Below are 72089 nucleotides of genomic sequence, written 5' to 3' on the forward strand. Positions count from 1 at the left end.
AACATCTCATGAACAATACTTTAAAATACATGCTTTTAAGAAATTAACAATGAGGGAAGACTAACATGTCTTAAACACCAAGAAATTTAAAGAGAATATGACCTTTGAGCCCTTAGATGTTCAACTTGATGAAACCCTAACTTGACTTGCTTAAGTGAATTTAGCGAGCCCCGAAATCTGGCCGCGAGACATCACACGGTGCCCAAAATCACTCATCCTGCTGAAAATGAGTACCTAAACCTATGTTATGAGATAATGCAGTACATAGATGTATACGTGGATCAGTACTTTGAGGATGTGCTAAGTACATTGGGGTGAATGCATAAGTAAAAGTAATAACTCAATGTTATTAAAATTCATAGAATATGCATGCTGTAAGTAACGACTCACACGGCTGGAATAATAGAAATCTAAAAATCATAAATCATGAATGATAAAACATAATGCATAAATCTAGTGAGCCATCCATTTAAAGTCCAAAAGTTGTTCTTTATTGAAAGTTGTATTATGCTAAAAATTCTTTGTTATTCTTTACTATTAGGGAGGTTCTCTTAACTGACATAAACCATGTGAGCTATCATGGAGTCCAATGTCTCATTCCCCTAAGGGAAAAACTCACGTTGGGGAGAGGTGTCATACTCTTGCCAAGGATTATAACTTAAGCTAAGTGATCACATCTGTAACTGTCATCCATAGAGAAATGGAAATACTAAATTTGTACCTACACTGGCTCATAGTTCTAGGAAAGTAGGATGCGCTAAACCCACACTTTTTGCTCGGTTCTAAATACTACTCCCTTTAATCTGTATGCATATTCTGTAGGAAATCCACATTTAAAAATCATAATATTTCATACTGAAAGCTAACTGTGTATCTGTTTATCCAAAACTAAATTTAAGCTATAAAGTGGATTTTATATCTTAGCAAAAGATCAAAAGATCAAATCTTTATTCAAAGCTGTCTAAACAAATATCATGGGATACTTAAAAGCATAATCATTCTTGACATAGCAATATTCAACTAGGGCTTGTAACTCATGCTTCAAATTCATGTCAAAACATCAGAACGTTAATGCTTGATAATGTAAATACTCATAATTCAATTCAAAATCTAGAAAATATAATCTCAATTTATGAAAGTAGACATGTAATTCAACATAAAACATAATAAAAACATCATAATCTTCAAATAGCAATAAATGGGTATGAACCTTAAATTGAAATTCATGTAAATTTGTAATTTTAAACTAGTTTTGGGCACAAGGATGAAATATTTATCCTTGTTCAAAACCACACATACCTTAATTGATGAAATTGAATAAAAAACTTGATCTTGAATTTCTAATTGTGCTTTTAAAGATGACCTCTTGATGTTCCTGGATTTGGAATCTTTAATTTTGAGCTATCTTGGAAAAAGAATAGAGAAAATTTGATTTCTTGGAGGTTAAGTTTTGAGTTTAGGGTTTTCTTGAGAGAGGATTGATGAAAAGTGAGCTTAGAATGCTTGGAATAGGTTTGATTCTGTGTTATTCACGACTTGGGGGCTTGGAAATTTACTAAATTGCCCTTTTAAAATTTAAATCGGAAACTAGAAAAATCCTGGTTTGGCCACCCACCGCGATGCGCCACTATCACGGTGGTTCACTGGAAAAGGGACAAGCCTAATTTTGCCCATCAAAGCAACCGGGGATATCGCATTAGGCTACTATAAAAGGGATGAGTCCCATTTTGGCCATCACCTCATGTGCCGAAATTACCTTGCCTCACTGGAAAAAGGATGAGTGGGAACTATACTTTCACTGTGACGCGATTTAATCATAGTGCTCCACTGCATTTTGACAATTGCAAAATCATCCATCACCGCGATGCGGTGCCTGTCAAAATGTTATACTGTTTTACTAAAAATGTCATAACTTCCCAATCGAGTACTAAATTAAGGCTAAATTGGTATCGTTGGAAAGATGAGTCACTTACCTACATATTGGGGGGTCTAGAGCTTGAAAATTCTACATGTACCAAGAGTTGTTCATTTTAGAAGCTTATTCTTGCCATTCTAGGAGTTAACTTTAGCTAGGAAAAATATGAGGTATTACACTATCTCCCTCTTAGGAACATTCATCTTTGAATGAGATTAGTTAAGATGAAAATACTAAGGAACAGAGGCTATTTGCTGGCATGCACAACTGAAATGAGCTATATGACTGAATCTAAAACATACTGAGCGACTAAACTAATCTTTCAGTGCATGAATTTATATGAAGATAACTTAACTATATGGCTGAATCTGAGACTGAAAAAGAACTGAATTAAGAAAGACTGTAACCTTTGGCTAAATATGAATTTGTGGAGAAGAGATGAGGATTCTTGGTATGCATGTCTACTTCTGTTTCCCAAGTAGCGCCCTCAACGGACTGATTTTCCCATAGAACTTTGACCAAGGGGACTTTTTTGTTCCTTGGTCTACGAATCTAATGATCAAGGATCTCTACTGGAGCTTCTTTGTATAAGAGGATATTCTGAGTATCTATGCTTTCTAGAGGAACTACAACAGCTAAATACTCCATGCACTTCTTTAATAAGGATACATGGAACACTGGGTGAACTGAAGAGCCTCAAATGGGGCCATCTGGATGCTAGCATGGCAACTGTTATTAATGGCAAACTCAATCAACGACAAATGATTATCCTAACTACTTTTGAAATCAAGAACACAAGCCCCCAACATATCCTCTAAGGTATGAATGGTCCTCTCTGCCTGACCATCTGTCTATAGATGAAAGGCTAAACTGAGATGAACTTGGGTACCAAGACCCTTCTGAATGGCTTTCCAAAACTAAGAGGTAAATTAAGTACCCCTATCTGAGATGATGGACAAAAGAACTCCATGAAATCTGACTAACTCTCTGATATACAAATTATCATAATATTTAGCTGTGTAGGACGTGTGAACTAACAAGAAATGAGCTAATTTAGTCAATCTATCTACTATAACCCAAATTAAATCATGCAAGTGGTACAAATAAGGTAATTTGGTCATAAAGTCCTATTCACCTCTTTTTATTTCCAAGTGGGAATATCAAACTCCTGTAATGTGCCACTAGGTCTTTGGTGCTCTACTTTAACATCTTGACAAACTGAACACTTAGCTACGAACTCTGTAATATCCTTATTCATACCACTCCATCAATAGACTTCCCATAGATCGTGGTACATCTTGGTGGCTCTCAGATAGATCGAATAACGCGCACCATGTGCTTCTGCCATAATCCGCTATCTCAAATCATCAACACATGGTACACACTATCTACTCCGGTATCTCAATACACATCTCCCCCTTGGGAGAAAACCTCTACCTTTTGGTCTTTAATTGAACCCTTCAGTTTGACTAAACTAGGATCCCAATCCTGTTTCTCTTTCACTTTGAAAACTAGAGAGGATTCTGAACTACTCTAAACCTAAACATGCCCTTTAACTGAGTCAACCAACCCATACCCAATCTAGGCAACTGGTGAACTTCCTGAACTATCTCTTTCTTATCATTTTCCACATGAGCAACACTACCCATAGACAATCTACTAAGAGCGTCTGGCACTACATTGGCCTTTCCCAGATGATACAACACTCTAATATCATAATACTTCAAAAATTCTAACCACCTTCTCTGATGAAGATTTAAATCCCTCTAAGTGAACACATACTGCAAACTTTTGTGATCATGGGTAGGGTAGTTCTTTTCATACGGTTTAAGCTGTCTAGAGGCATAGGTTATGACCTTACCTCTCTGTATCAACACAAAATCCAAACCGACTCTAAAGGCATCACAATACACAACAAATCCATCTAAACCATCAGGTAGTGCTAAAATTGGGGCTGATGTGAGTCGAGTCTTCAACTCTTGAAAACTCTTCTCACAGGAATCTAACCACTGAAACTTAACTTTCTTCTGAGTCAATTTGGTCATAGGAGATGCAATAGATGAAAACCCCTCAACAAACCATCTATATAGCCAGCTAAACCCAAGAAACTTGTAATATCTAATGGAGAGATAGGACTAGGCCAGTTTCTCACTGCTTTGGTCTTTTAGGGATCAACTCTAATGCCATCACTGAAAATAATATAATCGAGGAAAGCTACTGAGCTTAGCCAAAATTCACATTTGCTGAATTTGGCGATCAATTGATGATCTCTAAGAGTTTGTAACACAATTCTAAGATGGTCTGCATCGTTATCCTCACTACGAGAATAAACAAGGATATCATTGATAAAGACTATGACAAACATATCGAGGTACTATTTGAACACATGGTTCATTAAGTTCATGAAGGCCACTAGGGCATTTGTTAGCTAGAAGGACATAACTACAAAGTCCAAATAACCATAACGGGTTCTGAAAACTGTCTTTGGAATATCACATTCCCTTACTCTAAGCTGACGATAGCTGGATCTAAGGTCTATCTTGGAGAAATAACTTGCACCTTGGAGTTGATCGAATAAATCATCGAGTCTAGGAAGAGTATATTTGTTTTTTACTGTGACTTTATTTAGCTGATGATAGTCAATGCACATTCGCAAAGAACCATCTTTCTTTTGCATGAATAGGATGGGAGCACCCATAGAGATATACTTGGCCTTATGAAACCTTTATCTAATAGGTCTTTAAGTTTCTCTTTCAACTCTCTAAGCTTGGCAGGAGCCATACGATATTGAGGAATAGAGATAGGCTGAGTATCTAGGAAAAGGTCAATACCGAATTCTATTTCCCTATCAGTAGGTACCCCTGGAAAATCTTTGGGAAAGACATCAGGAAACTCATTGACTATACTGACAGACTAAACTGTTGAAGTCTCCAACTTAGTGTATTTTACTCAAACTAAATAATAGATACACCCTTTAGATATCAACTTTCTATTTTTAAGGTAGGCTATAAAATATCTTATTAGAAACATTGAATTACCTTCCCACTCAAAGACTGGCTCATCTAGAAACTGAAACTTCACCACTCAGGTGCGACAATCTATAGATGCATAATAAGAATGGAGCCAATCATACTAAGAATAAAGTCAAAGTCAACCATGTCTAACTCTATCAAGTCTGCTAATATGATCTTATGAAGAATAGTGATAGGACACTTTCTATAGATCTGTTTGGCAACACCTAAATCATCCACTGGGGTAGAAACTAAGAAGGGCTCAAGGATCTTTTCAGGAACTATTTCAAAATTCACTACAACTAATGGGGTCACATAAGAGAAATTTGACCCAGGGTTTAACAACACATAAACATCAAGATGAAAGACATCAAGTATACCTGTAACAACGTCTGGGGAGCTCTCCTACTCCTGATTGGATGGTAAAGCATAGAAATAATTTTGGTGCTGACTGCCATTGGTATTGGATGATGTGCTCTGAGGAGAAATTGGATGAGCTATACGAGATGGTTCACTAGTAGCCTTAGTTTGGGGATGAACATCCCTGCTTCCTTGCTTAGAATATGTGCACTCCTTGATACTATGGCCCAACTGACCGCATCCAAAGCAACCTTGATGATCCAAAAAGAACACACCAAAATGATTCTTACCATCTCTAGCACATAAAGGATAACTAGGCCTTTCACCCACACTATTCTGAGATTTGGACATAGAAGTCTTACCTCACTATTCCTGCTTAGTTCTGGGTATGAGGGAACTAGCTGAAGATAGCACTGGCAAAAGAAGATGACTCTGAAACTGTAAATGATTTCCCCTGCAGACCTTGACTGACCATAATCAAACTACCCAGTTCTAGCCTTCTTATTACTCCTATCTCTTCCTTTCAACTTTTATACCTCAATTTATTAGGAGTAAGTCATCAATCTAGCAAGATCCATGTCTTCAATAAGCATGGCAGTCCTACACTCCTTGACTACCAAACTAGATACTCTAATAATGAACTTACTCATATTAGATCTAGTGTCATCTATCAACTCAGGAGCATATTTATGTAACAAGTTGAACTTAAGGCAGTACTCCTTCACTGTCACTGACCCCTGCCTCAGGTTTATGACCTCTTCAATCTTGGCTTTCCATAACTCACAAGAAAAGAACCTACTAGAAAAGTATCCTGAAACACCTATCAACTCATGGGAGCTGCATTCTTGCCCCTGCCTTTCTTCCATATAACAACCCAATCATAAGCAACATCCTTCAGCCTATAAAAAGCCAATTCCACACCCTCCTCTTCAGTAATATGTATAACTTGGGTTCTTTTTTTCACCCCATCACGATATAAATATGGGTCCTCACCTACCTTCAACCCAAAGAATTCAGGCGGATTCATTCTCATGAAGTCATAAAGTTTAGCTGTAGCTAAATCACCTTCTTGCTGATATAAAACTATAGCCTAATTATTAGCCTAAACATTAACAGTCACAGCTTGAGCTAAATCCTGAAAGCCATCTCAAAATTTGGCATAAGACACATTCTCATTCAGAGGATCAACAGGCTGGGGTGGCTGGTTATTATTCCTACGGGCATTAGCTCTTAGAGAAGGCATATTCTATCACAAAAGTGCACAAGCTAATAGCAGATAGAGATAATTGTAAGCACAATGGAATATGAAAGAAAGAGATGATTTCCTAAAAATATCTCATAGCCTCTTACTCATAAATGTGGTGCGCTTCACAACCATGATCATGACTCTATATAACGTGCCTTGTCTAACTCCGTAGGACTCTTTAAACCTTAGGCTCTGCTACTAATTTTGTAATCCCCAGAAACCTGGTCCCAAGATGTCACATGATGCTCAAGACTATGAGTAGTCTCAAGCTAACCCTATAAGCCTGCTACTAAGTCTATAACTCATACTAAAGCAATTTAATCAGATAGAAATGCTAAAATACTAAATATTATCAAAACTGTCTGAGATCAACTGAATATACTGTCTGGATAACTACTACTAAAAGTCTGAATATAATAGCTAGTAGTCCAAAAAGCCTCTACTACTAAAAAATTAGAGAGCCATTGGGACAAACCCCCAACTGACTCAGACTAAACTGAAAGCAGCTACTCAAATACTATGAAAGCTGGAAGTTTGGATAAATGGGCCCTTAAACCATGAGGACTCACCAACTATCAGGATGTAGATAGAGATGCTCAAAATAGCTCACACTGCTGAAACTGAGCACCTGAACCTACGTTATGAGATAATGTAGCACATAGATGTATATATGGATCAGTACTTTGGTGATGTACTGAGTACATTGGGGTGAATGCATAAGTAAAAGTAATAACTCAATATTATTAAAATTCATAGAATATGCATACTGTAAGTAATGACTCACACTGCTCGAATAACTGAAAGCTAAAAATCATAAATCACGAATGATAAAACATACTGCATAAATCTGGTGAGCCATCACATTTAAAGTCTACAAGTTTTTTTTAAGCTGTATTGTGCTAAAAATTGTTCTATTATTCTTTACTATTAGGGAGGTTCTCTTAACTTACATAAACCCTGTGAGGTATCATGGAGTCTAATGTCTCGTTCCCCTAAGGGGAAAACCTCATGTTGGGGAGAGGTGTCATAATCTTGCCAAGGAGTATAACCTGAGCAAAGTGATCACATCTGTAACTGTCATCCATATAAAAATGGGAATGCTGAATCTGTATCTACATTGGCTCGTAGTTCTAAGAAAGTAGGATGTGCTAAAACCATACTTTCTGCTCGGTGCTAAATACTACTCCCTTTAATATGTATGCTCATTCTGTAGGAAATCCACTTTAAAAAGTCATAATATTTCATACTGAAAGATAACTGTGTATCTATTCATCCAAAACTGAATTTAAGCTGTAAAGTGAATATTATATCTTAGCAAAAGATCAAATCTTTATTTAAAGCTGTCTAAAAACATATCATGGGATTCTTAAAAGTATAATCATTCTTGAAATAGCAATATTCAACTACGGCTTGATAACCCATGCTTCAAATTCATGTCAAAACTTTAGAAAGTTCATACTTGATAATGTAAATATTCATAATTCAATTTATAATTTGGAAAATATAGTCATACGCATCAATTTATAAAAGTAGACATGTAATTTAACATCAAAAACAATTAAAACATCATAGTCTTCAAATAGCAATAAATGGGTATGAACCCTAAATTGAAATTCATGTAAAGTCATGTAAATTTGTAATTTAAAACTAGTTTTGGGCACAAGGCTGAAAGATTTATCCTTGTTCAAAACCCCACATACCTTAATTGATGAAATTGAATAAAAAGCTTGATCTTGAATTCCTAATTGTACTTTTGAAGATGACCTCTTGAAGTTCTTGGACTAAAAATCTTTAATTTTGAGCTATCATGAAAAAGAATGGAGGAAATTTGATTTCTTAGAGGTTAAGTTTTGAAGTTTAGGGTTTTCTTGAGAGAGGATTGATGAAAAGTTAGCTTAGAATGCTTGGAATAGGTTTGATTTTGTGTAATTTATGACTTGGGGGCTTGGGAATTGACTAAATTACCCTTTTAAAATTTAACTTGGAAACTGGAAAAATTCTGATTTGGCCATCTACCATGACGCGCCACTATCGCGGTGATTTACTGGAAAAGGGACGAGCCCAGTTTTACCCATCAACGCGATGTGGGGCTATCGCGTTGGGCTACTGGAAAAGGGAGGAGTCCTATTTTGGCCATTGTTGTGACTCACCTGTGTCACCTCACTGGAAAAAAAACAAGTGGGAACTAGACTTTTACCGCAATGTGACATAATCAAGGTACTCCATTAGATTTTAACAATTGCAAAATTGTCCTTCACCACGACGCAGTGCCTGTCAAAATGCCATACTGTTTTACTAAAAATGTCATAACTTCTTAATCGAGTATCAGATTAAGGAAAAATTGGTATCATCGGAAAGCTGAGTCAATTACCTACACATTGGTGGGTCTAGATCTTGAAAATTCTACATGTACCTAGATTTATTCATTTTTTAAGATAATCCATGGAATTCTAGAAGATAAATTTAGCTAGGAAAAGTATGGGGTATTGTGGTGTTTTAGAAGTTATTGAATTTTTTTGTGTGTTAATGACACTCTAAAGGGGTAATAAGACGTGGGTTTAATTCGGGTGATAGGGGAAATGGCCAGAATGCCCTTAACTTAAAAATTGAAAAAATGTCGTCTCTGAATATGGGTCAACCCTTTGACTTGTAGCTACTCCTTACGGCTTGTCACCACGATTAGTAACCAAGGAAGTACCACCAAGGTAATACGCTGCTGACCTTATAACTTAGCTACATCAATCATAATAGGACCCTACGACTCATGGGTCCCAGTCATAATAAACACAAAACCCATTTAGGTATACACTGGACTCCTTATGATTTACATCCCAAGACTCATAACAAAATCCTTACGGCTCGTAGTGAGCCACTCGTACTCAGAGCAGAATCATATCACAAACTTACATAATTTGGCTATGATTTGTCATGAGTCTTTACGACCAGTACCCTCAATTCGTAACCAGGATAGTAACTTGAACACCACTTTTTGGACACATTATGACTAGGGTCACATGACCCATCAAGACATCCTACGAATCGTAGGGTGAGTCCTATTCAAGGCAGGGAGCTTAGAACTCAAAAAGTTTCAAGGACAAAAAACCCGAGGCATTATAATCAATGATTCTACTTTTTTGACATCATGAACTCTTTAATTTTGATATATAATTTCATGAACTTTTTGTGTAATTCTATGGTATCTTTAGATAGGAACTGAAAAGAAAAGGAAATAAAGAAAGGCCCTTATGAAAATGATCCAAAACAAAATATTTGATGAAGGAAAGAAATGGAGGCCCTTATGAAGATGATTAAAAACAAAATATTTGATGTAGACTTTGAAGAAGAAAGGGAAAAATGTCAACACAACACTATTGAAAAGACAAATGTTGATAAAGAACATAAAAAAGATACCAATGCCAATTAATTTGTAACTGTACATTTTACAGACTTAAATTAATTTAATATTTTTTCCATTTTAGATGATGGATATTACTAATTAGGATAAATGGAAAGATAGAAATGATAGAGACGTCCTATAAATAAATCAGTAAGTATTGTCTCATTTAGACATAATTTGTTTTATTTTTTTAAAAAATATTTTCAAAATAATTTTTAGGTTATACATTAGGATGAGTTGGTAAAGCTAAAAAGTTGGTCCAGATATTACATTTTCCAATATCACTTAATTTATGTCAAAACTCCTACTTAACATATAAATATCTTTTTCTACAAGTGTTGGGAGTTGCTATTACCAAATTAAGAACTTCATATAGAGAAAGTTGTTAATCATAGAGCAACTGTAGACAACATCAAAGACAATTTTGGGATCTATTTATGTTGTGGATCTAAACGGGCTCTTGAATCAACTGAAGTAGGTGTATTTTTTCTCATCCTTCTCCTACTTAAGAAACCTTCATAGAATTTACATTCCATATCATCATCAACTTCTTATTCTTAGAATCAATGTGTATACAGTCTATTAACAAAGATGTCGGGACCTCTCATCAATAACATGATGGTATACGAATCCCATCACAAAACAATTGCAAAAGGTATATCATAAAACTTAAAACAAAACAATTTCTCTTCTCATGCCTGCAGTGAGTTCATACCATATTGTTTGTGCAGTTTATCAATAAAGATATTGGGACTTCTAATCAATAAGATATTATTACACAAGAAAAACTTACGAAGCTACAAATAGAACTTAAGTTTTTCCTATCTAACTATGTTGACAATAGACTTATTTTATGCTCTATACATTATTCCTCCACATTTTACAGCTTTTCTACTTCTCTAGAGGTAGTGGTATGGACTGCATACATTTTACCCTCTCCAAACCTCACTATGTGGGAATAGACTAAGTTTGTTGTTGTATGCATTATTTCTCCAGGTTTCAGGAAATTTTCCCCACTGGGCTCAAATCTTCATCTAATGGGAAAATGTCAGCAAGTGCTTTCATGGAGACTACACTAGAGTAAAATAATATAATACAATAGATGTAAATATTAGTTAAAAAATAAATAAAATAAGTAGCCTCTATAGTGCCAATAGTTAGGATATACTATAAATAATGTGTTTTGATATAGTATTATTTATTGAACGATAACTTATTTAATGATTTATTCAATTCAATAAATTGTTACATTAAATAGATCATTGACATATATGTGTCCCCAATTATATAGTAGATGAGTTGGTGTAATGCCCCGAGTATGCACCCCGGACATCACACGGTGCTAATGACCCCAAAAAATCACAAGATAACCCATGACTGGTACCTGCTGTGAGCACTGAATAGTAATACTGAAAGCATATGCGAAAATAATCTAAAAATTCCATAAGGTTCATAAACTGAAAATAAAATATTGAATATTGATGGTAATACTGAGTATAACTGATAACAACATCTGAAAAACTGAATAACTGACTGAGCTAGTCTGAAATCCTCTAACTGTCTGAATATGAAGTTGATGGTACAAGTCCCCAACTAACCCCGATTGAATTGACAGCTGACCAGCTGAAGTAATGATATAAATAACTCTGTCCTCAAAATATGAGGAATCACCAATATATCTTCTGCTGATAGCTTGAGCTTCTAAGTACGGTTAGGAACCTAAGCATTCGAACCTATGATATGAGACATCATAGTGCAAAGAAAGAGTATATATCAGTACGTGGAATGTACTAGTATGCTAAGTGAGGTAGGCTAATGATACATGGGTTTATATGCATGAGATGATAACTACCTAAATGAACATCATGAAGTAACTGAAAGAGTATACATGCAAAATTATAATTGTTGAACATACTGAACATACGATACTATGTAAAACTATTACTGTTGAACATACTAATCATATGATACTGCGCATGTAATTTTTCATCATGTATCTAAGATTTATGCTAAAACTAAATACAAAATTTTGATGGCTATATAACTGATAACTGGTAGCCATTGCTCTGTAGAACTGTCTGAGTTTGTGACAAAATACTAAGACAAAAACTGTAACTGTAGGAGTGTCCATCTAACTGACATACCCCGATATAGACTGATTTGGGGTCCAAACTATGAACCCAGTTGGAAGGGTGTTAGCACCTTTCCACCGGATACTAACAAAGCTGGGCCAACCTTAATCTGACAGGAAGACTCATTAAATATGTATATATGATAGCGACAACCCTAGTCTAGCAGGAGGATGACTTACCTGTTCTGGCTACATAGTTCTGTAATGTAAGGATTGCTACTAAGGGTCAAATCCTCTGTGGTAGGAATGACCCCATCTCTGGGTTTGCTCGGTGCTGAATTCTACTCTCAACTGAATGGACATTGAACTGATTACTAGACTGTACTAGGCTTGACTGAACTGATATTGGTCATATTGACTGACTGAAATGGACTGAGTTTAGTGAATTTTGTTAACTTGATTGAGTACTACTGTTCTTAACCTTTATAGGGACTATTCTATGGCTACTTAAACTAAGTAAACAACTAGTTTTTGGGTAATAAATACCCCTAGGACTCGATAGCATCAATAATAGTAAGACATAGCAATTCTTGAAAATATAACGATAGTCAATTGTTCACAATGCAATCACTGAGACATTTCATCAAATACTTAGAAGTCATGAAATTGTACATGAATGAGAACATATGCTAACTTATCCTAATTATACTATTTAATTCACATAGCCGTTCTATCAAACACGTGCAAGGCATAGCTTTAACATGGAAGTAGTTAAACATGTAGTAATAGCTTGAGCTCAATACTAAGATCACCAATGGATCACAAACGCACAATTAATTCACTTAGGAATTTTTCCAAACACTTAGGAGGAATAACTTGTACTTGGGCATGAACAATATGCCAATGCATCACGACTACAACAACCAATTCACAATTCATGGGTTTTGATATGGGAATTACATCTGTCACATGGATGCTATCTTATATTCATGAAACTTGAAATTAGTTCTTGAATTGAAACCCATACAATCACATAAACATGAATACAATCCAATTTATGTGTAAAAACCCAAAAATAGACCCTGGTCGCGACACGATGCTTACGATCGCAAAAGACCACAAGCTAACCAATGACTAGTACCTACCGTGTGCACTAAATAAAATGTCAAGGAAAATATATACGAAATTTAATTGAAATGCCATAAGATTTAAAATACAAAAATCAATACTTAGTGAAACTACTGAAAAGGCTGATAATAACAACTGAAAACTGACTGACTATCTGTACTCTCTTGAAAGTCTCTAACTGAATAACTGAGTAGTTGATGGGAAAAAACCCCAACTAACTTTGACTATCTGCTAAAATATAAAAAAACTAAAATAACATAACTGGTCCTCGGAACATGAGGACTCACCACTACTGCTGCTATCGGTGCATTGGGATAGGTAGGTACGATCGAGAACCTGAGTGTTCCAACATATGATATGAAACATCATAGCCCAAGAAATGAGTATGCAATCAGTACTTTGAATGTATTGGTATGCTAAATGAGGTAAGGCTGAGATCCACGGGTTTATGTGCATAAATGATAACCAATTCAATGAATAGCATGGGATAACTGAACATGAAAGAATAACTAGCTGAATGATATGAAGTGACTTCGTAAGCATGCATGGAGCAAAGACTATCCGATTAGCATAAGAATACTAAATATAAATGCGTGAAAGCTGTAAAATCTGAGAATGCATGACCAAGCATATAATATATTTTTGATATAGTCTGTAACTAAAATACTAAAATCTGATAATTGAATAACTAATAAATTGCATGCTATGGTCGAGCAAAACTGAGTTCTGAACTGAATACTGAAACTGAACTATGAGAAGTATCATCTAACCGACATACCATAGTCTGAGCTGATCAGGGTCCAACCTGTGACCCCATATGGAAGGGTGCTAGTACCGTGCCACGGATACTAATAATGGCTATGAGTCAAACCTATCTGGCAAGCAGACATTTTGTCAACCCTCACTGACAAGAAAACTCATGCGAGATGTGTCAACCCTTATCTGGCAGAAAGATATCTCAACATATGATGGCTACGTAGTTCTATAACTCAGGGATTGCCACGAAGGGTCAAACCTTATACTAACAGGAATGCCCTCATTCCTGGGTTCGCTTGATGTTGAATCTTACTCCCAAATAGACTGACACTGATTATAGGACTAAGCTTGAGGGAATAGTCTTGAATTTCTGAACTGTTCTAAGTTTGACTGATATTATAACTGACTGAACTGATAATGATCATTCATGTCTGAAACTATTCTAAAACTTTTGAGACTGAGTAAACATCTAAATTTTGGGTATTCATAACCCCCAGGACTCGATAACAATAACAACAGGGTCACATGAAAGCTTTGAAACTGTGGAAGGAAATTATTGTTCACAATTATTCACTTAAGCATTTCATCAAATACATGGGGACCAAGACTTTTACATGGGAATACTTCTAGACATGATGAGATAGCACGATCACATGAAAAAATCATAAACTGATGATTTGCTCCGAATTCTCATGAACATAATATGGAGCCAACAATATTTTAAAAAATACTATAATGCATTCCACTTGAAACAATTCATAAATCATAATTTATAAATATGTAATAGGCAGTCATTGTTCGAAACCCAATCATTTAGGCATTTCATCAAACACTTGAAATTCATGGTTTAAACTATGCATGGGAATAGTTTTAAAACTTATAGTAATAGCATGATTTCACTTTTAAGATCACCAATTAGGATTTAAATTCAACAAATAACACCATTCAAACATGTAGGGTTTAATATCACCAATAATTTCATGGAAACATGATTAAAATTTGAAATTCATGTAAGTTCATGGACAAAATTCATAAAATATATAATAAGGTTTGCTTTCAATGAAAATAGATTGTAAACATTATGTATAATCAAAATCCATAAAAGCTTCATGGAGAGAAATCATTATAAACATGTAATTTCATAATTTAAAATATAAAATATGGATTCTTGGACTCTATGGGTGAAAAGGGCCCACGGATGAACATATAACATACCTTAACGCCTTGATCTTGTAATAGAATTCACTTTTCTTGAACGTTCTTGCATTGGGAAATACAATTTCTTGATTATCCAGAATGTAATAGAGTCTTGATGTTCTTGGGAGATGACCTTAAGAAAAACCCTAATCTTTTTCTTGAGGATAAATAGGGTTAAGGGTTTTTAAAAACTTGTTTATGATGGCTAAGTACGTGTTTTTGGGGTGATTTAAGTCATGGGAGATGAGGGAAAAAAACAAAATATCCCTTCGAATCTGAATGGAAATTGCTGAATTTCATGGGTGACGACTTGGGCTAATAAATTGTCACTTAGGTGACAACCCGTCACCCTAGGTAGTCACTTAGAAACTGGAATTATTGTTTTTATGACTAAGGCTGATGACTTGGTCTGATAAGTCATCACATAGGTGATAGCCCGTTAGCTCAGGTCGTCACTTTGTTGACATGCTGGAGTAAAATAGGTATAACTTTTTCCTCCGATATTGGATTAAGGTAAAACCAAGTGCATTGGAAAGAATATTCAAAGATATTTAATCTTATATAAGGTAAGGCATGTCACACATTATGTACAAGGATTAATGGTTATTTAAAGTTGACCCAATATGAAATGTTCGCTAAAACTTAATCAATAAAAGTGTCCTCAACTCATCTTTGAGTTAGGAGATTTTTATGACCTTGATTAATATAAAAGGACATTTTCACACTATATTATTAATCATCACACATATATAGACATAAAATCATTGGATTTTGGTCTGCATACTTCATAACAACGGTTTGAATTCTAGCCAAAAATTGTGAGGTGTTACATTGTGCATGTAAATTGTGAGGCTATTAAATTGAAATTTTAAAAAGGTTCTTGAAATCCAAGGGTGGAAGAAAACCCAAGGATGAACACCTAACATACCTTATTTTCTGAATTTGTGAGAATTAATGGTGAACTCTTGAGGCTTGGACTTGAATTTGATGAACTTAGGGCTTGATCTTGAGAGAATATTGTGCAATAATGAATGAGTTTGCCATATAGGAGGTTGGATTTCGTGTTATGGCTGAATAGTGTAAGGTGAAATGTCTAATTCACCCCTAACAACCCGGATTAAAAATGCTAAACGAGGGCCCATATCACGCTGCAACCCCTGCTTAGGTCAAGCGGCCATCACGGCATGACCCCTGCTTGGGTCAAGCAGCCCTTGCAGCTCGACCTTGAGCCTAGGTCAACTGACCCTCGCGACGTAGCCCTATTGTGACCCCTTGCTATTTTGGACATCCAAACTCACCCTTGCTCTAGTCCAAAAAATTCAAAACTTACCTGAGATGACCTACAAGTGACCCTAATCATGAATCAACTTGGAAATTTATGTTTTAAGGCTGGGAAAGTAGAACTAAAATTAATCAAAGTTTGAAGGCCCTAGAAATGATTAAGTCCTAACACTTAGCTGAATTTTTTTTCTAAGTCAGGGACCTCTTTTAGCATGTTATATAGGACTAAGATAACTAAGACTTTGCATGGTCTTACATTCATCCTCAAATGAGACTAATTAAACTGAGAGGAACTGAGGAACTATACTCATACTGACATACATCACTGAAGTATGACTGAATTCTAGAGACATGACAAATGACTGAACTATTTAATGAATGCATGCATGATATGAGAATATCATACAGCTGTAACTGAGTATGGAATGGAGTAAATCTAAGTAAAACTGTTACCTTAGGTTGAGTCTAAATTTGCAAAGAACAGGAGAGGATACTTGGTTTTCATGTCAACTTCTACTTCCCAAGCAGCTCCCTTAATGGACTGATTCCCGCCAAAGAATTTTGACCAAAGGAACTTCATTGTTCCTTAGTCTACGAATCTGAAGATCAAGGATTTTGACTGGAAATTCCTCATAAGAGAGACTTTTTTAAATACCTACACTCTCTATAGGGACTACAACTTTTGGTTTACCAATGCACTTCTTTAGCAAGGAGACATGAAACACTGGATGCACTGATGCTAAGTCTGCAGGTAACTCAAGCTCATAAGTTACCTTACCAAAATGACTTAGAATCCTATAAGGACAAATATATTGGGGACTAAGCTTCCCCTTCTTTCCAAATATCTTCACTCACTTTATGTGAGTGATTTTCAAATACATATAATCACCAATCTCAAATTCAAGATCTTTTATTCTCACATCTGCATAAGATTTTTGTCGGCTCTAGGCTATTTTAAGCCTCTCTCTGATTAGTTTCACATTCTCTAAAGCATCAAACACTAAGTCAGGCCCCATTACTGTGGCCTTACCTACCTCAAACCAGCCAATGGAAGATCTACATCTTCTCCCATAAAGAGCCTCAAACGGAGCCATCTAAATACTGGAATGATAACTGTTATTATACGCAAAGTCAATCAAAGGCAAGTGATCATCCCAACTACCCTTAAAGTCGACCATACACGCTCTTAAAGTCTAAATGGTCCTTTCTGCTTGACCATTTGTCTGAGGGTGAAAAGTTGTACTGAGGTAAACTTGGGTACCAATACCTTTTTGGAAGGCTTTCAGTAAGTGAGAGTGAACTGCGTACCTCTATATGAAATGATGGACAACGGGACACCGTGCAACCTGACCAACTCTCCAACATAGAGCTTGGCATAATCCTCGACTGATTAAGAGGTATGAACTTGTAAGAAATGAGCTGATTTGGTCATCCTATCCACAATAACCCAAATCGAATCATGTTGTCGACGCATATAAGGCAAACCCATCACAAATCCATGTTCACTTCTTCCCAATTCCAAGTGGGAATAGTGAACTCCTGCATAGACCCACTAGGTTTTTGATGCTCAATTTTAACCTACTGACATGTTGAGCACTTCTACAAGAATTCTCTATCTCACGACATCCACACATGGCATACATAATCTACCATGACAGTGTAATACACCATCTTCCCCTTGGGAGAAAACCTCTACTTTCTGATCTCTGACTGACTCTTTCAGCTTAACTAAACTAGAATCTCTGCCCTATTTTTCTTTTAGGAAAAATGATTTGATAGACACTCGTACTATGTCCGTTTTGTAATATGGACACTTCTACTTACATGTTTGTCATCTGGACCCTTTAACCCACTAAAAACCAATATGTGAAATCTTTTAACCATTAACCAGACCTATATGTCATTGAAATGGCTGACTAGGACGAGGCGCGTGCAGGCACGCACCTAGAATGCCAGTGGGTGTAAGTTTTGGTCAATTATACATTAAAATAATTAAAAAATAAAAATTAATATTAAAATTTTAAAAAATAAAAAGGAGTTTCTTCTCCGTATTCACACAATACACATCACCAATTCTTCTCTCCTCTTTCATATAAATTCTCAATGTCAAACAACCACCGTACTTCCACCACCGATCGCCGAAAACCTAGCCGCCTCCAACGACTAGCTCTGACATCGATACAAATCAATCGATTGGAATGTAGCTATATCGCTTTTATCGCCGTTGATTACTTCTCCCATTGATGATGAAGGTAACCTCAAATTTTCAATTAACGTGTAGCTAATTTGTGTAAAAATAGTAATAAGAAAGAGGAGGTGGTGAAGAAAGAGGTGGTGTTTAAGAAGTGGCAACATCCAGTGGGGCCGTATTGTCATGAACTAGCTGCTGCAACACCGTTGATTCAGTTTGCTTGTAGTGGTGCAACTGCTAATAGAAGGTGAAATTTATTTATAGAAGATATAGAAAGATCGACGATGAATCATAGTACTAAAGTTTAGATGTTGAAATAGACAGAGATCTCTGATTGATTGATGAAGCTTTTTTATAAGCTAATTGTTGATAGTTTTTGAATTAGGTTAGAGAACTTTGAATAATTAGAGATGGATTATTAACAAGTTATGAATACTGATTTGAAGGAAAAGTTATGCCTCTTTCCCTAATTTTTTTTCATATTTTCCATTGTTTTTCTTTATGCCTGTCACATGTTCATTTGAACATACAAATCTTAGGATTTAATTTGTGAGCAAAAATAAAAATGTGATTATTTAAATTTTTCTACAATTTATAAAAAAAATTATCTAAATAAATTTATTTGTAATATTTAATTTCTTGTATAGAATTTTAAAAATGACATGGAACTTAATGTAATACTTGAAAATGACGTGGAAGCTTGCATGGCAGATGTGGAAGCTGAAATGGCAGTTGACATGGGCGAGTGTGTTACAATCACCAAAAAAATGTTTAAAATGTTGCTTTATGGTGGGTTCAAGGGTTTAGATGACAAACATGTAAGTAGGAGTATCCATATTACAAAACGGACATAGTACAAGGGTCCATCGAGTCATTTTGTCTTTCTTTTACTTCGAAAACCAAAGATAATTCTAAACCATTCTGCACCCAAACACTACCCTCATCTGAATCAACCAAACGTACACCTATCTTGGCAAGCTGATGAACTTCCTAAACTAACTTCTTCTTACCACCCTCAACGTGAGTAACACGACCCATGAACAACCTACTGAGGGCATTTACCACTACATTGGCCTTGCTTGAATGATACAAAACACTCATGTCATAGTCTTTCAACAACTCTAACCACCTTCTCTAACGTAAGTTTAAGTCTTTCTAATAAAATACATACTGTAGGATCTTATGGTATGTGAATACACCAACATGCACCCCATACAAATAGTGCCTCTAAATCATTAAGGCAAAACACAATAGCTGCTAACTCGAGATCATGGGTGGGATAATTTTTTTCATGGGGCTTAAGCTGTTTGTAGGCATAGGCTATAACCTCCCCTTTATGTATCAAAACATATCCCAAACCAAATCAAAAGCATCACAATAAACCATAAATTCGTTTGAACCTTCAAGCAAAGTCAAAACTGGGGTTGTAGTGAGTCGAGTCTTCAACTACCAAAAACTCTTCTCACAAGAATTTGACCACTAGAACTTACTTTATTCTGAGTTAATCTGTACATAGGGGATGAAATAGATAAAATCCATCAAAAACCCATCGGTAATAACCATCCAAACCCAAGAAAAACCTGATATCTGACGGAGAGATGGGTCTGGTCCAGTTTCTCACTGCTTCGGTCTTTGGAGGATCAACTCTAATGCCATCACCGAAAACTATATAACCAAGGATAGCTACTGATCTTAGCAAAAATTCACATTTACTGAATTTAGTAAAAACTGATGGGCTCTGAGGGTCTGTAATAATATTCTGAGATGGTTTGAGTGATTATTTTCACTGTGGGAGTAGACAATAATATCATCGATAAAGCCTATGATGAACATGTCCAAGTACTTCTTGAACACGTGGTTCATCAAGTCCACGTAAGCTATTGGGCCATTGCTAAGATCAAACGACCTGACTAGGAATTCAAAGTGACAATACCAAGTTCTGAAAGCTGTTTCCAAAATGTCACATTCTCTAACTTTGAGATGATGATAGCCTGATCTGAGGTATATCTTAGAAAAGTAATTGGTACCCTGAAGTTGGCAAAATAAGTCATCGATTCTAGGTAGTGGGTACTTACTTTTTTTTGTAACTTTGTTCAATTGACGATATTCAATATAGATTCTAAGAGAACCGTCTTTCTTCCGCACGAATAGAACTGGTGCACCCTAAGGAGACACGATGGTCCTGATGAATCCCTTATCTAGGAGATCTTTCAACTACTCTTTTAAATCTCTAAGTTCTGATGGAGCCATTTTGTAAGGCATACTAGAGAAGGGCTGAGTATCAAGGAGAAGGTCTATTCTGAAGTCAATTTCCCTTTCGGGAGAAACTCCAAGAAGATCTTCGGGAAACACATTTGGAAATTCACTTACAACTAGAACTGACTCAAGACTAGGAGTCTCAAAACTAGAATCCTTAACTCAAACAAGATAATAGACACACCCCTTGGATATTATTTTTCTTGCTATAAAGTTTTAAATAAGTTGACCTTTAAGGGCTGAGGTACTACCCCTCTATTCTAGGAAAGGTTCATTCAAGAATTGGAAATAGACAACTCTATTTCTACAATCAACTAAATCATAGCATAAATAAAGTCAATCCGTGTCGAGAATGACATCAAAATCCATCATATATAAATCTATTAAATCTGCTGAAGTAACTTTCTGAGATACTATAACCGGACATGGCTATGATAGATTTGCCCACTAGGGTAGAGACTGGAAAAAGCTCTGTTAGGATTTTGAGACTGACTCTAAAGTCAACAGTTATATAAGGAGTTACAAAGGATAAAGAATCTCTATGATCTAGCAAAGCATAAACATGTAAATGGTAAACTTGTAACGTACCAGTGACCATATCAGGAGAACTTTCCTAATCCTGTCGGGACTCGAGTGCATAGAGCCTGTTTGGGTGCTACCCACTGGTGGCACTGGAATAGGCACCCTACTAAAATAGGTGACCGACTGAACTGGGGGACGATTATGCTGACTCTGGCAACCCACTTGAGGACACTCTCTAATTGTATGACCTGGCTTGCCATACCCGAAACATACATCGCTGCCAGCCCTGAAGACATCCTGACTAGTGCCCTATCCTTATTACCATTTTTGAATTTTGGCACTGGAGCACTGGCTGAGGGTGAAACTAGGACTAAGGATTTTGGGCGGAATTGAGGACAATTAATACCCTCTAACTTAGGCTAAGTAAAGTTGAAGCTACCTGTTCTAGCCCTCTTGTTTTCCCTCTCTTTCTCCTTCGTATTCTGGTCCTCAATCTATTGAGCATAGATCATCAACCTGAACAAGTCCATCTCTTTAATCAGTATTATGGTCTTACACTTCTTAACCATACTATTAGATGCACCCAACACAAACTTACTCATCTTAGATCTACTATCATCTACCACATGAGAAGCATACCTAGCCAACTGAGTAAACTTAAGGGAATACTCTTTCACTGTCATGTCACCCTACTTCAGGTTAATAAACTCAAAAACCTTAGCTTCCCTCAACTCTAATAGGAAGAGCCTATCTAGAAAGGCAGTAGAAAACTCCTCCCATTCTATGAGCCCTGCATCTGTGCCCCTATCTACTTTCCACTGCTTGAATGATATGTGACCCACATCCTGTAATGGATAAGTAGCTAACTCAGCACTCTCACTCACGATTGTCCTCATAATATATGTTACCTTTTGCACCATATCAAGGAATTCATGTGGGTCCTCTTCAGACTTAGACCCTATAAATAATAGAGGATTTATTTAAGTAAAGTCCCAAATTTTAGATGCAACACTATTGGCCACTGATTTGGCCTAAACAAAAGTTGGGTGTTCATTCTGGGCTACTACAAAAATAAGTCAGAGTGGTAAAATCTGCCCTAAATTCTGCATAAGAAAAATGCTCATTCAGGGGATTTTCTTAAACATGTAGAGGTGCTAGATAATTTCCAGTTCTTCTTCCATTGGTCGTTTTGGGAGGCATGTTCTGTAAACAGAAGGGAAAATTGGATTATACAAAGAGTTTAACTTGATCTAATGCTCACTTGCATGATATGAGCACTTGAAAGAATGGAAATTTTTCCTTAAAATGCTTCATACCTTTTTGTACATAAGTGTGGCATGCTACACACCCATGTACAAGACTCTACTTGACGAGGCTTTCACACTTCCTAGGACTCTTAAAAACCTTAGGCTCTGATACAAAGTTTGTAGTGCCCAGAGTTTGCACCACAGATGTCACACGGTGCTTACGACCCCGAAAGATCACAAGCAAACCCATGACTGGTACCTGCTGTGAGCACTAAATAGTAATACTAAAAGCATATGCGGATATAATATGAAAATGCCATAAGGTTCATAAACCAAAAATAAAATATTGAATACTGAAGGTAATACTGAGTATTACTGATAACATCTAAAAAAATAAATAACTGACCGAGCTAGTCTAAAAGCCTCTAACTGTATAAATATAGAGTTGATGGGACAAGTCCCCAACTAACCCCAAATGAACAGACCACTGAACTACCAAAGTAATGATATAAATAACTTTGTCCTCAAAATATGAGGACTTACCACTATATCTGTTGCTGATAACCTGAGCTACTAAGTACGATCAGGAACCTGATCATCTGAACCTATGATATGAGACATCATAGTGCAAAGAAAGAGTATACTTTAGTACGTGGAATATACTAGAATGCTAAGTGACGTAGGCTAATGATACATGTGTTTATATTCATGAGATGATAACTACCTGAATGAACATCATGAAGTAATTGAAAGAGTATACATGCAAAATTATAACTATGGAACATACTGAACATGCGATACTACGCATGTAAAACTATAACTGCTAAACATACTGATCATGTGATACTCCGTATGTAATTTTTCATCATGTATTTGAGATTTATACTGAAACCAAATACTGAATTTTGATGGCTATATAACTGATAACTGATAGTCATTGCTTTGTAGAATTTTCTGAGTTCTTTACTAAATACTGAGACTAAAACTATAATTGTGGGAGTGTTCATCTAACCAATATACCCTAATATAGATTGATTTAGGTTCCAACCTGTGACCCCAGTTAGAAGGGTATTAGAACCTTGCCACGTGATACTAACAAAGATGGGTCAACCCTAATCGGATGGGAAGACTCATGAAATTATATATATGATCGCGTCAACCATAGTATGGAAGGAAGACGACATGCAGGGACTGCTACTAAGGGTTAAACCCTCTTTCAGTGGGAATTCCCTATCCCTGGGTGCACTCGGTGTTGAATCCTACTCCCAACTGAATAGACACTGAACTGATTACTAGATTGTACTAGGCTTGACTGAACTGATAATAATCGTGTTGACTGACTAAACTGTACTGAGTTCACTGAGTTCTATTAACTTGACTGAGTACTACTACTTTTGAACTTTACTAGGACTATTCTATGGCTACTATACTAACAAACAGCTAGTTTTCGAGTAATAAATACCCCCAGGACTCGATAGCATCAATAATAGTAAGACATAGAAATTCTTAAAAACATAACAATAATCACTGAAGTCATGGAAGTCATGAACTTGTACAAGAATGAGAACACATTCTAACATGTCCTAATTAAACTATTCAATTCAAATGGACGTTCTATCAAACACTTGTAAGGCATAGCTTTAACATGAAATTAGTTAAACATGTAGTAATAGCATGAGCTCACTACTAAGATCACCAATGGATCACAAATGCACAATTAATTCACTTAGGCATTTTGTCTAACACTTAGAAGGCATAACTTGTACTTGGTCATAAACAACATGCCAATGCATTATGACTACAAAAACCAATTCACAATTCAAGGATTTTGACATAGGAATTACATCTGTCACATACATGCTATCTTACCTTCATGAAACTTGCAATTAATTCTTGAACTGAAACCCATAAAACAACATAAATATGAAAACAATCCAATTTGTGTATGTAAATTGTAAGGCTATTAACTTGAGATTTTAAAAGGGTTCTTGAACTCCAAGGGTGGAAGAAAACTCAAGAATAAACACCTAACATACCTTGATTTCTAAATTTGTGAGAACTGATGGTGAACTCTTGAGGCTTGGACTTGAATTGATGAACCTAGGGCTTGCTCTTGAAAGAATTTTGTGAAATAATGAGTGAGTTTGCCCTTTGGGAGGCTTGATTTCATGTTATGGCTAAATAATGTAAGGGAAAAATATCCCATTTACCCCTCACAACCTGGATTAAAAATACTAAACGGGGGTCCCCATCGCGCCGCAACCCTTGCTTGGGTCAAGCGGCCATCGTGGCGTGACCCCTACATGGGTCAAGCAGCTCTCGCGGTGCGACCCTGAGCCTAGGTTAATTGGACCTTGCGACGCGGCTCTATCGCAACCCCTTGTTGTTTTGGACATCCAAACCCACCCTTGCTTTTATCCAAAAAATCCAAAACTCATATTAGATAACCTACAAGTGACCTTGATCATGAATCAACTTGGAAATTTGTGTTTTCAGGCTGGAAGGTCAAACTAAAATTCATCAAAGTTTGAAGTCCCTAGAAATGACTAGGTCCTAATACTTAGCTAATCTTTTTTTAAGTCTGGGACCTCTTTTAGCATACTATATAGGATTGAGATGACTAGGACTTTGCGGGGTCTTATATTTGGTGTATAGAGTTTAAGCTTAGACACAAAAGATTAAATCATCGATTCTAATAAGATGAAGTTGTAGTTCACAACTGTAGATGGAAATTTGGACAAACCATTAGACTGATTATTGCATGAGATTAAATGTATTTATCTTGATTGCAAGAATGGTGTAGTTATAATTTCTCGTTCTAGTACATTTTGTGTGTATTGAACAGGACAGAGTAGAGATAGATGTTTTAGACTAACTGATAAAAACATATTCTCTAAACTATTGAATGTACTTATATTCTCAACCTTGATATAACTATTAGGATATGTATACATTATTTATCATTTTGATTTATTAAAAGGTCAAATTCTGAGCTGGGTCAATATTCCTAGTAGATTGGATGACAATAATATACATTAATGAAATAATTAGTTAGTTGATGAAATTCATGTCTCGGTATAGAGATTGATGATGCACTTTTTATGAGAAGCTTATAAATTTTTATGTGTAAACCCGGCCGGCGATTTATGAATCCAGCATATTAAATAAGTTAAGCATTGTTCTAAAGAAAATTAATCATTATTTTAAATTCGCCAGTAATTTAATTTATTGAGTAATATCAGTAATCTTAACATGGGGAATTACCTAAGTGGTCAATGTAGAATTTTAAAATAAACATATAGGACTGCATTTACGTTTTTTAGTGGAATGATTTGTAATTTTTTATGGTAACAATAATTCAAATTGATATTTTGAATTATTTTCATAATAGGAGCCTCAGTAATTAATTTTGTAGTTCATACAATCCCCATATTAAACTAAAACTCGAAATCCTATTTTCAAAAGAAAAAAAGGACAAGTCACCGCCTTTTTTTTGTTCAAGTAAAAAAAAGTGTGTATTTTTCTTTCATCCTTGGACTGGGAGAGTATATTTATAAATAGGGATTCTCCTATCCTAAAAATTCAGTTTTCTATTTAGTACTTGCCCATTCAAATATTGAGAGAGTTCAGTTATGAATTTGAGATCTCTGTAGAAGATCGTAGATTTGAAGACAAATTCGTTTCAAGATATCTGCTCACGCTTCAAGTGGTATTCCTAGATAATTTTAAGTATCCTTTCCATGATCTATGAATTTATATTGGTTGTCTATAATTTATGTATGCAATAAGATTCAGGTACACTTCTGCTGCTTACTATTTTTCATCAATTGGCATCACGAGCCTATCTTACATCGTTATAGATAATCTTGACATAGACGTGTATGTATGATTATGTGCTGTGACATTGTTTTCTAAAAAACTTCATAGCAATTGGAAAACATGGTTGAGATTTAAATTCTCCTAGGGCTGGCAGTAAAAGTTTCCTTAGCTATTGGAATTAAGCTACCTTGCTTATTTCGACATAGAATTCTTTATTCAAAGATTTAGTGATTAAAAAAATTATTAGGCGAGACAAAAGGGAAAGCTTTGCATTACCATGGTGTCAGTGACAACAATTGAGTAGCCTGATGGAGGCAATTGAGTAGCCTGGTGGGGAATAAGAGGTTTGGTCTTAGAATTTTTAATGCCTTGGTTAATGATCAAATTCTAAAAGATGCTTATTTTTAAGATTATAACTAAGTGTAAGGCATTGCATATTTGTTCAATATTGGGTGTTGTTTCTTTTTCATATGATTGAATTTGCAATTGTGATTGAAGTTTATTCAAGACAAATTCCATAATTGAGATCGTGTGAATGATGGCAACTATAACCCATGATTCATAGAATTAACAGAGTACCGAAGTCAATTATATTGAAAATTTTTCTTGATTATGTGTTATATATATATATATATATATGTTAAGATGCTACAGTTATGAGTTGGTATTTATGTCGGATGTCCCTATAAAGGCCGAATTGGCCAGATGGGCGTGGAAGGGCCGTGATTGGGACTTGGTTTAAGATTAGACTTATGACTAAGGTTTAATAACATATAGTAAAGGTACTGAGTGCAACAGTGAAGCGATCCGGTTCTTATTTGGTATCATAGCCATGGAATACTTGTATGCATAATTGTTATATGTTCAACACATCATTCCTAATGAATATCATCAGGAAGAAAAATACTGTGAAAAATAGTAAAAAAGAGGAGTATGATATTCCTCAACACTTGGATCTGCTTAATAAGTGGACGATCCCAAAAGTGCCGCCTAGAAAGTTGTACCAAATGGGAACTTTCAAGACTTTAGGTCTCAAACAAGTTGTTAAAACAACAGAAGAGACACTTTGTAAGACCCCGCAAAATTCCTTGCTTAATTCAGTCCTTTAAGCTTGTCAAGGGGGTCCAAGACTTAGAAAATTCTAGATAAGTTTCCAAAGTTTATTTTAGCCTTGAAAGTTTGCAATCTCATTTTGCGACCTTAATGTCCTTTAATGGTCTATATTTTCGTTAATTCATGATCAGGAAGGTTAATAGGTGGTTTCGAACAAGTTTCAGATTTTTCGGACCTCATTTAGACCATGTTTGAAATCCCAAAATAGTGGACCAACGTGATCTTGGCGCGCCGCGTCGCCTATCGCGTTGGTTAATATTGTTCACAGTTTCTAGCGAAATTCTAGTGACACGGCGCGATCTTGGCAAAACACATTGAATATCGCATTGATGGAATCGATGCGCCGCGTCGACAACCGCATCGATTCTCAGTTTTCGATCATTAAATGACCGCATCCTTAAGGGTAATTAGGTCTTTTTTCCCGACCTTCAGCCCTCATAACATGAAACTTAGCTCCTTTTTGGAAAAATACATTCACTATTTCAGAATTTCTCAAGAACAAGAAAATCCTAGGTGATTAATTTCAAATCAAGAACTCAAGCTTTCCTCCACTAATCTTCAAGAAATCATCAACCAAGATATGTAAAGTATTCATCCAAGGGTCCTTTCCACCCTTGGAGCTCAAGAAACCCTTTTCAAAATATGAATTTTGAATTCCATGTGGTGGGCTTGATTGTACACATGTTAATGTTGTGATATGACTTCCAAGATTGAATCTTTATTAAATTTTCATGACTTTATGTTAGTATGTGGATTGAAATCCTTAAATTTGAAGTGCTTGATATAGCCATGATGTATTAGTTGTTTATTTATGCACTAGAAAAGGTTATGCCTTCCATGTGTTTGTTAAAATGCCTAACTGAATAAGAATTGTGCATTATGACCCATTTGTGATCTAAATGATAAACTTATGATGTACCCACATATTCAAAATGACTCACATGCTTAAGCTATGTCTTGTAATTATTTGGTGGAATGCTCATAAGTATGAATTTGTGAAATTATGTTACGCTAGCATGCATTCCTATTCATGTGTAAGCTTATGACTTGCAAATGCTTCATGAAATCCCTCAATGGTTGTATTGAGAATTGTTGACTATGGTCATATGTTCAAAAAGTGTCATGTCCTATTTATATTCATGCTATCGAGTCCTGAGGGTATTTAATACCCAACAATTTAGCTGTGTCCCTAGAGCCAGTGTCAATTTTCAAGATAACCTCAATCAAGCCATGATCAGTAGTACTCTCAGCCAAGTTTCAGAACTCAGGAAAACTCAGTAGATCCAGTATCAGTTCAGTCCCATTCAGTATTCATTTCAGTACTCAGTAAATTCAGTCAGTTAATAGAACTCAGTAGTATTCCATCAATCAACGGAACTCAGTAAATTCAGTTTAGTTAAATAGTACAATCAATAAAAACTCAGTCAAGCCTAGTATAAACTAGAAAATAGTTCAGTGCCTATTCAGTTGGAGTAAGATTCAGCACCAAGTGAGCCAAGGCATGAGGGCTCACCGGTTAGTTAGTAGAGGGTGTGATCCTTAGAAGCAATCCTTGCATTCCAAAACTACGTAGCCAGTGTAGGTTGAGATATATCCATACGAGTCTAGGGTTAATACATCTCATTCGAGTTCTCCTATCAAAGAGGGGTTGACGAAAGAGATCCCTGTCAGCAGAGGGTTAACTCACAGCTTATCTTTACCCGTGGCACGGTATTGACACCCTTCCAACTGGGCTCACAAGTTGGACCCCACCAGTTCAGTTATGGGGAATATCGATTAGATAATTACCTCCCACAGTCTCAGTCTCAATCTTCAGTAAGGAACTCAGATAGTTTCTCAGATTTCAAGACTGCAGATACAGTCACTCAGTTGAGTACGAAACTCAGCTAGTTCCATCAGAATAAGGATAGTAAAAAATAGTCATTCAGTTAACAGCACATCAGTTATCAGTAATCCATATTATCAATAAACTCAGTATAGTTCCACAGATTCAAAACTATCAGATATAGTCATTCAGTTACCAGCTATACAGTATCCGTAGACTTAAGCATCTGTTAATAAGTATTCAGATTTAGTATTCAGCATTATCACGACCTCAGTTACAGTCCACGTATTCATGCATGTATTCTCACACGGTTATGTTCATGTTATTCAGTCATTTATAGTTCATGCATATGAACCCTTGCATTCACCCTACCTTATTTTGCATACCAGTATATTCTCACATATTAACGCATACTTTTCTCTTGCACTATAGTTTTTTATACCATAGGTTCGGACGCTCAGGTTCCCGATTGCACTTAGCAATTCAGATTCTAGCAGCAGTAGATTAGCCTTGTGTAACGCCTCGAAAATGGGCCCCGAGATGTCACACAGTGCTTAGGGTCACAAGTGATCCCAAGCTAACCCTTCTACTGCATACTTACAAGTAATAGAATAAAATACATAAATCTAAACAAAATCAGTGAAAATATAAAACTTCTCTGAGCTTGATCAATACAAATCTAAATTTACCAAATTACAACTCTGCTTTTACCAACAAAACTGAAATTTAATACAATAACACCACTGACTGTCTATGAAGCCTCTACTAGTACTGACTAAAGGTGGCCAAGTCATGACTCCCAACTATCCCAACACAATACGACTGAATAAAGAAAATACAATACTTCTCAAGCTGTATAACTGACTCGAGCCCTTGAATCAAAAGGACTCATCACACAACACGTAATAACCTTGGAAATAATGCAACCTTATATCACCTTGGGCATACTTCTTCACCATACATATAGAATAATACTTAATTACAAATAACTGAACTCAAACTACTTGCATACACTGTTCAAGCCTACTAGATCCCTTCCATATAACTATCATCACTAACCAAGAAATCATTTCATCCACTTTGATGACCATCAACTGTTCAAACTTAGCATCTAGTTTTAGCTATGATGAACCACAGCTTCACACAATATTCTTACATGCCAAACATCCAAAAACATTAGTCTGCTAAAACTTTATAACAGTAAGGATCAGTCTTAATCTTATGATCTATCTTATTTAAAATACATTAACACATCCTCCATCTACATATTATTACTATCTACCCTTTTTATACTTCTAAACTTAGTCCATAGCTCGATAAGTTTCAACTAAACTCCCCCTGGCAATCTCAGGGATGCCTAAATTAACAACACTCCTCCACCAAGTACCTTCATCAATAACCTATATTTTTATTTCACAACAAACTCCATTAACAACTGTTTTCATACTTCAAATAAACAACAATTCACCTTAACTAATAACTCCTTCTCTACCTTCTACTAAATTAACACACAAGGACATAACACTTCATTACTAACTCATCTTATGCAAAAGATTTGGCTATACATACATTCAATAAATTGCCCTTACCATTTTTCTCATTACTACACCTATAAACCCCCAGTTCCAACTAACACAAGAACAACAGATGAAAAAAAGTTACTAGTGAATCAAAATAGGCCTCACACCGCTTCTCTAGACTTTGATTTTGTGTTTTCAACAAAAAAATGATATGAGTAACAAAGACGCTATGCTAGTGAACCGAAAGAGCCCCACATGGCTTCACTAGACTTTGAATTTCAACAACACAATGATAACAAGATTACAAGAGATGGAAACTTGACATACAATAGTCATTGATCTAAGAATACACATCTTACTCTGTCTTAACTAAATGGTTCATAAGAATGAGTACATATCTTTAAACTTGAGGGACCTAGAACACACTAGAAGTCTCCTCTCAAGCCGCTTTGTTAGACTTTAGAAACTTCTGGCTAGCAAGTCTGAGAGCATTATTAGGGAAGGGAATTAGAACTTACCGATCATGCTATTTCAAGAATAGTACATAGATAGAGAAGTATAGATTATCATTATCGATTCTGAGGAGGAATCTAAAAACACACCTGTCTAGGTCTTAGTGCACAACTTTCCATGAACAAGAATAAAGCCCTTCAAACTTTGGAACTTAAAAGCACTGATGGGATACTTTCTAGCCTCCTTATAATCCCATAACTATCTGAGGAGACTATTTGAGAATGCCCTAGGATTAAAGGTTTAAGCTGGACTATTTCCGATATCTTGAAAATAAGACATAGATGGCTCGAATAGAGTAAGATAAGAATCTCTATAAGTTTCCTAGAGACCCTTTCTATAGAACAATCTGAGACTTGAAAGAATGGAAACATTTCCTAAACACTTTGTAGCCTCTCAAAAAAAAGTACAGACGTATCCATACAGTTCCACAAGACTCTACTAGACATGGATTCAGAAACACCCTTGGACACTTGAACCATGTTCTCTGATAAAATTTTATAATGCCCCAAAAATGAGCCCTGAGATGTCACATAGTGCTTAGGGTCATAAGTGATCCGAAACTAACTTTTCTACTGGAATACTTACAAATAACTGAATAAAATACATAAATCAGAACAAAATCAACGAAAATATAAAACTTCTTTGAGCTTGATCAATATATATCTGAATTTACAAAATTACAACTCTGCTTTTACAAACAAAACTAAAATTTAATACATTAACACCACTGACTATCCATGAAGCCTCTACTAGTACTGACTATAGGTAGCCGGGTCATGACTCCCAACTATCCCAACTCAATATGACTGAATAAAGAAAATACAAAACTTCTCAAGCTATATAACTGACTCGGGCCCTTAAATCAAAAGGACTCATCACCCGTTGACTAGAAGCTGTGGACTGGCTGAATATGGTATATGCTCTACAACTTGTACCTATATTATGAGATAATATACCACATAGACATATATGTGGATCAGTACTCTAAAGATCTACTGAATATATGAGGTTGTATGCTAAAGTTAATTAATATCATCAATCTTTATAGAAATCATGCATGCTGATATAAATGACTCACATAGCTTGAGCAAAATCTGAAATCTAAATCTCATAAATCATGGATAAGGAAGCATGTAATATAAATCTCATGAGTAATTATAGTTAGCTCTAAAATTTGTATCTCTTCTTGTTCTCAAATCTTGTAAACTGGAGGAAATATTAAAACAATAACTTTCAGAACATACACTTTAATCTTATGAAAATAAGGGTCTTCTTTTGAAACTTAAGAATTATAGAGCTTTGGGAAACTTACGACTTGAGACTGAAAGACTTCGGCGCTTTAAGACTGTAACACTTTAGAGACTTTGGCACTTAACACTTCAGAAATCTTACAATATTAGCATTTCAAAATATATACTAAGACTTTAAATCTATAAACTATTTAAAGAGTAGGACTCTTCTTTGGGAAGTTCTTCTAACCGACATAAACCATGTGAGCTGACATGGAGTCCAACGTCTTGCCCACGTTGGGGAGAGCTATTCTATCCTTGACATTGGAATAGAACCTTAACTTTAGTGATCACTATCTCAACCTTGGGCCCATAAATCTCAATCCTATGGTGGCACATAGTTCTGGGGCATGAGACCTTGGAATCATACCCAACTCGGTGCTAAATGCTACTTTCATACTTTGGCTCAGAACTTTTAGGAAATTCACCTTGAAATAGCATAAGGGTTTATAATAAAAACCAATTATGTTACTCTTTGCTATAAATCATGAACTATATGAATAATGTGGATTCCTTATCGTAGCTAAGGATCAAAAGATCAAATTTTGAATATCAAAGCATGCTAAAAATATAAGCTTCTTGAAATATCAAAACTCAATCTTAGTGATTAAAGCTCATGCTTCAAACTCATGTCAAAACATCTCAAAATTCATGCTTGATAACATAAACATTCGTAAATCATATCAAAATACTGAAATCTGAGCAATGCTCATGAAAATATAAACAAACTCATGAAATTTATCTCAACAGCTCTCAAAAACTCAAAATCTTGTAAATAGTGATAATGGGGATGAATCCCAATTTAGAACTCATATATAAACATTCATAATCATAGAAAAACATCCAACTCAATATGCTTCTTGAAAATACTTCAACACCATCAAAATAATAAGATCAAGAATCTCAATATCATACTTAAACTCACTATCAAAAATTTGAAAAATGGCATTTCGCGCATAAATACATGAAAATACTCATGCAATTCAATATCCAATTACTTGTAAACTCATAATCTTCAAACAATATAAATTGGGTATAAACCCTAACTTCAATTTCATGGAAAATCACATAAAATTCAGTAATTTATAAGTTAAAACAAGTTTTGGGTACAAGGATGAAAAGATTGTCCTTTTTCAAACCCCACATACCTTAATTGACTTGATTTGATGAAGAAAGCTTGAATCTTGGATCTTGGATGATGAACTTGAATGTAAAATCTTGAACTTTGAATACTTTGGAGATTATCTTGATATCATTCTTAAAGTTCTTGGATTAGAAACCCTAAATTCTTGATCTTTTTATTGAAGAGAAGAAGATGAAATTGATGATTCTTGAGGGAATTGATTAGGGCTGTTCTTGAGGGAAAATTAGAGAATGAGGACAAAAAATGCCCCATTTGAAGCCTTAGATCGTGTTTTTACGACCTGGGTTGAGGTGGAAAAAGACCCTATTTTCCCTTATTACTTTAAAAAAAAAATTGTAACCCACAACCCGATTTTGCCCTTTAACAAAATGCGCTACCATCGCGGCAGCTCATTGCCTCACACTAAAATGGCTATAACTTTTTGCTTAGGTATCAAATTTTTGTGGAATTGGTATCATCGGAAAGCTATTCAATTATCTACAATTTGGTGGGTCTTGGGATGAAAAACTCCACGTATATTAAATGTTATACATGTTTAAAGTAGACCCTGATAGGATTGAATGCCAAATTTTGGTCAAATCTAATGTTCTTAGCTCCACTTGGATCTACGTGACTTCTATGAACATTATTCACCTAATAAAGACTTCACATACATAGGATTAAAGTCATGACACAAGATCTCAAATTATGGATTAAGAGTACGATAATTACACCTTCACCGTATCGTGTTAAAATCGTGTTAAGCTACTGGAAAAGGACAAGTGCAAATTTGCACTCTGGCGCGATGCAGTGCTATAGCGTTGTGCTATTGGAAATTGACAATTGGGAATTTGGACCTCTCTGCGATGCACAAATATCGTGTAGGTCCACTGAAATAAGACGATTGCCATTTTGGCATCCACCGCGATGCGGTGAGTGCCCAGGTGGAACATTGCATTACTAACAATGCTCTAACTTCTTCACTGAGTATCGGATTTGGACGAATTTGATATCAATGAAAAGTATATTCAATTTTACGCACAATGGAAGGTCTAAATCTGTAAAATTCCATATGAAATAAAGGTTATTCATTTTTTAAGCACACTGTTAACATTGTAGGAACGAATTTTAAGCTAGGAAAGACATGAGGTGATATAATATCTCCCCCATAGAAACATTCATCCTCGAATATGGATAATTAAGCTAAAAATACTAAGGAAGCTGAGGTTATAAGTTATCATGCATAACTAAAATAAAATGAATAATTGAATCTTAAACATAATAAGTTATTAAACTGATCTATGAGTGCATGAAATCTCGTAAAAATTTCTATATAGATAATATAGAAATGAGGGCGTCAAGTTATGAGTAACCATTACTTTAGGTTGGATCTGATTTCATGAGAAAATGAATAAGAGGTTTAGGACATGAATAACTTGAGGTATTACAACATTTCCCCCTTAGGACCGTTCTTCCCCGAATGATATTGATTTGATTGAAATACTAGAAAAAGACTGAGAGCATGAACAGGAAGATTACGAGTTGAATCATGCCTAATCATCTAGATTCTAAAACTGATGCATAAACTGAGCTGAATTCGCAAGGTACACGAAGTGAGCAAATTTCCTCTTAGAATGATATGACTAGATGGGAAGATGAAAACTATTGAAACTTGTCTGCATGGCTGCTAGACTGAATTACTGGCTAAACGGGTTAACTCATACTGTACATTCCACTTCAACAACTATATTCAACATTCTACTAGGATCTTACTTAAAGCAAAATACATCCATCCGCAATATGGAAGTCTGACTTAGTTACTTACCCTATCATCTCCCCCATAGCTTCAAGACATCATTCTAAGTCTGTGAACCACTAAATAAACTCTAATCTAAACTGTAATCACTTTACTTTAGAGTCTGGCATGAAATCAATACACATAAAGCTAAACTTACCCTGAAGGACTGTATCTTAACGTGTAAATCTCAATGCTTGTACCTCCTTCTGAGATTCAACTCTTAGATTTCTATAGCCTCAAATCATATAACAACTTGAACACTCACTAACTTAGAATCTTCATGGTATCACCAGATCTTTGTTTTAGACCACCTAGAGCTTCAACTCTTACTTTTGTTTGCTCAATCTTCAAGGATTCAAACTTAGATTCTAACACTTAACACAGACATCATCAATTTTTAATAAACCAAACTACCCGTGTCATAGCTTACAAATATCAACTCTCTAAACTTGTATTTCTAAACCATGATAATCAAGATCACTCTAAAAAGGATCGATATCATCTACCTATAAATGCTTAGCTTAGCTATTAAGAAGATCATATATATAACTTGCCTCCTTCCACTTAACAACTCAACGGTACAACTAATAACACCCAACAAGTAATAACCTTGGAAGTAATGCAACCCTATATCACCTTGGGCATACTTCTTTACCATATATATAGCATCATACTTAATTACAGATAACTGAAGTCAAACTTCTTACATACACTATTCAATCCTACTAGATCCCTTCCATATAACTAGCATCACTAACTAAGAAATCATTTCATCCACTTTGATGACCATCAACTGTTCAAACTTAGCGTTTAGTTCTAGCTATGATGAACAACAACTTTACACAATATTCTTATATGCCAAACATCCAAAAACATTTGTCCGCTAAAACTTTATAACACTAAGGATCAATCTTAATCCTATGATCTATCTTAATTAAAATCCATTAACACATCCTCCTTTTACATATCATTACTATCTACCCTTTTTATACCTCTAAGCTTAGTTCATGGCTCTAGAATTTCAACTAAACTCCCCCTGGAAATCTTAGGGATGTCTAAATTAACAACACTCCTCCACAAAGTACCTTCATCAATAACCTATACTTTTATTGCACAAAAAAATCGTCCATAACTCTTTTCATACTTCAAGTAAACAACAATTCTCCTTAACTAATAACTCCTTCTCTATCTTGTGCTAAACTAACTCACAAGAACAAAAAACTTCATTACTAACTCAATCTTATGCAAAAAATTTGTCTATACATACATTCAATAAATCGCCCTTACTATTTTTCTTATCAGTATACCAATAAACCCCCAGTTCCAACCAACACAAGAACAACAAGATGAACAATAAGTTACTAATGAATCAAAATAGGCCTCACACAACTTCACTGGACTTTGATTTTGTGTTTTGAACAAGAAAATGAGATGAGTAACAAAGAAGCTATGCTAGTGAATCGAAAGATCCCCACACGGCTTCACTAGACTTTGACTTTCAACAACACAATGATAACAAGATTACAAGAGATGGAAACTTGACACACAATATTCAATGATCTAATAATAGACATCTTACTCTGTCTTAACTAAATGGTTCATAAGAACGAGGACATAACTTTAAACTTAAGGGACCTAGAACACACTAGAAGGCTTCTCTCAAGACACTTTGTGAGACTTTAGGAACTTCTAGCTAGCAAGTCTGAGAGTATTATTAGGGGAGGGAATTAGAACTTACCAATCATGCCATTCCAAGAGTAGTACATAGATAGAGAAGTATAGATTATCATTATGGATTCTGAGGGAAATCTAAGAACACACCTGACTAGGTCTTAGTGCACGACTTTCCATGAACATGAAAAAAGCCCTTCAAACTTTGCAACATAAAAGCACTGATGGGATACTTTCTAGCCTCCTTATAATTCCATAACTATCTGAGGAGACTATTTGAGAAAGCCCTAGCAGTAAAGGTCTAAGATGGACTATTTCTGATATCTTGAAAATATGGCAAAGATGGCCCGAATAGAGTAAGATGAGAATCTATATAAGTTTCTTAGAGACCCTTTCTATAGCACAATCTGAGACTTGAAAGAATGGAAATATTTTCTAAATACTTTGTAGCCTCTCAAAGAAAAGTACAGACGTCTTTGTACCGTTCCACAAGACTCAACTAGACACGGCTTCACAAACACCCTTGGACACTTGAACCATGTGCTCTGATAAAAGTTTGTAATGCCCCAAAAATGAGCCCCGAGATGTCACACAGTGCTTAGGGTCATAAGTGATACCAAGCTAATTCTTCTACTGATATACTTACAAGTAACTGAATAAAATACATAAATCTAAACAAACTCAGTAAAAATATAAAACTTCTCTGAGCTTGATCAATATATATCTGAATTTACAAAATTACAACTCTATTTTTACAAACAAAACTGAAATTTAATACATTAACACCACTGACTGTCCATGAAGCCTCTACTAGTACTGACTATAGGTAGCCAGGTTATGACTCCCAACTATCCCAACTCAAAATGACTGAATAAAGAAAATACAATACTTCTCAAGCTATATAACTAACTCAGGCCCTTGAATCAAAAGGACTCATCACCCGCTGACTAGAAGTTGCGGACTGTCTGAATATGGTATATGCTCTACAACTTGTACCTAAATTATGAGATAATATACCACATAGACATATATGTGGATCAGTACTCTGAAGATCTACTGAGTATATGGGGGGGTACGCTATAGTTAATTAATATCATCAATCTTTATAGAAATCATGAATGCTGATATAAATGACTCACATAGCTTGAGCAAAAACTGAAATCTAAATCTCATAAATCATGGATAAGGAAGCATGTAATATAAATCTCATGAGTAATTACAATTAGCTCAAAAATTTATATCTCTTGTTGTTCTCAAATCTTGTCAACTGGAGGAAATCTTGAAACAATAACTTTCAGAACATACACTTTAATCTTATGAAAATAAGGGACTTCTTTTGAAACTTAAGAATTTAGAGCTTTGGGAAACTTAGGACTTGAGACTCAAAGACTTCGGAGCTTTAAGACTGTAACACATTTAGAAACTTTGGCACATAAAACTTCAAAAATCTTAAAATATTAGCATTTCAAAATATATACTAAGACTTTGAATCTATAAACTATTTAAAGAGTAGGAGTCATCTTTGGGAGGTTCTTCTAACCAACATAAACCATTTGAGCTGACATGGAGTCCAAATCTTGCCAACGTTGGGGAGAGATGTTCTACTCTTGCCATAGGAATAGAACCTTAACTTTAGTGATCACTATCTTGGCCTCGGGCCCATGAATCTCAATCCTACGATGGCACATAGTTCTGGGGCATGAGACCTTGGAATCATACCCCACTAGGTGCTAAATACTACTCTCATACTTAGGTTCAGAACTTTTAGGAAATTCACCTTAAAATAGCATAAGGGTTTGTAATAAAAAAAACAATTACGCTTCTCTTTGCTATATATCATGAGCTATATGAATAATGTGGATTCCTTATCTTAGCTTAGGATCAAAAGATCAAATCTTACTTATCAAAGCATGCTAAAAATATAAGATTCTTGAAATATTAAAACTCAATCTTATGGATTAATGCTCATGCTTCAAACTTATGTCAAAACATCTCAAAATTCATGCTTGATAACATAAACATTCATAAATCATATAAAAATATGAAAATCTCAGCAGTGCTCATGAAAATATAAACAAACTCATGAAATTTATCTTCAATAACTCTCAAAAACTCAAAAGCTTGTAAATAGTGATAATGGGTATGAATCCCAATTTAGAACTCATATATAAACATTCATAATCATAGAAAAACATCCAACTCAATATGCTTCTTGAAAATACTTCAACACCATCAAAATAATAATACCAAGATTCTCAATATCATACTTAAACTCACTGTCAAAAATCTGACAAATTGCATTACGTGCATAAATACATGAAAATACTCATGCAATTCAATATCCAATCACTTGTAAACTCATAATCTTCAAACAATATAAACTGGGTATAAACCCTAACTTAAATTTCACAAAAAATCACATAAAACTTAGTAATCTATAATTTAAAAAAAGTTTTGGGTACAAGGACGAAAGGATTGTCCTTGTTCAAACTCCACATACCTTAATTGACTTGATTTAATGAAGAAAGCTTGAATCTTGGAGCTTGGATGATGAACTTGAATGTAAAAGCTTGAACTTTGAATACTTTGGAGATGATCTTGATATCATTCTTGAAGTTCTTGGATTAGAAACCCTAAATTCTTGATATTTTTGATGAAGAGAAGAAGATGGAATTGATGATTCTTGAGGGAATTGATTAGGGTTGTTCTTGAGGGAAAATTGTAGAATGGGGGCAAATAATGCCCCATTTGAAGCCTTAGATCATGTTTTCACAACCTGGGTTGAGGTGGAAAAAGACCCCATTGCCCCTTATTACTTTAAAGTAAAAATTTGTAACCCGCAACCCGATTTTGCCCCTTTCCGAGATGCGCTACCATAGCGGCAGCTTACTGCCTCACGCTAAAATGGATATAACTTTTTGCTTGGGTATCAAATTTTTGCGGAATTGGTATTGTCGGAAAGTTATTAATTATGTACATTTTGCTAGGTCTTGGGATAAAAAATTCCACGTATATAAAATGTTATACATGTTTAAAGTAGACCCTTGTAGGATTGAATGACAAATTTTGGTCTAATCTAATGTTCTTAGCTCCACTAGGCTCTAAGTGACTTCTATGAACATTATGCACCTAATAAGGAGTTCACATACTTAGGATTAAAGTCATGACACAAGAATTCAAATTATATATCAAGAGTATGAAAATTACACCTTCACCACATCGCGTTGAAATAGCATTAAGCTGCTGGAAAAGGACGAGTGGGAATTTGCACTCTAGCGCGATGCGGTGCTATCACGTTGCCCCATTGGAAAACAATAATTAGGAATTTGGACCTCTCTATGATGCGCCAATATCATGAAGGTCCACTAAAATATGACGATTGCCATTTTGGCATCCACCGCAATGCGGTGAGTGTCCAGGTGGAACACTGCATTACTAACAATGCTCTAACTTCTTCACTGAGTATCGAATTTGGGTAAATTTGATATCGATGGAAAGTTTATTCAATTTTTCACACAATGAAAGGTGTAAATCTGTAAAATTCCATATGAAATAAAGTTTATTCATTTTTGAAGAACACTCTTAACATTCCAAGAATGAATTTTAAGCTAGGAAAAATACGGGGAGTTATAATATCTCCCCCATAGAGGAAGCTGAGGTTATAAGCTATCACGTACAACTGATAATTAAGCTGAAAATACTGACGAAGCTGAGGTTATAAGCTATCATGCACAACCGAAATAAACTAAATAACTAAGTCTTAAACATAATGAGTTATTGAACTGATCTGCGAGTGCATGAATTGGCATGAAAATAGCTATATGGATGATATTGAAATGAGGGCATCAAATTATGAGTAACCATTACTTTAGGTTGGATCTGATTTAATGAGAAAATGAATGAGAGGTTTATGACATGAAAAACTTGAGGTATTACAATATCTCCCCCTTGGGACCGCTCATCCCCGAATGATACTGATTTGATTGAAATACTAGAATAAGACTGAGATGATGAACGGGAAGCTTACGAGTTTAACCGTGACTACTCATATAGATTCTAAAACCGATGCATAAACTGAGCTGAATTCGCAAGGTACACGAAGTGAGCAAATTTTCTCTTAGAATGATATAACTAGATGGGAAAATGAAAACCATTGAAACTTGTCTGCATGGATACTAGACTGAATTACTGGCTAAATGGGTTAACTCATACTTTACATTCCACTTCAACAACTATATTCAACCTTCTACTAGGATCTCACTTAAAGTAAAATACATCCATCCGCAATCTGGAAGTCTGACTTAGTTACTTACCCTCTCATCTCCCTCATAGCTTTAAGACATCACTGTAAGTCTGTGAACCACTATATAAACCCTAATCTAAACTGCAATCACTTTACTCTATAGTCTGGCATAAAATCAATACACATAAAGCTAAACTTACCCTGAAGGACTGTATCTTAACGTGTAACTCCCAATGCTAGTACCTCCTTCTGAGATTCAACTCTTATATTTTGATAGCCTCAAATCATATAAAAACTTAAGCACTCACTAACTTAGAATCTTCATGGTATCACCAGATCGTTATTTCGAACCACCTTGAACTTCAACTCTTACTTTTATTCACTCAAACTTCAAGGATTCAAACTTAGATTCTAACACATAACACGGACATCGTAAATCTTTAATAAACCAAACTACCCATGTCAAAGCTTACAAATATCACCTCTCTAAACTTGTATTTCAAAACCATTAGAGTCGAGATCACACCAAAAAGGCTTGACATCATCTACCCATAACTCCTTAGCTTAGCTATTAAGAATATCATATATATATATATATATATATATATATATATAACTTATCTCCTTGCACTTTAAAACTGAACGGTACAACTAATCACACACAAGAAGTAATAACTTTACAAGTAATGCAACCCTATATCACCTTAGGCATACTTCTTCACCGTACATATAGCATCATACTTAATTACAGATAACTGAACTCAAACTTCTTGCATACACTGTTCAATCCTACTAGATCATTTCTATATAACTAGCATCACTAACCAAGAAATCATTTCTTCCACTTTGATTACCATTAACTGTTCAAACTTAGCGTTTAGTTCTAGCTATGATGAACCACAACTTCCATAATATTCTTATATGCTAAACATCCAAAAATATTAGTCCGCTAAAACTTCATAATAGTAAGGATCAATCTTAATCCTATGATCTATCTTATTTAAAATCCATTAACATATCCTCCTTTTACATGTCATTACTATCTACCCTTTTTATACCTCTAAGCTTAGTTCATAACTCTATAAATTTCAACTAAACTCCCCCTGGCAATCTCAGGGACGTCTAAATTAACAACACTCCTTCACCAAGTACCGTCATCAATAACCTATACTTTTATTGCACAATAAACATCGTCAACAACTTTTTTCATACTTCAAGTAAACAACAATTCACCTTAACTAATAACTACTTCTCTACCTTCTACTAAATTAACACACAAGAACATAACACTTCATTAATAACTCAATCTTATGTAAAATATTTGGCTATACATAAATTCAATAAATTACCCTTACTATTTTTCTCATCACTATTCCTATAAACCCCAGTTCCAACCAACACAAGAAAACAAGATGAATAACAAGTTACTAGTGAATCAAAATCTGCCTCGTAGGGATTCACTAGACTTTGATTTTGTGTTTTGAATAAGAAAATGAGACGAGTAACAAAAAAGCTATGCTAGTGAATCGAAAGAGTCCCACACGGCTTCACTAGACTTTGACTTTCAACAACACAATGATAACAAGATTACAAGAGATGGAAACTTGACATATAATATTCAATGATCTAAGAATACACATCTTACTCTGTCTTAACTAAATGGTTCATAAGAATGATGACATAACTTTAAACTTGAGGGACCTAGAACACATTAGAAGTCTCCTCTCAAGATACTTTGTAAAACTTTAGAAACATTTGGCTAGCAAGTCGGAGAGCATTATTAGGGGAGGGAATTAGAACTTGCCGATCATGCTATTTCAAGAATAGTACATAGATAGACAAGTATAGATTATCATTATGGATTCTGAGGAGGTATCTAAAAACACACCTAACTAGGTCTTAGTGCATGACTTTCCATGAACATGAATAAAGCCCTTCAAAATTTAGAACTTAAAAGCACTGATGGAATACTTTCTAGCCTCCTTATAATCCCATAACTATCTGAGAAGACTATTTGAGAAAGCCCTAGCAGTAAATTTTTAAGGTGGACTATTTCTAATACCTTGAAAATAAGGCAGAGATAGCCCGAATAGAGTAAGATGAGAATTTGTATAAGTTTCTTAAAGACCCTTTCTATAGAACAATTTGAGACTTGAAAGAATCAAAACATTTCATAAATGCTTTGTAGTATCTCGAAGATAAGTATAGATGTCTTCGAACCATTCCGCAAGACTTGACAAGACACGGCTTCACTGACACCCTAGGACACTTGAACTACATTCACTGATAAAAGTTTATAATGCCCCGAAAATGGGCCCCGAGATGTCACAGAGTGCTTAGGGTCACAATTGATCCCAAGCTAACCCTTCTACTGGAATACTTAAAAGCAACTAAATAAAATACATAAATCTAAACAAAATCAGCAAAAATATAAAACTTCTCTAAGCTTGATCAATACAAATCTGAAATTACAAAATTAGAACTCTACTCTTACCAACAAAACTAAAATTTATTACATTAACACCACTGACTATCTATGAATCCTATACTAGTACAGACTATAGGTATTCGGGTCATGACTCCCAACTATCCTAACTCAATACGGCTGAATAAAGAAAATACAATACTTCTCAAGCTGTATAACTAGCTCGAGCCCTTGAATCGAAAGGACTCATCACCCACTGACTGGAAGCTGCGGACTGGCTAAATATGGTGTATGCGCTACAACTTGTACCTATATTATGAGACAATATAGCACATAGACATATATGTGGATCAGTACTTGGAGGATGTACTGAGCATATGGGGGTGTATGCTATAGTTAAATAATATCATCAATCTGTATAGAAATCATGCATCCTGATATAAATAACTAACATAGCTTCTGCAAAAATGGAAATCTAAATATCATAAATCATGGATAAGGAAGCTGTAATATAAATCTCGTGAGTAATTACAGTTAGTTCTAAAATCTTTATCTCTTCTTGTTCCCAAATCTTGTTAACTGGAGGAAATCTTAAAATAATAACTTTCAGAACATACACTTTAATCTTATGAAAATAAGGGACTTCTTTTGAAACTTAAGAATTTAGAGCTTTGGGAAACTTAGGACTTGGGACTGAAAGACTTCAGAGCTTTAAGACTGTAACACATTTAGAGACTTTGGCACATAAAACTTCAAAAATCTTAAAATATTAGCATTTCAAAATATATACTAAGACTTTGAATCTATAAACTATTTAAAGAGTAGGGGTCTTCTTTGGGAGGTTCTTCTAACCGACATAAACCATGTGAGCTAACAAGGAGTCCAACATCTTTCCCACGATATGGAGAGTTGTTCTACCCTTGCCATCAGAATAGAACCTTAACTTTAGTGGTCACTATCTCGGCCTCGGGCCCATAAATCTCAATCCTATGGTGGCACGTAGTTCTGGGGCATGAGACTTTGGAATCATACCCAACTCAGTGCTAAATACTACTCCTATACTTAGGCTTAGAACTTTTAGTAAATCTACCTTAAAATAGCATAAAGATTTATAATAAAAACCAATTACGCCTCTCTTTGCTATAAATCATGAACTATATGAATAATATGGATTTTTTATCTTAGCTTAGGATTAAAAGATCAAATATTTCTTATGAAAGCATTCTAAAAGTATAGGCTTCTTGAAATATCTAAATTCAATCTTAGGGATTGAATCTCATGCTTCAAACTCATGTCAAAACATCTCAAAATTCATGCTTGATAACATAAACATTCGTAAATCATATTAAAATCTAGAAATTTCAGCAATGATCATGAAAATATAAACAAACTCGTGAAATTTATCTTCAACAACTCTCAAAAACTCAAAAAATTGTAAATAGTGATAATGGGTATGAATCCCAATTTAGAACTCATATATAAACATTTAAAATCATAGAAAAATATCCAACTCAATATGATTCTTGAAAATACTTCAACACCATCAAAATAATAAGATCAAGAATGTCAATATCATACTTAAACTCATTTTTGAAAATCTGAAAAATTACATTACGTGCATAAATACGTGAAAATAGTCATGCAATTCAATATCCAATTACTTGTAAACTCATAATCTTCAAACAATATAAATTGGGTATAACCCCTAACTTCAATTTCATGGAAAATAACATAAAATTCAGTAATTTATAAGTTAAAATAAGTTTTGGGAACAAGGACGAAAGGATTTTCCTTGTTCAAACCCCACATACCTTAATTGACTTAATTTGATGAAGAAAGCTTGAATCTTGGAGCTTGGATGATGAACTTGAATGTAAGAGCTTGAACTTTGAATACTTTGGAGATGATCTTGATATCATTCTTGAAGTTCTTGGATTAGAAACCCTAAATTATTGATATTTTTGTTGAACAGAAGAAGATGGAATTAATGATTCTTGAGGGAATTGATTAGGGTTGTTCTTCAAGGGAAATTGGAGAATAGGGGAAAATAATGCCCCATTTGAAGCTTTAGATTATATTTTTACGACCTGGGTTGAGGTGGAAATAAACCACATTTCCCCTTTTTACTTTCAATCAAAAATTCGTAACCCGCAGCCCGATTTTGCCCTTTAGCGCGACACGCTACCATCACAGCAGCTCACTGTCTCACACTAAATTGCTATAACTTTTCGCTCGGGTATCAAATTTTGGTATCATCGGAAAGCTAATTCAATTATCTACAATTTGGTGGTTTTGGGATGAAAAATTCCACACATATAAAATATTATACACATTTAAATTAAACCCTAGTAGGATTGAATGCCAAATTTTGGTCGAATCTAATGTTCTTTGCTCCACTTAGTTCTAAGTGACTTCTATGAATATTATTCACCTAATAAGGTCTTCATATATGTAGGATTAAATTCATGACACTAGAATTTGAATTATGGATCAAAAGTATGACAATTACATCTTTACCGCGACGCATTCAAATCGCATTAAGTTACTAGAAAAGGACGAGTTTGAATTTTCACTCTGGCGCGATGCGGTACTATCGCGTTGCGCCACTGGAAATATAGGATTTTGGACCTCTCTACAATGCTCCAATATCACGGAGGTCCACTAAAATATGATGATTGCTATTTTGGCATCCACCGCGATGCAGTGAGTACCCAGGTGGAACACTGCATTACTAACAATTCTCTAACTTCTTCACTAAGTATCAAATTTGGGCAAATTTGATATTGATGGAAAGTTTATTCAATTTTCCACACAATAGAGGGTCTAAATCTGGAAAATTCTGTATAATATAAAGGTTATTTATTTTTGAAGTACACTCTTAACATTCTAGGAATGAATTTTAAGCTAGAAAACACGGGGTGTTACACAGTGAGTCCTCATCATTCGAGGATAACGTGCTTATTTCATTATTTCAGTGCTTCAGTACTTAGCTTATTCCAGCAGTTGGAGTTAGTTGGGGACATGTACCATCAACTCTTTTTTCAGACAGTTTAGAGGCTTTTTCAGACTAGAGTATTTCAGACAGTTATTTTAGTGCTTCAGTACTTAGCTTATTCTAGTAGTTGGAGTTAGTTGGGGACATGTCCCATCAACTCCTTTTTCAGATAGTTTAGAGGCTTATTTTAGTTTTGGTATTGTTATTCCATATTATCAGTTATGTTTCTGTTTAGAACCTTATGGAAATTTTATCCCTTTATTCCACATATTTTAGTATTATTTTATAGTTATTGCAGCAAGTACTAGTCATTGGTTAGGTTGTGGTCCTTCGAGATTATAAGCACCATGTAGCATCTGAGGTACTAGGCTCGGGGCGTTACAAACTTGGTATCAGAGCCAAAGGTTCAACAGAGTCCTAGAAAGTCTGAAAAGCCGCATATAGTAGAGTCTTGTACATGGGTATATAATGCACCACACTTATGTACAGGAGGCTATAAGATGTTTTAGGAATAGTTTCACTTCTTTCAGTATTCATGTCGTGCTAGTGAGCATAATCTCCAGTTAAAATCTCCATCTAATCCACTTCTCTCTTTTATTTATAGAACATTCCTCCCAAAAGGACTAATGAAAGAAGAATTAGAAATCAGCCAGAACCTTAGCCCGTTCAGGCAGATCCCCTGGACGAGCATGTTTCCTATGCAGAATTCAAGGCTGCACTCATTACTCTTGCTAATTCAGTTATAGCTCAGAATGAACAGCCAACTGCTATTTCAACCAACCTAGTGGCCAATAGTATGCATCAAGGATTTAGGACTTTTCCTGAATGAATCCTTCCTTATTCTCAGGTTCTAAGTCTGAAGAGGATCCACCGGAGTTCCTCGACCAGGTTCAAAAAGTCGCAGATATCATGGGAGTGACTTCTAGTGAGAGTATCAAGTTATCCTTCTATCAGCTATAAGATTTAGCCCATACGTGGTTTAAGAAATATAAGGTAGACAGGGGTACAGATGTAGAGCCCATAAAGTGGAAAGAGTTTGCTACTGCCTTCCTAGACCGATTCTTTCCTGTAGAGATGAAAGAAGCCAAAGTGTTAGAGTTCATCAACCTTAGGCAAGGTAGAATGAGTGTCAAAGAGTATTTCCTCAAGTTCACCTAGCTAGCTAGGCATGCCCTCCATGTAGTAGCAGACAGTAGATCCAGAATGAGCAAGTTTGTTTCTGGGGAATTGGGTAGAGTGGTTAAGGAATGCAGGACAGTGGTGTTGATTAAGGAGATGGACATATCTAGGTTTATGGTCTATGCTCAACAGATTAAGGAGTATAAACTCAAGAAGAAGGAGAGAGAAAATAAGAAAGCCAGAATGGGTAGCTATAGTTTTGCCCAGCCAAGGTTGGAGGGTGGTAACTGTTCTCAGTATAGTTAGAAGTTTTTAGTTCCAGCTCCTTCCTCGGCTAGTACTCTATTTTCTAAGTTCAAAAATGGTAACAAAGATAGGGCACCAGGCTCTAAGTCTTAGGGTAGTGTCAGCAGTACTCGAACCTATCCTCTTTATCAGACTTGTAGCTAGCACCATAAGGGTGTGTGTAGAACCGATAGTGATGTGTATTTTGGATGTGGCGAGTCAGGTCACAGAGTCCAAGAATATCCCAAGCCAGTCCATGAAGTTAGTACGGTCGTCCTCCAGCTCAGTCCGATCACCCGAATCAGCAGGGTGCCACTTCCAGTGCCACCAACGGACAACACCCAAATAGACTCTATGCACTTCAGTCCCGACAGGATCAGGAAAGTTCTCCAAATGCAGTCACTGGTATGTTACAAATCTCTCATTTATGTATTTATGTCTCATCAGATCCAGGAGCTTCTATGTCTTTGTAACTCTTTCCATAACAGTCAAACTTTAATGTCATACCAAATATTAATAGGATCTTTCTCAGTATCCACCCATTGGGTCAGTCTATTATAGCCCGGAAAGTATACAGGAACTGTCCGGTTATGATATCTCAGAAATGTCAGACCTTCAGATTCTAGTAGTACTGCTAGTATGTGTAGGAAATCAATAAGGGAAGATGATTTTTGACCTATCCCTATCTCAGTGCAGATTTTCTGACCTATCCCTATCTCAGTGCAAAGTTTTGTACTACAGTCATCATGATATTTATGCATGTTTTACATCTCAGTTCCATGAGTACAACTTATATTCACACACTTTCCATAGAATTGTGTGCATTTATAGTTCTTAGTAAGAGGAGTTCCAATTTAGTCAATGTTATGAATCATGTTCCATGAATACAGGAACTTCGAACTTAGGTCGTGTAGCTCATGACTCATTTACTCATGTCATGCTTTACAGTATGCTCAGCACACATGACTCATGTTTCACTCTTAGTGATCAGCCAAACTCAGACTATATCATGTATACCCTTAGTTTAGATTCCTTGGTGAATCTATGGAGTTGATATTTTATCCCTCAGGCCTCGATTACAGCATCAGTTCAGTAATCAATATTCAGTAAAGGACTCTGATAGTCCTACAGGACCATGACTTTTAGTTATCATTTATTTATCCATCAGAATTCAGTACTTCAGCACCAGTCTAAACCTCAGTTATCAAAAACCAGCATTTAGTCTCAGTTACAGTCATAGTTATAATTACAGTCTCAATTACAGCCTTAGCTACAATCTCAGTCCCTATTCTAGTCCAGTAGTCAGATTAGAAACTCAGTTTAGTTTCAGGATTTCCCAACCATAGCATATAGTCATCATTTACGCAGTTATTAGTATTTCAGTACCTTAGTTTACAAAATATTTTAGAACCATGTTATACGCATGGTCTTGCATTCAGTTCCTCATGTTACCTAGTCAGTCAATACCTTCTATGCATGATACTCTACAGTTTTAGTCTAATTATTCAGACTAAGTACAGTTCAGTCTTGTATACCTAGTATTCAGTTATCAGTCATTCAGTTAATCAGATGAGTAGTATATTTATGCATTCCTGCTCAACACCCAGGTGAATATTTTCAGTAGTCTCAAGTAATGTGTTGTGCTAAGGCAGAGAGTATAGTTGAAAGAGTAATTAAGGGTGTGTATAAGCTTGAAAATTTTAGATACAGTGCATAAGGCTTAGTTATCCTACCCTAGATAAGGATGTGTAAGCCTCGCCACATATTACAGAATCTTAGCCAGGATGATATTTTCATATTCGCTGTCATATTTAGACCATGCCAAGTTTTTCTCCCTCCCTAAGGACACTAGAACTCTATAAAAGAGTGTCGAAGGAAAATCTTCAGTTGAGAATAAGTTTTTAGTATGAGTCAGTCCGTACAGCCCATAACCCAGTTTAGTAGTCAAACAGATGAGTTCGTATGGTTTACCAACTTACCATCTATTCGTATTATCTGAAATCTCGTGAATGGGTGTAAACATTCTAAGATGGACTAACCAGGTTCCAGATCCTAGATATGCATGAGCGATTCAATTCATAGGTTCCCTGTGCATCATTCCAGTCCTACCTCAGTAGCTCAGCTAAGTCAGTATATATCAGTGGATGTATTATCCCAAGGGGGGGATACACTATAATACCTCGAACTTTTATAACTCAAAACATGTCATTCCCTCTTCATGTAACGAATCTAATTTGGAGCAAGGGGTACTCATAGGTTGACCCTTAAATTTGAATCTCAGCCATAAGAAATGTATTCAAGACTCAGTTCAGTTCATGATGTTCAGTTCATATATCATGTTTCAATCTCAAATATGTTCTCATATTTTCGCTCAGGCATGTCTAGTAAATGATCTTAGGTTCATCCATATTTTTAGTTTAAGGTAACAATCCTCCTTGAACTCATTCAGTTTCATGTCCAAATTTCCTTTATAAACTTGGAGGACATTGTGAACATAAGGGTAAAGCATGAATTCATCAATTTGGACACAATTAGTCACAAAGCATAATTCTTATTCTCTTAGGCATTTTAGCAAACACCTTGTATGCATAACTTGAGGCTTAGGCATAAACATTAAAATAATACATCATTGCAACATTTTTTACTTCAAATACAAGAATTCAAACCACATGCTAACATAATTTCATTATATGTATTAAAGATTTCAACTTGGTAACCATACAACCACATCAACATAATTAAAATTAACCCACCACATGTAAATCACAATTCATGAGTTTAAAATGGGATTTTTGAGCTTCATGGGTGAAAGAAACCCATGAATCAACACTTTACATACCTGAGTGGATGATTTCTTGAAGATTGGTGGAAGAAAGCTTGAATTCTTGACTTGGGGTTAAACACCTAGGGTTTTTTGTTCTTGGGGATTGATCTTTGAGAGAAACCCTAATCTGGTATTGTGGATGCATAAAGAAGTTATGAGCTCTAGCCTGGTATAATTAGGGGTTAAAACAACTGGAAAAGGAACCAAATACCCTTTTTAAAATGGCTTAAAATTGCTGATCAGAAGTGGCAATGGTTTGGGAGATGGTCTATCGCTGGCTCGACGGTCCGTCGGTCCTGACTGTCGCACTTTGCTAGAACCTGAACTTTCTGCCTTGTCTGCGATGGTTTGAGCGATGGTCCATCACCGGCTAGACGGTCTATCTTTCCTGACCGTAGCACTTGGCTAGAAGTCGGGTTCACTACCTTAGTCACGACGTATTGGGCGACGGTCCATCGCTAGTTCAACGGTCCGTCGGCTTGACAGTCGCTTCTGGGTAGTTTCGACAGTTCCTTATAAAGTATCCATAACTTTTTACTCCGATACCAGATTTAGACAAAATTGGTATCATTGGAAAGCTAATTCAATTTCCCACATGATAAAAATTCAAAATTGGGTAAATTCTATCTGATTTAAACATTACTCATTTAGAAAGTCATCACTAACTCTTCTAGAGACTAGATTTGACTTAAAGAAAGTTCAGGGTATTACATTTACTATCCTAGACCAACTCTTCAAGATGTTCTATTTAAAGAGCAGGGATTGTATGTCCCTAATAGTTTCACAGGAGATGAAATCTATGAGTTGAATGAAGAAGGCTTATCTGATAGGCAGATATCAACAATGGTACATAGGATATTAATATACAATACCATTTGTAAAGTCAATCCTAGAACTAATGATAGGGGTATAACCGAAATGATTACGGCAGCGTTTACTGGTCAGCTCAAAGTTGGTGGGATAATTATCTTACCAAAGACCAAAAGAAAAAGTTATTCAGTTAGTAGTAAATACAGAAGATGGACAAGAAGCCATGAACATTGCCTATACTTTAATTATTAATATTATTAAGCACTTCTTTTGAAGATGGTCCGATAATAGTGAAAGTATTCATACTTTGCTCCAAAATCTTAGATGTAAGACTCTAACATCTTAGATATGGTATAAAGTGAGTTCCTTTCAATATTCATGGAATTACCTGAGAGTATAGCCCTCATTGTAAGTCTAAGTTTATAGATGGTCTTCCCATATTATTTGCTGAAAGAATTAGGAAAACCCTTAGAGGTCCTAATGTAAGTATTAACTATAAGGCTTATACTTATGGTAACCTTATAAAATTTTGTACTTAAGAAGGTTTAGCTTTATGTAATGAGATTAAGTTAAACCAGTAGGTTAAGAAGTATTGTCTTACTGAGAGACAACTGTTAGGAGAATTCTATGAGAAATTTGCCATAGATATCCTAAATCCTCGAGAAAATCTCATAAACATAAGAAGAAAAAGTACTCCAAGGAAAGAAAGTCTAAGAGAACTGAGAAAAAAGGTAAATGAAAGGAGGATTACAAATCCAAGAAGGCTTATAGAAAATCCAAAAAGACCAATGCTTATTACCAATGCAGTAGATTTGGCCACTTTGCAAAAGATTGCAAAGTAAAGAGAAAGATTAAGAGTCTTACTATAGATGATGAAATCAAAGACTATTTATGTAAGATTTTGCTAAATTCCTATCCAGAAAATTCCAGTCCAAACCATATTGATAATGAGGAACAAAATAATTCAACTGACGAGGACCTGAGAGTTCTTCAACAATAAGATTACATGCCTTCAGACGATGAGTGTCTACCTTGCCAAAAAGGGCAACCTTATGAAAAAATAGGGAAGGAAGATGTTTTGTATAACATCATATCCCAATTTCAAGATACATAAATTAATGTATTGAAAGATGGTAAATTTAGCAGCTCTACTAGAAATACTAAAAGAGTTGGGTAAGGGGGATGATAAACCATCCACTAGTTCTTCCCATCATTAGGAGGAATTGCATATTATTCCTTACCAAAAAGGTCCTTATACCATGACTGAAGCTAATCGACTTCTAAGAGAAAGGCAAAAGGTTAAAGCTATTCCAGCAACAACCCAGGGCCTAAAGAACGAGATAAATAATCTCAAAAAGGAAATATCCTTTCTTAAGAGTCATAATTTAGAATTATACCAAAGGTTTTCTTCTCTAGAAAACCCAAAGTTATTACCTACTGAGGGTAGCCAAATTCTCCTTGAAGGAGATTTTCTTAAAACCTTAGAAGAAACTGCCTATCAATACTTCTATGCTAAAGTAACCCTTCTAATTGATTACAATTATAAGAAGGAATTTACAGCTCTCACTGACTGTAGGGAAGGATGTAACTGCATTCAAGAAGGTATGATACGTTCCAGGTATTTTATAATAACCACTAATACCGTGAGGAATAGGAGTGGTTAAAAAATGGGGCTAGAATATAAGATCCCTAAAGCTTATATTTGTAAAGACAAAGTCTGCATACCTGAAACCTTTGTTTTGGTTAAAGACATTATTGGTGAAATTATCTTAGGAAAATCATGGTTTCTACATTTGTATCCTTTAGTCTGTTGGGATAAAAAGGTATCATTGTACTTTTGAAAACAAGCATATTCAATTTGAATGGTGTGATCCACCTTATACCAGATATTTAAATCTGATTAAAAAAGAGATTCTTTCAAAACATAAGCAAATGGAATTTTTGAGGAATGAAATTTGCAGTTTGACTATCAATGAAATTCTTCAAAATCCAAAATTAATTGGAAAAATTGAGCTTCTAAAGAGCCAATTATCACTTCAAATTTATGGAGACCATCCTAATGCTTTTTGGCAAAGGAAAAAACATGTTGTTAGTCTTCCATATGAAAATGATTTTGAAGAAGGTAATATACCTATAAAGGCCAGACCTTATCAAATGAATTCTGAATATTTAAAATTATATAAAAAAGAGATTGCATCTCTTTTGCATAAAGGCCTTATTCAACTTTCTAAATCTCTATGGTTATGTACTATTTTTTATGTGAATAAGCATGCAGAATAAGAATGAGGAGTTTCGAGGTTAGTTATTAATTACAAACCTTTGAATAAAGTCCTCAAATGGATTAGATATTCAATTCCCAATAAGAAAGATCTATTAGATCATTGTATGACATTCTCATATTTTTAAAATTTGATTTGAAATCAGGTTATTAGCAAATCTAGATTTTGGAATATGATAAATATAAAATTGCATTTAATGTTCCAATGGGACAATTTGAATGAAATATCATGCCTTTTGGTTTGAAGAATGCCCCTTCAGAATTCCAGAATATCATGAATGATATTTTTATGCCATTTAGCAATTTTATTATTGTCTATATTGATGACATTCTAGTGTTCTAAAAAATATAGAGACATACTTTGGACATCTGGATCTTTTCAAGAAAATTATTATACAAAATGGCTTAGTAATTTCGAAGCCAAAGATGTTTTTATTCCAGACAAATGTCTGATTTTTAGGTCCCAATATTAACCAAGGGAAGATTATTCCCATAAATAGGAGTATTGAATTTGCTTCTAAATTTCCTAATGAAATAACAGACAAAACCCAATTGCAAAGATTTCTGGGTAGTCTAAATTATATATCTCCTTTTGTGGAAGATTTAAAAAAGGATACAACTATCTTGTATGATAGACTGAAGAAAAATCCTAAAGCATGGTCTGAGCACCATACTATTGCAGTAAGAAATATTAAGGCTAAGGTTAATAATCTACCATGTCTTACACTTGCAAATCCCAATTGGGCAAAAATAATTGATACTGATGCTTCAGATATTGGTTATGGAGGAATTCTTAAGCAATATTTCCCAGAAGAAAAGCGTGTTTATATTGTTCAATTCTATTCTAGAAAATGGAATGCCAATCAGAAAAATTATGCAACTGTAGCAAAAGAAATTCTTGTTATGGTTAAATGTGTTCTAAAATTTCAAGGCGATCTTTACAATCAAAAGTTTTTAATAAGAACTGATTCCCAAGCTACAAAATTTATCTTTAATAAAGATTTTAAACATAATGTTTCTAAGCAAATGTTTGCAAGATGGCAGGCTCTTTTATCCTCCTTTGAATTTGAAATCCAATACTTAAATGGGTCAGATAATAGTCTACCCAATTTTTTAACTCATGAGTTTTTAAGCTAATTTTTTCTCTTATGAATTTCAGGATGGCATCATGAGGATTTACTTCTTTGTTTATAGGAAGATATGGAAGAAATTCTTCAACAAGAGGCAGAGGTAATGTCCTTGCTCAAATTGGAAATCAGAGGCTTATATCCTCAAGCATTGCAAGCTCAAGTTCTTCTGGTATAAATATAGATGAACAAATGTATCAGGATTTTTTAGAATTCATGAAATTTAAGTCCAAAAAAACATGAGGCCAATGAAGTCCCGTCATATTCCAGTATTCTCAAAGATGATAATGGGAATATTGAGTTGTATGAACGCAACAAAACAGAGGAGGTAATAATTCTCCTAGAAAATCATGACTTTCAATGAAAGGATAATCCTTGGCAGTTGATGTAAAGATATTTGGATAATACATTTTATGCTACTACGACATACAAAAACTGTAAATATTATGAGACCGTATTTTCTATAATGGGATTTGTAGAAATTAATCATTTATATGCTAATGCAACTGTCAGAAAAGATTATAGTTATTCAAAAATTATAATCAAACAGATTTTGACTCGTGAAAAATGGGGCTTGAGTACCCTAAAATAAAAAGAATATACACATCCCAAACAACAGAAAATTGTTGTAAAATATAATTACTGGGATTATGCAGAAAGCTTTGATAAGATTTTCTTATGTGAGAATCCTGAGAGATCTCATTCATGGTTTGTAAAAATATGTGCAAATATGCACAAATAAAGCATACCAAATTGATTTGCTAAATGGTGGATCTTGCATGGTCCTTCGCTGAAAATATTGCCTGAGCCATTCAAAAGTCTATATAAGGACTGGATAGAAGTATCACTAATACTTCTAAAAATTCAAAAAGATAATGTCTATTTTGAAGGAATATTTATGATGTATTTCCTCATTAAATTTTTAATTTTGTGGATCTTGAAATGGTCCATTGAGGTAAAGTCAAATATTGATAATTTACCATGTTTGATGAGGGTTTATTATACCAAATTTTGGAGTAAATTAAACCAGTAAATAGATGATGGTAATATCTATGGCCACCAATTAATTGAAACAATAAAAATGACTGTTGCAAAATATAAATAGCAAAAAGAAATAGAGTCTCTTTATGAACAGGGGGATCTCAGCCCTTTCAAGAATATCACTAGAAAGCTTCAAATGAAGAAAGGCAAAATGACCAAAGCTGAGATTTTGGCATCCTATATGAAAGAAGTTAAAAAAGATTTATTAAAAAATCTTGATCAGGAGTGCACTTTAGATATGTTCGTCTCTTCTACAGGGAATTCTTTGGATGGTGAGTCACAGGATATTAAGAGTGACGAATAAATAGATCTGGATGAATATTTGAAAAAAATTCAATCAACCATGGAAGAATCTTTCAACACTGTAAAAAACAAAGAGAAAAAATGACATAAGAAAATGAAGGTCCCTATCGATTGAAAATTAATGATACAACAGTCATGATGACAAATAAAGTGAAAAGCAGTTTTCTAAAAAAGCAAACAGTAAAGGGCACTTAGCTTTCAAAAAAAGCAAGAGCCATACAGCTTTCTGAAAAAAGCAAGAGCCGTTTGTGAATAGTAGAGACCAAAATGAATAGTAAGGGTCACTTATTATTTTGTCTTTTGTAGAGAGCATCCATTATATAAGGAGCTCATTTCTCATTTGGTAGAAGCAGGTTTTAACCCCACTCACTATAATATTCTCTCTACTCTCTTGTAAAAATATTCTGAGTGTTAATAAAAGAACATTTCTTGTGAGCAAACACCATCCTCCTTAAGGTTATTTTAAATTTTTGTATTTTAATTTATATTTTTACTTTTTACTATTCTAGCCTATAATGGGCTAAATTTCTAGTGTTGAACTATAGCAGAATATGTTACGTGTATGAAATGGCATATTGTTATTAAAATACGAATCGTAAACTTTCCTTGTTGCAAAGGTCTATATGTTAAGATGCTACAATTATGAGTTTAATCTTGGCATTTATGCCGCATGTCCCTGTAAAGGCCGAATTAGCCAGGTGGGCGTGGAAGGGCCATGATTGGGACTTGGTTTAAGATTAAACTCATGATTAAGGTTTAATAACATATAGTAAAAGTACTGAGTGCAAAAGTGAAGCGATCCGGTTCTTATTTATAAATTGAGTAATATATGATTGAATCAATGTAACTAGAGTTAGGCTTTTACTTAAATTAATTGTATACTCTCCATCTGAGTTAGGTCGGTAAAAATTTATGAATTGAATAATCAGTCATTATATATGTATATTGTATGAGTAGTTCTTCAATCCCATCAAATATCTATTTGATATGCATCAATATATATATGTATGCGATAAGTTTGAATTTAATTATTCAATGTTTATATGACTGCTTTGCTGATCTATTTTAACATTTTTTTAATCTCATATTTAATATGTCTCCTTTTAACTCCTTTATTACTATTTTGAGTCAAAATAAATTTAAGAGTCATAATTTTTTTGAGAAAAGTTCTACTTCTAAATCAAAAGGTGGAAAGAAGAAGAAAAAAACTCTGAATGCTAAGAAAGTAATAGCTCTAACTGGCAGCATGAAAAACCCTAACGCCAAGTATTTTCATTACAAGACAAGATGTTAGGCCATTGGAAGACACATTATCCAATTTCCCTAGCCAATCAGAAAAACATGTTAGATTCATTTTCACTTATTTTTTAAATGTGTTTTGTGGTTGTTTCTACCACATCGTCGTGTGTAGATTTAGAAGCCACTGGTCATATCTGCACTACTTTGCAGGATTTTCAAGAAACGGGCAAGTTGAGCATAGGTGAAGTTAGTATTTTTCAAGTTAATGGATCAGGAGCTTCAGCTTTAGCATTAGGAAATGCTAGTATTTCATTTGGTAATGGTAGAGTTTTAAATTTAAAACATGCAATAATGAACCTGTTGTTAAAAGAAATTTGATTTCAATATTTAGAGCTTTGAGATATGGTTATGATGTTAACTTTTCAGATAATGGTTGTGTTATTAGATATATAGATATTTTACCTCTGTTGATATATTGATTGATGAACTTTTTATTATTGATGTTTCGCTTTAACTGAAACAAACCATTGAATTGAATAATATTAATATTTCAAGTAAAAGAAAACATTCTTCTGAATTTAATGAAACTTATTTATGTCATTGGCGTCTATCTCACATAAGTCTTTATAGGATTTAAAGATTGATTCGAGATGGACCTTTAGGTTCATTAAAAGTGGAGGCATTACCAACATATGAATCCTGTTTAAATAGAATAATGACTAACAAACCTTTTCTCTCAAAATAAAATATAGCAAGTAATAAATTAGAGTTAATTCATTTTAAATTGTGTGGCCCAATAAAAATTAAAGCGAGATGTGGTTATCTATTTTTGTGACTTTCATTGACGATTACTTATAAATTTGATATGTTTATTTTTGCATCATAAGTCTAAATGCTCTAACAAATTCAAAGAATTTAAGATAGAAATAAAAAAAATAATGTGATAAATGTATCAAGTCCCTATGATCTAATTGCGGTAGCAAATACCTCTCCAGTGAGTTTATTAGTTACCTATCAAAACAAGTAATTACGTATCAAACGTCTACACCTAGAATTCTTCAATAGAATTGTGAAGCAGAGAGAAGAAATAGAACTCTTTTATAAATAGTTAGATCTATGTGGAGTTACTCTGATTTGTCTTCTTCATTTTAGGGTTATGCTCTAGCAACTGCAAGCTATATTCTGAACTTAACTCCTTCTAAGTCGGTACCTACAACACTCATAGAAATGTGTACTGGACATAAATTTAGTCTAAATAATGTTGGAATTTGGGGATGTTCAGCACATATGCTGAAACGAAATGCAGAAAAATTAGAACAAGATTAGAAGTACGTGTTTCATTAGGTACCCTAAAGGAATGAAGGGTGGCATATTTTACAATCCTATAGAAAAGAAGGTCGTTTCAAGTACCAACACCAAATTTCTAGAATAAGATTTTTTAACAAACCACATTATCAGAAGTAAACTAGTTTTATGGGAATTAAACAAAGAGGTAATGAATCAATCTACTGACAATGATGAAAACCAAACTCCAGATGTTAGAGATAGCATACCATTATATTTTAGTAGTGGGATAGATGTTAATAGACATACAATTTCACAAGTACAAGTTCGTGAATATCCATTACATCAAAGTTGTGAGGGCACACTAGAAAAAGGTCATTGATGTCCAACCACCACAAGGTTATGAGGATAACATAGAGCTAAAAATCCAATAAATGATACATTTCAAATATAAATCATAATAGTGTAGTTGCCTTTATACCGACCCTCGCAACTACAGTACCTCATCGTAGTAGGGGAGAGATAACAAAACCATCTCGGTATGTACTCTTAAGAGAGACTTTGGACAGAATCCCTGAGAGTTGAATACCGAGCCTGTGAATTACAATGAAACACTGGAAGATAAAGATGTCAAAAATGGACTATTTTTATAAAATCAAAAATGGATTCCATGTACTCCAATATAGGCTGCGATCTTATAGAGCCACTTATAAATGGAGTCAAATCCATTGAATTCAAGTGAATCTATAAGAAAAAAGAAAGGAGTAGACGAAAATGTATAAACTTACAAAGATAGGCTTGTTGAAAAAGGACTAACTCAAAAAGAAAGAATTGATTATGAGGAAACCTTTTCACCAGTACCCATGCTTAAGTCTATTGGATTTCTCTTACTCATTGTTATTCATTATGATTATGAGATTTGGAAAATGAGTGTCAAGATAACTTTTTTATAGAAGTATTGATGAGAGTATTTTTATGCCATAGCCAGAGGGTTTCATTAAGAAAAGGAAAGAAAACATGTTGTTGAAGCTTAAAGATCTATTTATCGATTAAACCAAGCTTCTAGGACATGGAACACTTATTTTGATAATGTTGTTAAGACTTTTGATTTTTAGCAATGTCTTGATGAGTCTTGTGTGTACAAAAAGTTGAATGGATAAAATGATATTTTTAGTATTATATGTAGGTTACATTTTGCTCATAGAAAATAATGTGGGCTGGTTTAATTCAATTAAGAAATGGTTATCTTATAATTTTGATATTTAATATTTAGGAGAAGCTTTTCACATCCTTGGGATCAAGGCTCTATATAATCACAAGAAAAGGATGTTAGGCTTATCTCAAGCTCTTTATATTGATATTATTCTTACCATGTTCAGCATGACTGATTCCAAAAGAAATTTCTTCCTTCTAGATAATGGACTTTATCTATATAAGGATCAATTTCCTAAGACAAATTAGGAGATAGAAGACATGAAGGTAGTTTCTTATGCATAAGTTGTAAGAAGCCTTATATATGTAATAGTGTGCATTAGACCTGATATATGTTGTGTTGTAGGCATGGTTAAAAGATTTTACTCTGACCCAGGAAAAGAAAACTAGATAATAGTTAAGTCAGTAATACCTGAAAAGGACTAAGGATTGCATGCTAGTTTACTATTAGAATGAGTTGGTACTGATAGGGTACACGGACTCAGATTTCTAGTCATACAAGGACTATAGAAAGTCGGCCTTTAAAAATATAGGTGCAGTTATTGTTTGAAGTAGCATCAAGCAAACTTTTGTTGCTAATTCCATCATAGAAGTTGAGTATGTAGTAGCCTCTAAGGTATCTAAGGAGGTAGCATGGCATAGAAACTTTCTGAAAGACTTGGTGGTTGTCTCTGTGATAGAGGCACCACTTATAATTTATTGTGACAATAGTGGTAAGGATGCAAATTTGAAAGAACCATGGAGCCATATGAAGGCTAAACATATTAAGTGTAACTATTATTTGAGTCAAGACATAGTGCAAAGAGGAGATGTGTTCTTTTCAAAGATTGCATCAGAAAACAATCTGACGGACCCTTTTACAAAAGTTTTACCACATACACCTTTTGAAAGGTAGGTAAAATGTTAGAGTTGTGGGAGCATGGTTATGAGTCTAAGTGGGGGACTATTAGGATATATTATAAATCATGTGTTGATATAGTATTATATGTTGAACAATTACATATTTATTTATTCAATTCGATATTGTTAAATTAAATAGATCACTGTCATATGTGTGTCCTAAACGTATAGAGTAGATGATCTGGTGTAGAGAGTTTAATCTTATACACTAAGCATTAAATTGTTGGTTCTTATAAGTTGAAGTTATAGTCCACAATCATAAATGAAAACTTGGACAATCCATCAGAATGATTATAGCATGAGATTAAATGTGATTTATCTTGATAATGAGAATGATGTATTTCTAACTTCTAGTGCTAATGCATTTTGTATGTATTGAATAGGACCGAGTAAAGATAGTTTTTTTAGATTAATAAATAAAAACATGTTCTCTAAGCTGTGGAATGTACTTATATTCACAATCTTGATACAACTATTATGATTTGTATACATTATTTATTATTTTGATTTATTAAAAGGTGAGATTCTGAGATGAGTCAACATTCCTGGTAGATTGGATGATAATAATATATATTGGTGAACTAATAAATTAGTTAATGGAATCCATATTTCGGTATAGAGACTGATGATACGCCTTTTATGATAAGCTTATAAGTTTTGATGTGTAAACCCGACTGGTGAATTTATAAATCCAACATATGAAATAAGTTAAGCATTGTTATAAAGGAAATAAATCATTATATTAAATTAATTAGTTATTTAAATTATTTATTAGCATATGTAATCTTAACATGGGGAATTATATAAGTGTTTAATTTAAAATTTTGAAATAGAAATAGAAGAGTGCAATTATGAAATTTTTAGTGGAATGATTTGCAATTTATTATGGTAAGAATAATTTAAATTTTTATTTTGAATTATTTTAATAATAGGGAGCCTCAATAATTAATTTCGTGATTCCTACATTATCCATATTAAACTAAAACTCGAATCCCATTTTCTGTGGGGAAAGGAGAAGTCATCAAATTTTTCTTGTTCAAGTACTCACAGACGTGTGTTTTTCTTTCCTCCTTAAACTGGGAGAGTATCTCTATAAATAAGGATTCCCCTAGACTAAAATTTTAGTTTTTTATTTAGTACTAGCCCACCCAAGTATTGATCGAGTTTGATTATTAATTCAGGATCACTATAGAAGACCGCAGATTTGAAGATGAATTCGCTTCAAGATATCTGTTCACGTTTCAAGAGGTATTCTTGATTAATTTTAAGCATCCTTTTTATGAAATATGTATTTATGTTGGTCATCTGTAATTCGTGTAAGCAGTGAAATTCTGATATACTTCTGTTGTGTACTATTTTCAACACCTACAACAGCATGTTTTAAATGGATAACTACTTTACGGCATCTGTGATTACTCAATTCGGTATTGATGCATGAAATAGTTATTCTTTAACAAGGGTTTTGAATATATTTCTCATTATGATAGGGTACTTAACATTTTCATGTAGGATCAGAGTATGTTCTGATGATAAAATTTTAGGGTGTTTTTATATAAGATGGAGTGATTTATTTTATTTGGGAGCTTGTTTTGTTGCCACACAAGCACTGGGGCCTTAGCTGGTGAAAAGATTTTACCAACTATATCTTTATTAGACTATTTCGTCTTCTTTTTAAGAATTTCCTTATTAGGTTCTTATATGTTTTTGGACAATCTTTTATTGAATCTTTTGCTAAGAATATATGGTGCTGAATAAAACTTTTAAACTTTTTTACTTACTGGTTTTACTGTGACTTGATGATTTCTTATCGATATATTGTCTTAGAGATTATGAATGATGCATACAAATGCTTCTATTTTATCTACCAGTGTTAATGTGTGGGATTGATAAGATACTTCAACCTTAATCAGAGGCCTCATATTTTATATCTGGATAGAAAAAAAAATAGGAAGGATTCTCCCTTGAACTAGCCTTATGCGGTACTATCTTGGAATTTTTGAGACACTATAATGAGTAAAAGACAACGGGATAAAAAATCAAAAAAAGTAATCCTAGTCAAAATGCTCTTCAAAAAATCCTGGTAGATAAAGAGAAGCAGCAATAGAAGGATTATGAGCTGCAAGGAAAATTGGCCAATAAGGAAAATTGCTTTTGAGCAGCAATAGAAACAGTTCTTTTGTTGTGAAAAAAGAAACTAAAAATTTATATTGCTTTTAAGCAGAAAAATAACTTTTTCAATACAAAAATATTTTTACCAAGGATTATGTTTATCAAACTATTCTTCAATAATTTAATTCATATATCTCTAAACCTAGTTGCATAAGGCTGATGCTAAGCCTGGACCAGAACGTATGAAACAAAAGTAGTAAATTTATTTTTTTAATAAATATAACTTATGTCGTATCTATTACCCCAAATTGCGCAAAATTAATATAAGGATTGCAAGGTAAGGGACATGTCATTCAAACCCGGTGGGAGTTATGCAGTTTTTTAAGAAGGATAAGCTTAGCCCCAGATATATTGGTCCATTTGAGGTTCTTAATGATGTGAGCCGGATAGATTAAGGATGGCATTGCCGGGGTCCACTCGATATTCCATGTGTTAATGGTTAACTGATACCATGGAGATAGGGATTATATTATTAAATTAGATTAGGTTTTGCTTGATAAGAATCTTTCATCTGAAGAGGAGTCTGTTGTGATTCTTGATCAAGACATTCGGAAATTAAGAATAAAGGAGATTTTTTCTATAAAGGTTCAGTGGAAGCATCATCCTATTGTGGAAGCTACTTGGGAAATCAAAAGGAAGATGCACGATAAGTACCCTTACTTGTTTGAATGCAGGTATATTATTCCGTCGTAGTTACCTCATTTTTCTTTATTGATCATTCGAGGGCGACTGATGGATAAATTGCAATATATTGTAGTGACCCTCTTTATCATTATGGGTAAGTCTATCACGTCAAAATTTGGGTTATGGTTTTCCCAAATTGAAAGTTAGAAATTTCAGGCTAGGCTAATCTTGAATGAAATTCAAAAGTAGTATGATCTAGGATAATTCATAAATGGATTAGTTATAGATTATCTGATTTGATGATTTTATGATAGCTAAGTTGGTGAATGTAAGTTAATCCTTTCCATTAACTTGTTTTTCGATTATTGATCCTTAAAATAACTAATTTTTGGATTTTGGGAAAGATTTAACTTGATCTAGATAATTTTCTGGTGCAATTGGGTGAATTGAGTAGAAAACCCTTGGATTTTGGTTAAAAAATTTAAATTTACAATTGTATGCTTAGAATTCACCTTTACATTGATGAAATTGGTAGAATTAAGGTGAAATGATGATAGGAAACCCTAGAACGGGAGGAATGATCACAAATTTAACCTTGGGGTTATGAAATTAGGTTGTAATCCATGCATGTACTAGGTCATCGTTTGAATTGTAATCATGTCATTGTTTTTACACCACAAACAAGCTGAAATTGCACAAAAAGGCAAGGCTCAAGTTCAATAAAGTAGTTCAAGCTTGGAATGAGGTAGATGATGGTTTAATGTAGTTGAAACCCAATGTTATTTATATATTGTCGCGACCCAAAAATCAAGGGTCATGATGGCAATCATCGTGGCAAACCTTGACAAGTAAGTCTATCACACAAACTGATATAAGAAGGGAACATAACAACAATACCCAATGTAATGCTTAGGGAACAAAGCCAAACTACACAATATAATAAAAGTGTAAGAACATAACCAAAGATATAATGCCATAATCTCAAAACCTGGTGATACAGTGTAAGAACTAACTAGTACAAATCGAGATCAGAATTCATAAGATATCCAAAATAGGAACAACTCTGTCTCTTAATGCAAAATAAAGTCACAGTCTAAATAAAGAAAGGTAGTAGTCAACTCCGAAAGCAAGAACCCAACCGCTACCTTGAATAGCTCCAAATGTTGCCCAAATCAACCACCACGAGGTAAACTCAAACCGAATTTGCATCGAAAGGGATGCAGTAGGGGTGAGTATGGTCCACTTGTACTCAGTAGGTATCATTGACCAATTGAGCAAAGAGAAAATAAAGCAAACAAAATACACACCAAGGGCACGTCACCTGTGATCAGAAAATGTCCTACAATGGTAGCCCATACTGTCTCCACTAACAATTCTATAATATTCACATATATCATAACAAATACGAAAAAGAAAGACAAGTAGATAGAGAGGCATCACATCAAGGAAAATAACACATCATATATATGTACAAAGTAAATACAAATGCAGTGGATATGATAATGATAATGAGAGTGTTGATGATACCCGAGGTTATTGCACAACTTTCATATACACCTACGGAGCTAAAGCTTCTCAATGTAGGAACCATAGGGGTTCGTAAACCCATATACAACCAATATCAAAAAATATCTGTAACTCCTCTCCGATATATCCTACAGTAGAAGGATTTAAGAACTCAAATTTTCTATAAGAAAAAGCCAATATTTCTAATATTTCCACGGTGGTACCAATATTTCATGAATGTGTATGATATGAGGATATAATGCTCAAAATCAACCAGAATGAGTATCTCTATATCCAACCAATATATTTATGTCATGACCCAAGCCGGGGCCCTGTCCACAATGGGCATCCCGAACCATAAAGGCCCAAGAGCCATCTTAACTTGTGATTGTATGCAACATTCATCTATTATAAAAATGCGGAAGTAAATCAGAACATGGTAATTTTTTCATTTCAACTAATCAATATGTCTATGAATTCATAAAGACCCAAAACCATTTAACATAAATTTGCAAAATCTCTAATAAACTGAAAACAACATCTGTTTGAAATTGGGACAAGGCCCCCCATCGGACCATGGACTAAAAACCAAAGGAAAGCATTTTACGAAATAAGCACTTCTTATATAAGAGAGGCTCACCAACTTCAAACGTCTGACAATGATCTACTGCTTAGCAGGACCCCGGGACAAAGCCTCAGATCCTAAAATATAGGGGCTCAATACAATTATACTAGTATGTGAAGCAATCCAAAATAACATTTTTATCATACAACATAGGTGAGAGCATTTCATAAAATATTAATTATGAGATAAGTAAAAACACATGGGCATCATTTAGAGTTTCAAAATACTTTCTTGAAATCAGGACTTATCCTTTGTTTTACTCTTGATATAGAAGGTACACCCTACATTTCTAGTACCCACGGGCAATATGGGTCCACTATTTACTCATCGTCCAAGCCCTTAAATCCAAGTTTGCCATAAGTATTAAGGTACTAAACAAAATTCTAGTATACATACCAGTGCCTCAAGGGAAAGTATACATTGGCCATATCCAATCATATCACCCAAATTGGCAAAACCTAGTTTTCAACGATAAGCCTTTACACTCAAATGCTTTCTTCGGGTAACCATCTAACTCTGTCTTTAGACCCAATTTTAATTTCTTCAAAATATCATGCTTCAAATGAAAAATCGATGATGTTTAATATATTAAAGGCATGTCATCATAAGGTATCGTCATGCCCCGACTTGTAAGTCATTCATATCATATCAATATCATAACCCATCTTCTTCAAAGCATGCAAATGACCACCAAAGATTTATAACATCACAAGAGCATCCTCATTTTGAAATCTCATGAAATCTTAGGCAAATACCCTCTTTTTGCAAGACTTAAACATGTGATGGCTATGTCAATTATTCAATCTCATGTCATTCTTCTTTTTAATGCAAAGAGTATAGTAGTGGCAAGAAGACTCCCTCTCTTATATTCACAATCAAATTCAATCCAAGTTTGGGTAACAACCATTCGATTGGGTAACAACCATTCGACATCAAAATACAAAATATGCAAGTGAAAAATCATGTATCATATAAATCAAGTAAATCCACACTGAGAGGGAGGTCTTATATATTATGATCTCTATTAAACTTTTCAAAAAAGAAAACTGAAAAATCATGCATACATAGTTATTATTCAATTCTTTAAAAAGGAGTTCAAGACCAATATATACGTTTATCAAAACGAATTTATGAATGCACGTTATTCAAAATGATATCAAAAACCTTTTCATAAACATAATTGTATCTCTTTAAACTTGGTAAAATGATAAAATGCATGCCCATGGAGTTTAAGGATAGTCCCACATACCTTAAATTCTTAGTTTGGAAGAGTGAAACCCAAATCTTGACACCTTTCTTAGGAATCTAAAACTTCAGGGGATTTAATTCTTAATCTTTGGGGAAGAGGGAAGGGTTTGTTTGAGAGTAATTTGGAAGGGAATGAGGAATTTTGTTCCATAATAATGTTATTAATCGATATTAGACAAATAAAATTGATAGGAAAAGATCTAATTACCCCTCAGGTTTTTAAACTCGGTGCAGAATCCCATTTTGGGGTCCCACCATGATGCGCCAAGGGGCTCATCGCCATAGGCACTACAATGCGGTGCAATTGCAATGACCCATTATTTTCATGATCCAAACAGGACCTAATTTTTGTCCGAAAAATCTAAAACTCCCCCGAGACATGCCCTTTACACCCCTAAACATGAATTGACTCCAAAATCTACGTCTCGAGGTAGATAAGACCCAATTTAAAACCTTGGAAGTTAGGAGTCTAAACATAAGCCTAAGTATCTCAACACTTAGAATATTTTTAGGATTTAATTTCCTATACATTCAACTAGGAGTAAAATCAAGTCAAGAATGATACAGAGTGTTATATTATCCCCCCTTGGGATTATTCGTCCTTGAATAATGACTCAAGATACAACAAGCACTATTTCAAGTACCATAATGAATGTAAAGAGTAGTATAAGATTTATACCTTCTATAACATCATCTGTGGTTTCAAAGAGAGTCAGGTTTATGGTATGCATGTAATCCTCTGATTCTCAAGTAGCTTCATCAGATCTTTTATTCTTCAACAACACCTTAACCAAAATTGTATCCTTACTCCTCAAATTCCAAACTTGATGATCTAAAATGGCAATGGGTTCTTCTTCGTATGACAGTGAGTCCTTTACATTGATTTATTCCATAGGTAACATAAGAGAATGATCTCCAATATATTTCTTAAACATCGATACATGAAATACAGGATGGAGAAAAGCTAAACTCGTAGGCAAATCTAATTCATAAGCCACTCCACCAATCCTTCTTGTAATCTAGTATGGGCCTATGTAACAAGGGCTAAGCTTCTCTTTTTTCCCAAATCGTAAGACCCCTTCATAGGGGAGACTATTAGAAATATCAACCTCAAATTCCATATCCTTTCTTCTAACATCGGCATAGGAATTTTGACGTCTCTGAGATATCTTAAGTCACTCCTTAATGATTTTCACTTTCTCTATCACTTGATGGACAAAGTTATGCCCAAATAACTGACTTTCACCCACTTCATACCATCCAATCGGAGACCTACATCTACTCCCATAAAAGGCTTCAAAAGGGGCCACCATAGTACTGGAATAATAGTTATTATTGTAGGTGAACTCTATCAACAGCAAATGGTCCACCCAACTACCCTTACAGTTAATCACGCAGGCCCTCTCTTCTAAGGTCTGAACAGTAATGTTGCTTGTCCATCTATCTGAGGGTGGAAGGCAGTACTAAGGTTTACTTGGGTACCTAAACCCCTCTGAAAAGACCTCAGAAATTGAGAAAAAAATTATATTTTCTATACCTTAATCGGAGATAATAGACATGGGGGCTCCATGCAACTAGACTATCTCTTGAATTTACAGCTTAGCATAGTCATCTCCTGAATAATTTATCTGCATGGGAAGAAAATGAGCAGATTTAGTCATCTTGTCTGCAATCACCCAAATGGAGTCATATTGATTTTGAAATCTTGGAATCCCTATAATGAAGTCCATATTGATCATCTCCCATTTCCACATGGGCAGAGTGATATCTTGGGAAGTTTTGCCTGGTCTGAAATGTTCTACCTTTACTTGTTGATAATTCAAATACTTAGACACAAATTAGCAACATCTGTTTTCATGTTATTCCACCAGTAAATCACCTTAAGATCATGATACATTTTAGTAGAGTTGGGGTGAATAACATACCAGGAAGTATGGGCTTCGTCAAGAATTCTTTCTTGCAACCTATCCAAATTCAGCACACATGGCCTATCTTAATACCTCAAAATCCCATCACCTCTAATTTCAAAAGTCATTACCTTTTGTTGACCAATATCTTCCTAAATCTGCATCAAAATGGGGTCCCTTGTTTGCTTTTCCTTTACTTTTGCACACAGGGAAGATTTTGCTACTTCTTGTATGAACACTCTTCAATCCCCAGAATCTAGGAGTTGAACTCCCAAATTAGCAAGCCGATAAGTATCCTTCACCATATTTATTTTCCCTTCATACACATGAGAAAGATTGCCCATGGATAACCTGCTAAGGGCGTCAGCCACCATATTGGCCTTGCATGGATGATAGTGAAAGCTCATGTCATAATCCTTCAATAACTCTAACCACCTCCTCTGCCTGAGATTTAGTTTTTTCTGTGTGAAGACATACTGCAAGCTTCTGTGATTAGTAAAAATATCAACATGCACTCCATAAAGATAATGATGCTAGATTTTTAGTGCAAATACCACAGCAGCTAACTCTAAGTCGTGGGTAGGACTGTTCTTCTCATGCATCTTTAACTACCTAGATACATATGCCACTACCTTACTATGCTATATAAGTACACACCCAAGTCCCACCCGGGATGTATCACAATACACAATGAAGCCCTCTGTACCCTCAGGAAGGGTCAAAACTTGTGCAGCAGTCAACTTGTCTTTCAGTTTCTCAAAACTATTCTCATAAGAGTTAGACCACAAGAATTTTACCTTTTTTTGAGTTAATCTAGTAACTGGGCAGCTATGAAGGAAAAACGCTCTTCAAATCTTCTTTAATACCCTACCAAACCTAAGAAGCTCCGGATGTCGGTTAAAGTTGTGGGTCTAGGATATTTTCTCACTTCCTTGACCTTTTGAGGGTCCACATTAATTCTCTTACTAGAAAAAATGTGCCCCAGAAAAGCAATGGCACTAATCTAGAATTCACACTTGGAAAGTTTTGCATATAGCTCATGATCTCTAAGGGTCTGAAGGATGATTTAGATGATCTTCTTCATTCATAGAATAAACCAATATGTCATCAATAAAGACTATAAAGGATAGATCTAGAAATTGATGAAACACCCTATTCATTAGATCCATAAAGGTTAATGGGGAATTAGTCAATCCGAAGGACATAACCAAGAATTCATAGTGATCGTAGTGGGTTCAAAAAGTTGTTTTGGGAATATCAGCCTCCCTAACCTTCAACTGATGATAACTCAAATAAAGGTCTATCTTAGAGAAATATTTAGCACCCTGAAGTTGGTCAAAAAGATTATTGATTCTGGGAAAAAGGTATGTATTATTAACTATAACTTTGTTCAATCGATGGTAATCTATACACATACAAAGGGAGTTGTCCTTCTTACACATAAAAAATATATGAGCACCCCATGGAGAGACACTAGGAAGAATAAATCCTTTATCGAAAAGGTCTTTTAACTGTCTTTTAACTCTCTCAATTATATGTGGGAGCCATTCTATATGAGGGAATAGAAATAGTCTAAGTTTTTGGCAATAGGTCAACGCCAAAATCTATCTCCCTATCAGGTGGTATCCCAAGGAGTCATCAGAAAAGACTTTCGGGAATTCATTAACTACAGGAATAGACTGGAGAGAAGGACTTTTAGTACTAAAGTCTTTGACCTGGATAAAATGGTACAGACAACCCTTCGATATAAGCTTATGGGCTCTAAGATAAGATATGAAGTTCCCTTTAGGTTCAAGAGAATATCCCTCTCACTCTATAACTGACTCATTTGAAAAATTGAAGGTGACTTTTTTGGTTCTACCGTCTAATGAAGCATAATGTGAATGAAGCCAGTCCATTCCTAGTATAGCATCAAAATCAATCAAATCCAGTTCTACCAGATCAGCCATAGTATCACGATAAAAAATAGACACCACATAATTTCTATAAACCTTCCTTGCCACAATAGAATCACCAACAGGTGTGGAAATAGAAAAGGGTTCTGGGATATTTTCAGGTTCAAAACAAAAACTAATTACCACATAAAGGGTCATGTAAGGCAAGGTATAATTGGGAACAAGTAACACATATACATCTCAGGAGAAAATTTATAACATACTCATGACCACATCTAGTGATATTTTTGCATCTTGGCTGTTCGATAAAGAATATAACCGATTGTGACTGCCTCTAGTGGCTGAAGTAGTACCTTTGGGTGGTGGTGAAGTTATGGAATTAGTTTGGGACTTATTACCCTCAATATTTCTTCTAACAGAGAGACAATCCCTCTTAAAATGACCTGACTGACCACAAGTATAACACACGCACTCACCATAGATATACCTTTCCAAATGGTTCTTCCTGCAATTGCTGCAATGAGGATATTGCTTAAACGATTGGGATATACTCCCCTGAGATTGTGTTCCCTACATCCTTAGCTCACTATTATGTTGGGAGTTATTAAACCGTTGATCAACTTGAGGTTTGGGCGTAGAGGCGCTAGATGAAGACTGATCATTGCGCCAAAACTTTTTCTTAGACCACTTATTACCCCAATTACTACCTTGGTGTTGACTATTATTCAGGTCTGTGGATCTAGATCTCCTAGCCTGCCTGTATTTTTCTCTTACCTCTACC

The 72089-nt window shown here is 34.7% G+C and overlaps 1 pseudogene; it reads left to right on the plus strand.

The window, feature by feature from the left end:
- Window positions 1–18465: 18465 nt before the first annotated feature.
- On the plus strand, window positions 18466–18804 carry LOC107874891 (annotated as a pseudogene).
- The last annotated feature ends 53285 nt before the right edge of the window (window positions 18805–72089 follow it).

The sequence above is a fragment of the Capsicum annuum genome, chromosome 6, assembly GCF_002878395.1.
Source record: "Capsicum annuum cultivar UCD-10X-F1 chromosome 6, UCD10Xv1.1, whole genome shotgun sequence".
Classification (NCBI taxonomy): domain Eukaryota; kingdom Viridiplantae; phylum Streptophyta; class Magnoliopsida; order Solanales; family Solanaceae; genus Capsicum; species Capsicum annuum.